Source organism: Poecilia reticulata, chromosome 12, assembly GCF_904066995.2.
Source record: "Poecilia reticulata chromosome 12, P_reticulata-male-v2, whole genome shotgun sequence".
In the NCBI taxonomy this organism is placed as follows: domain Eukaryota; kingdom Metazoa; phylum Chordata; class Actinopteri; order Cyprinodontiformes; family Poeciliidae; genus Poecilia; species Poecilia reticulata.
The window spans coordinates 28932912-28996849 of NC_088841.1; the positions used below are offsets into that span (position 1 = coordinate 28932912).

General features: G+C 40.7%; 4 protein-coding genes across 10 annotated transcripts; all 4 read right to left on the reverse strand.

Annotated features, from left to right (window-relative positions):
• Positions 1-6695: 6695 nt before the first annotated feature.
• Positions 6696-8461, reverse strand: LOC145554359 (nuclear factor 7, brain-like). Its single transcript, XM_081613934.1, has one exon. The coding sequence runs from the start codon at positions 8428-8430 to the stop codon at positions 7042-7044; it is 1389 nt and encodes a 462-aa protein (XP_081470060.1). The 5' UTR covers positions 8431-8461; the 3' UTR covers positions 6696-7041.
• A 7978-nt stretch (positions 8462-16439) lies between these two features.
• LOC145554362 (nuclear factor 7, brain-like) lies at positions 16440-19850 on the reverse strand. Its single transcript, XM_081613936.1, has 2 exons — positions 19701-19850; positions 16440-19629 (listed from the first exon to the last, which is right to left on the reverse strand). Exon 2 carries the CDS (start codon positions 19607-19609, stop codon positions 18227-18229), a length of 1383 nt encoding a protein of 460 aa, XP_081470062.1. The 5' UTR covers positions 19610-19629; positions 19701-19850; the 3' UTR covers positions 16440-18226.
• Positions 19851-24313: 4463 nt separating this feature from the next.
• Positions 24314-26783, reverse strand: LOC145554363 (protein NLRC3-like). The gene is made up of 3 exons (XM_081613937.1): positions 26662-26783; positions 25743-26024; positions 24314-25312 (listed from the first exon to the last, which is right to left on the reverse strand). Exons 1-3 carry the CDS (start codon positions 26687-26689, stop codon positions 24564-24566), a joined length of 1059 nt encoding a protein of 352 aa, XP_081470063.1. The 5' UTR covers positions 26690-26783; the 3' UTR covers positions 24314-24563.
• A 2254-nt stretch (positions 26784-29037) lies between these two features.
• On the reverse strand, positions 29038-60285 carry LOC145554357 (protein NLRC3-like). Of its 7 annotated transcripts, XM_081613929.1 has the most exons (10): positions 59807-60285; positions 58239-58490; positions 54027-54061; positions 52615-52896; positions 50374-52186; positions 44765-44944; positions 43648-43821; positions 33704-33877; positions 31095-31247; positions 29038-30597 (listed from the first exon to the last, which is right to left on the reverse strand). In XM_081613929.1, exons 3-10 carry the CDS (start codon positions 54052-54054, stop codon positions 30591-30593), a joined length of 2811 nt encoding a protein of 936 aa, XP_081470055.1. In that variant the 5' UTR covers positions 54055-54061; positions 58239-58490; positions 59807-60285; the 3' UTR covers positions 29038-30590. The 7 variants fall into 7 exon arrangements, with proteins under 7 accessions (XP_081470055.1, XP_081470057.1, XP_081470052.1 ...); XM_081613931.1 differs by lacking the exon at positions 33704-33877; XM_081613926.1 differs by lacking the exons at positions 29038-30597; positions 31095-31247 and adding an exon at positions 31280-31936.
• Between the last annotated feature and the right edge of the window lie 3653 nt (positions 60286-63938).

Below are 63938 nucleotides of genomic sequence, written 5' to 3' on the forward strand. Positions count from 1 at the left end.
GTGCTTATTGTTGGAGATGAGGCAGTAAATGGAGTCAGTCAGTTTGCAATCCCAAGAAAATGAGAGTGGTTTCTTTTCTTGGTGACACTGTATCTGATTTGACTCGCAAAGTGCTCTCTCTAACCACTGATCAGCCAAACATTGAGACTTTAGTTGTGCATGTTGGAGCCAAATATCTGGCAAAGCAAAAAGCTGAGATTCTGAGAACTGATTTTAATATTCTTCTGGACACTATGGGAAAATTAAAAATGAAGTTATTTCTCAGTGGTCCAATTCCATCGCCTCGATGGGGAGACGAAAAAGGCTGGGCATGATAAACAAATGGCTGATTAAAACCTGCTCTGCCAGCTCAGTGACCTTCATCCATAACCTCTGGATCTACTGGCAGCGCTTTCACCTCTTTGGAAAAGGCAGATGCAATCTTAACAAACACGGAATAAGGCTGCTCACTGCAAACATTTTTCATTTTATCAACAACAACAACAATGTGACCATCGCTTCAGAAGCAAATTGTCCCAAAACAAACTGATAAAACATCGACTGGGGACAGAATGACAGGTTCCCTTCCTCATTCCCCCCTCCCTCATCGTTCTCCTCCTTCTTCCCCCTTTCCCCGTCATTCCTCCTTCCCCTTTCCTCTCTGTTCCTACACTCATTCACTGCTTTCACAAGATACCTTTGAAGAAATGTCTTCCGGACTAGAGTTTATGAAATTTACGGATGGAATAGATCAACAGGTTCGCGTCCGCACAGCTCTCCTTAGCGCTAACAAAGCAGACCTCACTTCATCTAAGCGACCTGCCTCTGACTTCCCAGAGAAAACGCAGAGAAAAGCACTCTGCGTTTCTGAGGTCATGACATTATCTTTACACCCATCTTCCTCCAGTTTGTGTCTGGCCCCCCGGCATTGCATAACAGGACATTATGTCCGGATCACTACAGGGAAAGTTACAAAAAACAGAAATACTAAAAAACAGCAGTCTTAATTCAAACCGCAGACTGATCCCCTGCCTAAAGGAACCTCAGACTGAAGAGCTTTCAGCCTCCAAGTCACTTAAACTGGCTCTTTTAAACACCAGATCTCTCTGTGCTAAAGCTCTTTGAATTAATGATTTCATCACCGAACATAATATTGATGTTTTATTTCTGACAGAAACATGGCTGATTGACAATAGTGAAGCAATCGTACTAATTGAATCCGTGCCTCCTACGTACAATATTTAAGTGAGAATAGAAAACACAAAAAAGGAGGAGGTGTGGCTTCAATATTTAAGAATACCATAAACTGTAGTAAAAGCTCTTTGGGTAATTTTATGTCTTTTGAATATCTTGGAATTGAGTTAAAAGGGCACAAACGAACTTTGACACTAACTCTATATAAAACTCCAACATATGTGGAAGGTTTCTTTACAGACTTGAATGAGCTTCTGTCTCTTATATATGCATTGATTATGATTGCTTGATCATTATCGGTGATTTCAACATTCATGTTGACAACCCCCAAGACCGAGGGGCAAAAAAGCTCTGTAGTATATTAGAGAGTTTTGGTTTAACACAACATGTCAAACAAGCAACACACACTCATGGACACACACTGGACATGGTTTTCAGTAAGGGTGTGAATAGTTCCAATGTCTCTGTAACTGATGTCGCCCTGTCGGACCACTTTGCTGTTATCTTTGACAGTTCTTTATCCGTTAACCCACTTGGACACAATGCTATTATTACAAAATGTTCTTTCACAGAAAACACAGCAGAAACATTTAATCAAATCTACTCTTCTTCCTCACCCTTAAGCTATAATGACGTAGATGAGTTGTGTTGAGGGAAATGATTATTTTTAGTGTTTAACCCTGTTGCGCCGGAGTTTCGAGCGTCTGCCTGAATAAATCTTCCTTATTTTAATTGTAAGTAGTTCTTTAAATGTCCTGTCAGATGATATACTTACCCATTTATCCATAACACCCGGACTTTCAATATCCAGCAAGTTATTTTTGCAATTTACCATCTATTAAACGAGTGCCCCCCGGAATAATTACACTCTCTTCAGCTGCAGCTGCGAATTTTCCATATTAACCCGATACTTGCTGGAAAGTGCAATGTCTGCCCTTTCAGAAACCGTTGGAATTTTTCAGATAGCGCTACGTGTGGCAGAATTACGATACTGCAAATTTAGAGGTGTCGGTGCCGACACGTTCCAGTCTAGAAGGGTTAATACAGTTTAATCTTTTTTGTACACATTTCTTAATTTTGTACAGGTTTCTCTTAGTGGTTTGAAACTAAACTATTGCTGGGTAAGTTTTGGAAATAACGGAAAGAAAAAATAGATATCTGCAGGTGAACTTCTGCTGGGAACCCCTGTGGGGTTATCAGACGACAGGAGGTCATAAAATTAACATATGCAGGAAGGAGGCAGTATCATTTGAATCACTCTGGGAAAGGGAACTTTGGTCGGTTCAAGCAAGCAGGATGAGAAGTCTTCCAAAACTAACATCTGAGATGGTGCAAAAACTGAATATAACACAAATTGTTTTAAAACCAATAACATTTAATTTGTAAGATATTTTCTTAGTTATTAATAGTATGCTCTGACTGGAAATTTGTATTATCTAGTTTTAAAATCATTTAGTCAATGATGAATGTATTTGAAATTGTATCATCTGTGACTATATCAGAATCAAATGGAAGTTGTGTGTTATGAAAATGTTTTGTTTAGTATTAGAAAATTGTCCAGGTTTATGGAGAAGGGGATTTTGGAAAATGATTGTGTTCATTTTTATACTTAGGATTGAACATTATATTAGGTAAGAAAAAGGAATTTTACTCCATTCTATTCTGTTGATTGTATGCATTACCTTTTGGTTTTATTCCAGGACTAAATCTTTGAGTTTGCTGAGTGCAGGAATAGTTATAGATAGATCAATGAATAGTTTTCCTGGTGGCGTCAATGCTGGGTCAGACAGTGCAGCAGTTATCGGCCATCTTTGGTCCAGCAGCCTGGACATCATGTGGAAAGTCCTGTTCCAACGAGGGCCTACATCTTGGATGAGCATGTGTGATGCTGTGCCCATCTGCTGCTGCTCATCCTTCAGCTTTGTCCAAGCCAGTTCACTTTTTTAAATGTTTAACAAGACGTATTGCAGCTGCCACACACTTAAGAGATGCTCTGGTTGCTCTTCAGAGCGTTCTGTACCACCAAGGTCAGGGTGGGCCCTGCACACTGCACAGATACCCACTTATGCTTTTCTGCCTAAATCTTCACTGCTGCTACAATATCGGCACCATTATCCTGGATGACAGCTGTGACTTTCTCAGATGGAGCATCAAACTTTTCATTAACATCTTCCAGCCACTCTGCAATGTTTGCTGCTGTGTGTCTTTCTTCATTGTTGTCAGACGGTGGGACTCCATTTTCCAGTCCTCTCCAAGAAAGTGGCTTGTCATCCCAAGATGCACCTCTGTGGCAACACTGATCCAAATGTCTGCTGAGAGCAAAGCTGCCGTCTCTTTAGGATGTTTCTCAACACGTCTCTGATTTCTTCATACTTTTTCTCCACCGTTTTTACAGAGTAGGTTCTGGAAGGAAGGACATGATGTGGACTGAAGGTGGAGATCATCTTCTGGAGTCCTTCATCCTCCACCACGGACAGCGGCTGCATGTCTGTGATGATCAGGTTTAAATGCTGTTTGTGAACTCAGCTGCTTGAACAACCGAACATCCTGGAACCATTTGAACGAAGCTGTTCATCGTACGACTCTTTCATTTACTGAAAAGAAGAACGAGAAAATAATTACTGGTTTGTTCCTTGTTATGCCTTAATAAATATATTTCAGGTGATCTTCATTAGATGACATTAGATAATATTGTTAAGGGAGAATCAACACTTTCTGATAACTCTGCTGCAATCATAGTAGCTTTAGGAAGTCAGTTATACTTTATTTATGGATTTAAAACGTTCACTTATGTGGGAGGTTTGATACAGTAGCAAGAAAAAAACCGTACTAACTAAATATTCACCCTAAATATTAAATTTAAATTAGAATGGAAGTACAGCATTAAATAAATGTGTTTTAGTTTATGCCTTCAATCTGTGGCTGCAGCTTTTATTGTTAACAAATTTACATAAAGTCCTGGATAGTTTTTTACTCACACAATTTACAGACACCAAGTAGCTGCTATGTTTAGTCGGTAGATGAAACGTTAGCAAACAATATGCCTCAGTTTACATTTATAACATGACAGATTATCACACTTTTAGATTAACATATTTAGCAAAGAGAACATAAACGATACCTGTTAGCAGCTGTGGACGAGTTCGATGCAAACAGCGGCTGTTTTCTCTTCAGATGCTGCATGATGAGCTGTTGTGGTTCGTCAATTCTGCTTTGCAGTGGATGCATTGCGCTGTGTTGTCTTTTCTCTTTAGACTAAAATGTTCCCAAACTTTGACAGTTTTTGTCGCTTTCATTCCTTCTTCTTCTAAGCATCTCCGTTTCCCTCCGTAGCTACAAACTATGGCACAAACGCGTCAAACGTTTGCATTGTGCAACACAAAAACCTTCCGGCTAGACCGCAGTGCGCTGAATAGTTTAACAGTATTATTTATTACAATTTAATTAACGAAGCTTGGAGGCAGATTAATTTACCTCGAGGATTTTCAGTAATCGAGGTAGTCGAATTATTAGAGGAATCGTTTTAGCCCGAGTCCAAACTGGGGAGAGTTTAGCTGGAAACTAAGAATGAGATTTTTTAAAACCCCAAAGGTAACACCCAGTTATGATAGTAATGCTAGCGCCCTCTGCTGGGAGAAATGTGGACAAATGGAGGATTTTTCCCACATATTTTGAGAGTGTCCTATTGTAAAACTCTATTCTGAAACAGGGGAAAATATTAAACTTCACTACAACCTTTGAAATTCACCGTTTAGTTTTAGATGATATAAACATTGCTGCTGGAGAAATTCATAGTTTATATGTTGAAGCCCTTGGGTTAATTGCTCATCAGGTTATTACTGCAAACTGGCTGAAACCACATCCACCTGCCCTGGAACAATGGATCCAGAGCTGAAGACTGTCAACTTAATGGAGGACAAAGCTGCAACTCTGAGACTGAGGAGGGACATTTCTGTTACCTCTTACCTGGAACAATAGATTTGAGTTTTTCTGGGTAAAAGGGGAAAAATATCTTAACTACATGTCTGTAGAGCTATTTCTGTGAAGATGGGGCAATGTGTTCATACTTATGAGTGGATCATGTCAATGAACTGTTCTAAAAACAGGTTTTAAAACGTCATGAGGATGAATTTTATGATCTTGTTAACATGACACTGAACACAGCGTACTCTCAAAATGTTCACCTTTCTATCAAGATAACAACAAACTGACTTTTAAACTTTAGTCGTCTTGTTCTCACTGGTTTATGGGTCGATCCAGCAGAGACAGTAACGCTTTGTGCTCCTTTAACATGGAGGGATTTCCAGGGAAACTGCACTGATATCTCCCTGATGAAGCCTTTGACCTGCCAGAGAAAATGCAGTTAACAAAACACCAACTAAAATACATTATGCAGAACCAGGAACCTCCCATGTAACTTATTACTAAATGAATATGCTAAATGTTGTGAACAAAAGCAATGCTATCCGCCTTGCTTAGCTACTGACTAGTTATTTTAACCGCCATGAAAACCGACTGCAAAGGGTTAAATTAACCCAGAATCAAACCGCAATAGAAACTAGCCAAGATGGCGTCAAGTAGCTAGCTTGTTAGCTGTGATGCTAGCGTGCATTGGTATTGTCTGGTACAGCAACGTGACCCAGATAAAACTGCTTAAATTAATCACAAACTACATAAATGAATAAATACTGATGTGGTGTGATATAAACTACACGGTTAGGAAACATCTGGAAGTAACAGAACAGGATTTCTCTGCTTGCTTACCGTCACTTGGACCGGAGCGCCGGGAAAGTTCATCCTCTTCTTTTACCGTCTGAAGACGGACAGCAACCAACTTACAGGGACTTTACTGCCACCTGCTGGTGAAGGACATTGTGTCCGGTTCCCCGTTTCACTTCTCAGAACTTCAATGAAACCCAGTCACATCATTTTTTGTTTTACAACTTTAATTGTTTAGTCAGTAAATATTAACTATTTAAAAAATTGTATTACATGTAAAATGTCTCATTAAGTTTGATAAATAAAACATCAAACCAGCCATAAAACCAACTACACTGTAAAACACTTTAAGGTGGTGTAACTTGAAATTTAAAGTTCATTTACTGGTTATTTTACTTCAGATTCTTGTTTCAATCTTGGATAAAGATCTAAATTAGTAGTTTTATTAATATTAACCTAAGCAGTTATTATAGTTACTCATGGCCAAAAGTTGTACTTCAGTTAGAGTGAAACATTTAATCAAAAGTAAAAAGTTTCCATCCAAATGATTCAAGAGTAAAAATCTATTTGGTAAAAAATCGACTCAAGTCCTGATCAGAAGATCATTAAATATTTAAAAATTACATCATTAGACAGAACAAAATATAAACTTATGAAGAGGTTTTGGTATTTTAAGGAAAATGACAATTATCCATAAATGTAACATAAAATAACAAAATCAGACAAAAGAAAATTAAATATTCAGTTTGGAGCTAAATAATTTAGTCAGCAACAAAATTATGTAGTTTGTAAAATAAACATATTGCTGGGACCATTTTTGCTCACATATTCAATAAAATCAATTTTTTTTATAAATCAGTTCATGAAAAACAGAAATAATTACCCAGAGATGAACAAAAAAACAAGACCTCTCACTCTGAGTGATTTTAGAATCAGAGCTGAACTCAGACTAAAGAGTCAGATGAGAAAGATTAACGCTGCCCTGCTGCTTCCAGCAGCCTGGAGATGAATCTGAATCTGATCAGAGATGAAGAAGATGATCAGATCATCTCCAGATGATCAGATCATCTCCAGTTTCCTCTTTAAAACTCACAGTTTCAATCTGATCAATAAGTTTTTATCTGGACTTTGTTCTTCATGCTGAGATCATCAGAGCTGCTGCTTCATCACTGAGATCTTCATCGGTACGATCTTTAATGTTTTATTAGTTTCAAAGTATGGAAACATCTTGTGAGTGAAGGTGTGTGTGAAGGTGTGTATGTGTGTGTTAGTATCCAGATCAGAGAAGGACAGTTTTCCTCTGTCCCAGTCCAGATTCACTCTGATCCTCTGGAGATTCTTCTGGACTGAGAGACGAGTGGAAGGAGCTGATGGAGAAGATGCTGAGCATTTACCTGAAGAGAAATTAATAATCAAAAATCCAGACTTTATGCCTCCCTTCCTCTGAACAGACTCTTCTAACACACCAAGGTTCCATTCTTCACTGTCTCCAACATCAACATCCCAGCTGTGGTTCCCTGAGTTAAAACCCTCAGAACTCAGAACAGAACCGCTGAGAAGATCAAATCTCTCTGGATTATCAGGAAGCTGCTGTTTCTCTCCTATCCTCCCATTGGTCAGATCTTCAGACAGATGGAGGTTTGGACCAGCCGTGTTTGGGTCCAGAACCAGAGGAGTGTAGGTCACCATGGTCTCCATGTTGCTCCAGATGTTGAAGGCCAGGTTGCCCAGATGTTTGGCCTGGTCTATCAGAGCTCCTGAGGGCAGCTGTGGATCCTCCAGCAGGGGGCAGCGCTGGACTCTTTCCACTGCAGCCTTGTAGTTGTGCAGGAATGAGACGTCTGCAGCTCTCAGCTCCTCCTCTGTGGCTCTGACTGTGTCTGAAAGAGCTGCTATCTCTCTGCTCAGAGCCTCCATCTTCTCCTTCATCATCCCTCTCTTCTGCTCCTCTTCCTCCCTCAGTGCAGCCAGCCTGGCCTCCTCTTCCTCTGCTAGAAACTGATGAAGCTGCTTAAACTGCTCCCTAATCTGCCTCTCTGTGTGTCGGGCCTGGACCTTCAGGTGTTCTGCTGTCTGATCAAACTCCTCCTGAACTTTCTTCCTGAGCTCCAGCTTCTCCTTTAAAGGCTCCAGAGTTTCCTGAAGCTTCTTCTTGTGTTGCTGAGCAGCTTCATCGATGGGTCTGAATCTGTGCTTGGTGTGTTTTTCTGAATCTCTGCAGACGAGACAAACTGGCTGCTGATGGTCCAGACAGAAGAGTTTGAGTTTCTCAGAGTGCAGAGAGCAGAGATCCTCTGAAGCTTTTTGGTTTCTCTGCTGTAAGAAAGACTCACACAGATTCTTCAGAGCCAGATTAGTAAGTGGATGATCTTTAGAAGATCTCCTTTTACAAACTGGACAATCTCTTCCTGGTTTCTCTCTCCAGTATTTCTGCAGACATTCCTTACAGAAGCTGTGGCTACATGACAGAATAACCGGATCCTTAAATATTTCCAGACAGACCGGACAGCAGAGATCATCGTCTGATCTGGAAGCCATTTTGTCTCAGAGTGAAGCTGAAATCACAGCAGACAGAAAGTCAAACCAGGAAGTCAGTTTCTCTCCTGTAGAAACTTTCTGAACTTACTTTCACTTTGATTTGCTTGTTTTTCCTCCTGCAGCAGTCTGTGTTTCAGCGTCTAGTTGCTCAGTTCTCTCTCTGTTCTCCTTGTTCAGAGTTAGTTTGATTTCAGTCGGAGACGAAGGCAGGAGTCAGAGTTCATCCTCAGGGTGATTACTCAGTAAGTTTTTCTCTCTGAACTGTTTCCCGTTTTTTCAGTTGTTCCTGTTTGAATCAGTCCAGAGGTGGAGATGTGGCGCCCTCTAGAGGATTTAATCTTAATCTGCAGTTTTATTAAAACACTACAGCTTTTTCTGATTCATGACTTTGTTCCTGCTTTAAGTGAAAATATATTTTTCCTCTCATAAACTCTTCCAGGGTCTCCACTATCTATGAAATTCAAATGAACACATTTCATGTTCAGTTTCCTTCTGTTTGCTGTTTTTCTGTCAGTTTCAGACTCTGGAGGTGAAAATGATGTTTGGTGTTGAGGAAAGTTTGTCCTGTTTTCACAACAACTGGATCAGAATCAGAAATGTTTTGATTTAAATTGAATGCCATTTTATTACTGTAGCTGAAAACTGGAAAACAGTAAATATTACAGAAAGTATTTTTTTACCAGTTGTACCAGGGGAATCCGTCATGCACTGTTATTTTTGTCCCATTCTTTTCCTCTTTCTTTTTTTTGTTTTGCCCCTCACGAGAATTTCATTCCCTGACTGCAAGATCTTTGCCAGAATATGAGAAATAAAGGCAACCTACTGCGTGAACCTCCTACCTGGTTTCTAACTCTAATGTCATGCATGAATGGTTTCCAGCCCCTTGAACGAGCTGTAAGCTTAGAGCTGCAGGTTGTATTTGGGGGTGAGCCAAAATCAGCTGAGAAAGTTGAGCTGCTGACAATATTTTCAAGTCACAAGACGTTTGAACTTGCTGCAGAGGAACTACTAGGATTACATGCAGTAGGGGTTGGATTATTACAACCTGCTACATACACTTTGATCTCCTGCCGTGCTCCGTCTTTCTGTCTGTCTGCCTCGGACTGATGTGACGGAGGACTTTGTGTCCTTGAGCTGATTGACAAAATGACATAGAAGTTATTTACCGTCGCAGCTAAGATATCTGCTGTCTTTAGACCTTAGCGAGATGCTACAGCTAAATGAGCCTCTTTAAGGTTTGGATCTGCAGCTCATACACTGGATTCCTCCAGACACATGATCTGTCCAGCATAAAGAGCTGCAGGGTTTGACCTGGTAGTGGCAAGTGCAGGAGAGGACGCAATGCACCGCTTGGTCTCTAACCAGGGTGTGTGCTCCTCCTCCTCCTGTTGGTATTTAACCTTGTGCAGTTGTCAGTGTAAATATGGAAGAGTTGTTTTACAGGTTTTAAATCAGTGATTTGGTGTTGATACTTTGATTCATCAAGTCGTTTTGAGATGAATAATTAAGAAGCTCCAGTTATTAAAACTTGGATAAATGTCAGTTGCCCAGATTTCACATTCATGTCATTGTGGTTGAGGTTTTTTTGCTCCTGTCATAATAATTAGATCTTGAATCATTTTGAGTTTATGACTCCGTGTCCTTTTCTCACTCTTTAACCTTGTGAATGGTTCTCTAACCACACCAGTTAAAGAAATTAAATCTAACAAGGCGGGGACAGACTCCTTTAGCAAATACTCAGATTGTCTCAGCTGGACTCTAGTTTAATCTCTGCAGTAGTATGAACTTGACCTCTGACCCAGTGAAGCAGAGTCCTTGTTCAACAGGAATCAATGCATTTTACATCCCTGAGAAACACACAGACCTCAAATGTGTTTTGTGCCTCATCAAAATGTGAATATTAAACCTGAAATAAAGCAGTCAAGTAAAATCATTGCAGTGAAGATTGATGGACATGAAATGAATGCTTTAATGGATACTGGCAGCACACAGACTCTAGTGCACAAGAACCATGTACCAACTAGTTGTATATGCCCTTCTGAAACTATATCAGTTTGCTGTGTACATGGTGATGAGAAATCATACCCCTCTGCTGACATGGTTGTTGAGGTGCAGGGGGCTCCCTATCTGTTGAAGGTTCGGGTAGCTGATAACCTACCCTATCCTGTAGTTTTGGAGGAGGATCTGCCAGTCATCTATGACCTGTTGAGGGATGTGCAGAGCTGTAATGTGGCTGTAACCAGGGCCCAAGCTAACAATCAAGATGAGCATTTTGCAACACTTAGTGCTTTACCTTTTTTCAAGGCTGAGTTGCAGACAGAACCTGGAAAGTCTCGTAAGCCACGCAGTGAAAGAAGGCGTGAGAAATTTCAACATGCACTGGGTGACACTTCAGCTGAAGTGGCTCCAGATATGCCACTGGGTTTTTCAATACCCACAAACATCAGACAAATGCAGCAAAATGATCCGACTTTATCTGCCCTGTTGCTGAAGGCTAGGAGGGAAGCCTCTGTAGGATCTGACACAAATAAAGAGCAGTATTTACTGCAAGATGGCATTTTATATCATCAACATGGCCAGTTTAAGCAGTTAGTTGTCCCTAAGGAGGCTCGTGAGACAGTGCTTACTTTGGGACACTCTATTCCCTGGGCTGGTCACCTTGGGAAGTATAAGACCACTGCTCGCATTAAGCGGTATTTTTTCTGGCCTGCTTTAAGATCAGATGTTGCCCTGTTTTGCAGAAGCTGCCCTGAGTGTCAGAAAACCTCAATTAGAGTTCCTACCAAAGCACCACTTCAACCCCTTCCCATTATTGGCACACCTTTTCTGCATCTTGGGATGGATGTAGTTGGCCCGGTGGAAAAAGTAAATCTGGAAATCGCTTCATGCTAGTCATCACAGACTATGCGACAAGATATCCTGAAGTTTTTCCACTAAAGACTGTTAAAGCAAAACATGTGGCTTCCTCACTGATTCAGCTTTTCTCAAGAGTTGGATTTCCACAGGAGATTTTAACCGATCAGGGCACTAACTTTATGTCCACACTGTTGAAACAGGTCTATAAGCTGTTGGGCATCAGGAGCATGAGGACAACACCATACCACCCACAGACAGATGGCCTGACGGAGCGTTTTAACCAAACCCTCAAACAAATGCTTCGTAAGTTTGTTAATGATACAGGGTCTGATTGGGATCAGTGGTTGCCATACCTCCTTTTTGCTTACAGGGAGGTACCTCAGGCTTCCACTGGTTTCTCCCCATTTGAGCTCCTTTATGGCCATGATGTGAGGGGCCCTCTGACCCTGCTGAGCGATGCATGGGAGGGAGATCAAAGTAAAGAGGATCCTGTCAATGTTATTTCATTTGTCCTCCATATGAGGGATAAACTGCAGCAGATCAGTGAGCTGGCCCAGAGTCACATGGCAACTGCTCAGAAACACCAAAAGGTTTGGTTTGACAAGAAAGCTCGCCACAGAAGTTTTGCTCCTGGTCAGAAGGTTCTACTAATGTTGCCAACTTCTGACAGCAAGTTGCTTGCAAAGTGGCAGGGACCCTTTGAAGTACTGAGGAAAACTGGACCTACTACCTATCAAGTCTCTACACCAGGTCTCCAGCGAGAGAGTCGAGTGCTCCATGTTAACCTTCTCAAGGAGTGGGTTCAACGGAAGGAGAATGAAACTGAGTTGTTGCTTATTCAGAGTGGAGGAGGAAGTTGATGACTATTTGCCTTCAGTAACATCCTCTGTGCTGGACCTAAGCCATCTCACCAGCGAGCAACAGTCTCAGGTAACACCTCTTATTACTGCTGACATATTTCAAGAGTGCCCAGGTCGCACCACTCTGGTGGAGCACAGCATTGCTCTAAAACCAGACGCTGTTATAAAGCGCATGAGTTACAGGATACCCGAACGCTTCCGGGTGGAGCTGAAGGAGGAGATGGACCTCATGCTGTCTCTAGGAATCATCCAAGCTTCAACAAGTGAGTGGTGCAACCCTGTTGTGTTGGTTCCAAAAAAGGATGGCAAAATAAGATTTTGCATCGACTTCAGGTACCTCAACTCCATATCAAAATTTGACTCTTACCCAATGCCACGTATAGATGACCTCATTGAGCACCTGGGGGAAGCAAGATATTTAACAACTATTGATCTGTCTAAGGGCTACTGGCAGGTGCCTCTCGCCAAACAGTCCCAGGAGCTGACAACATTTCGCACCCCCTGGGGATTGTTCGAGTTCACAGTCCTGCCATTCGGTCTGCATGGGGCCCCAGCAACATTTCAAAGACTAATGGATCAGGTACTCTGGGCTCTCAGCATTAACCTGTGCATACCTTGATGATGTTGTGGTTTTCAGTGGAACTTGGGAAGAGTATGTTGACCATCTAAAGGAGGTCCTACATTGGCTGCGTTCAGCAGGCCTTACTATCAATCCAGCAAAGTGTGCTCTTGCTAGGACAGAAATACAGTACCTGGGGTACACCATTGGAGGTGGTACTCTGAAACCTCAAGTTGATAAAATCAATGCAATAGCATCCTGTCCGCTCCCACAAACCAGGAAACAGCTGCAGTCTTTTCTTGGCATGGCTGCATTCTACCATAGATTCATCCCCAATTTCTCAGCTAGAGCAGCATCCTTAAAAGACATGACGGGCTCCAGAAGTCCCACTAAAATTCAGTGGACAGCAGATGCCATTGCAGCATTTAAGGACATTAGCCAATCTCGGAGTAAGAATTCAGTTTTGCATTCACTGGATTTTGCAAAAGACTTTTTGTTGCAGACTGATGCTTCTGAAAGATGCCTTGTGGCAGTGCTTCTGCAGGGACCACCAGAGGACCAACATCCAGTTGCCTACATCAGTCGCAAGCTGCTACCAAGAGAGAGGCGATATGCAACTGTGGAGAAGGAAGCCATGGCTATTAAATGGGCCCTTGATTCATTTAAATATTATTTGCTAGGCAGAGAATTCACACTTCAGACTGATCACAGAGCCCTCCAGTGGCTAGAAAGAATGAAGGACACGAATGGGAGAATCACCAGATGGTATCTTGCTGTGCAGCCGTTTCGGTTTAAGGTTCACTACATCCCCGGCAAAGACAACATCACTGCTGATTACCTTTCTCGGTGCCAGAGGAAAGATCAGGAAGTGGGGGAGTGTGTGATTGCCAAATCCATGGCCACACTTCGTGCATAAAAGTTACCGACTTCAATTTGTTTTTCATTCAAACACAACACTTTAGTTTCAACTCGGTCCATCACAATGCCACAGAGGAAACTGGAAGCAGACCAGACACATGATGCTCCCAGTTGTGGGTGAAGCAGTGAAAGTTCTCCAGGAACTAAAGAGGCTGGGATGTCTAAAGAGGTGAAGCTCATGTCTCTGCAGTGGTCTGTCCATCGTCTCAGAGGAACAAAGGTTTGGATGTCAGAAGAAATTGTTGCTAAACTCCTAAAGAGCTGAAGAGCAAAACCCCTGGAGGAGACGGAGCGTTTGGGTCCAGCAGCATCTTCATGGTGAAGCAGTGAAAATTCTCCAGGAACTAAAGAGGCTGGGATGTCTAAAGAGGCGAAGCTCATGTCTCTGCAGTTTTTCATGGAGGACAGCTAACAGCTTCAACAAAGGCTGCAGATGAAGAGTTGATGAGAAAAATGGTTCCAGCTCCGGAACCTGATTCTCAGAGCTTTGGATCTCCTGATAAAATGAGACGTCGTTCATCTCCACCAGACAGTAGAAGATGTTGATGCTTCTGTCAGCAGAGATTCTATCAGTGTTCATCTCCTTCAGGTTGGTGATGATTCTCTGGATGGTTTCTGGACGGTTGTCTGTCTGACCCAGCAGATCTTCTAAGAGTGTCTGGTTGGACTCCACAGAGAGACCATGAAGGAAGCGGACAAACAGGTCCAGGTGGCCATTTTTACTGCTGAGGGATTTCTCCATGACTTTCTTCATGAACTCATCTAGAGAAGTTTTTTTGTGTTTTTCTCCCAGGAACGTTTTGATCACCTCTGAGCATGCTCCACTGCTGGTGAAGCAGTGGAGCATGTAGACAGCAGCCAGAAACTCCTGGATGCTCAGAAGAACAAAGGAGTAGACGGAGATGTTGCGCGTTCCTCTCTCCTTTTTAAACATCTGAGTGAAAACTCCTGAGAACAACGCAGCATCTTTGATGTTGATGCCGCACCGTTTGAGTTCTTTGTCATAGAAGATCAGGTTTTCCTTCAGCAGCTGATCTAAAGCCATACTACCTAGAGACTCAATCAGCTTCTTGTTCTCTAGAGCTTCTTCAGCTCCTTCTTCATACTTTTCCTCCTTGATTGTGAACTGAAGCAGCAGGAACTCTATGTACATCTCAGTCAGGGTCTTGGGCAGCTCTCCTCCCTCTCTGGTCTTCATCATTTGCTCCAGAACTTTAGCAGTGATCCAGCAGAAAACTGGGATGTGACACAAGATGTGGAGACTTTTTGATTTCTGGATGTGGGAGATGACCCTGCTGGCCTTCTCCTCTTCATCTCTGAATCTCTTCCTGAAGTACTCCTCCTTCTGGGGGTCAGTGAACGCTCTGACCTCTATGGCCCTGTCAATAGAGTTATCTGGGATCAAACTGGCTGCTGCAGGTCGTGTGGTTATCCAGAGGAGAGCAGAGGGAAGCAGTTTCCCAATGATGAGGTTTGACAGCAGAACATCCAGTGAGGTGGATTTTGAAGGATTAGTCAGGACTGGATTCTTCTTGAAGTCCAGAGGAAGTCGACTTTCATCCAGACCATCAAAGATAAACAGAACCTGAAACTTTTTAAAGCTGCGGATTTCTGCGTCTTTAATTTGATCAAAGAAGTGATGAATCAGTTCCACCAAGCTGAAAGTTTCTTCTCTCAAGTTATTCAGCTCTCTGAAAGTGAATGGAAATATGAAGTCGATGTTCTGGTTGGTTCTGCCTTCAGCCCAGTCCAGAGTGAACTTCTGGTTTAACAGTGTTTTTCCAATGCCAGCTACTCCCATGGTCAGCACTGTTCTGATCCGTTGCTTTCTACCAGGGTTGGGTTTAAAGACGTCTTCCAGGTTTATTTTTGTTCCTTGATTACAGGATGCTGTTTCAATCTGTCTGACCTCATGTTCCTGGTTGACCCCTGCAGTTCCTCCTTCTAAGATGTAGAGCTCTGTGTAAATATCATTCAGAGAGGTTTTCTCTCCACGTATTGGAATGCCTTCACAGATAGATTGGAACGTGTCCAGAAGAGACTCTTTGAGGTCATGTTGACATCGATCATCAAAATCTGAACAAAGAGATAAAAACACAAGATGAAACACTTGAAAAAATGAAGACTCAATTGATTGAATTTTTATTTGATTGTTTCTTTATCAGGATGTTTAAACAAAGAACTCATTCAAATTATAGACCATGAGGAGGATTTCATTCAGAAGAAACATGAAACATTCAAATCATGAAGAAAACGAGTCATGGAGCATTATGGTACAGCTTTGCTTGTTAATAAATTGACTGGACAACAAACATCATGCTGAACATTCAAAGTGTTTTCACACTAAGAGTCGCCTCCTGCCAATCTACAGGAAAACTTTTATATAGTTTCTGACCTACAGCCCAGCAGGTGGAGTGCAACCATAATGCTCCATTTATTTTTGTTATAATTAGTCACTGTTGGATGAGTTCACTTCCACCCTGTCATGATTGGTGAAGGGACTAACCTAAATCAGAGGAGTCAGACGACAAACTCAGCTGGTTGGACAGGGTAGGATCTATGTTGAGAAGATGTTTGATCATCAATCTACTGGCTCTCTGTCTTTTCATCCTCACAGCATCGATTGTCTCCCGGGCCTTGTTTGTGGTCACTGAGTTCCCTTCAAGTATCGCCCCTTTCTCTGAAAGATTTAAGACCCCAACTGTTTCCAGGTCATCGAGGAGCTGAATCAGGATTTCCTCAGAAACTCTCTTCACAAACTCATTGCGAACCTTGAAAAGTATTTTCTCTGCAGGCAGAAATCAGAAACATAATTAATTCAAACTTATGTCTGACAGAAAAACGTGATGAAGATCAACTATTCATGTTGCTCCATCCAGAGATTCAGAGTCTGTTGATCAGCTCCTAAGGTCTAAACCTGTTGTTGTGTTTCTGCCTCATATCTGAGTGACGACCACTGATTCTGTCTACATGAGACCAAATGAAGCTTCTGGTTCATCACTTTCTTTCCTCACTGCAGGAAGAACAATAAAAGTAACACCTTCTAAATATGGAGCTGCACTATTTTAGGAAAAAATACATTTTCCTATATATTTTTTAAAGTATTCGGTTTGAACTGGAAGCTGATTTGTTCTCTCAAAGAATATATTTATTTTTATTAATTATTTTAATTTCTCATGCAAATGAACAAACCAGAAGCAGATTTATATTTATTTCAGTTCAAACATCAATTCCTCTTCTGCCCTCAAGTTTTACAAATCACTAATGTAACAATGTGAACAGAACAGTGTTATATCTTTTATAATTTAGTCTTAATTTCTGTAGTTTATCTGTTAGTGATTCAGGATTTATACATTTTATTAAGCAATAGTTTGCCAGCTTGGTATCTTTCTAGTCAGCAAGATATCAAACAAGCATGGAAGTGAAAATTGACAGGACTTCTCTGGATCGCTCTTGTTTTTGAATTAAATTGATTTACAGTCTTTAAATCTGAGTGACTATTTTTTATAGTGCAGTTATAAAAGCAAATGTTGATATTAAAGCCCAGAACCTCCCACGTAATGTATTACTAAATGAATATGTTAGCTGTGATGCTAGCGAGCATTGGTATTGTCTGAAACAGCAACGTAACGTAAAGCTGCTTCCATTGGCCCCGCCCCCCGACCCGAGGCTGACGTCATCGGCTGCAGTCACATAATTGTTTAAACTTCGTCAGTAAATATTAAAAATTTAATAAACTGAATTACATGTAAAATGTCTCATTAATTTGATCAATAAAACATCAAACCAGCCATAAAACCAACTACACGGTAAAACACTTGAAGGTGGTTTAACTTGAAAATTATAGTCAATTTACTGTTTATTTTACTTCAAATTCTTGTTTCAATCTTGGATAAAGGTCTAAATTAGTAGTTTTATTAATATTAACCTAAGCAGTTATTATAGTTACTCATGGCCAAAAGTTGTACTTCAGTAAGAGTGAAACATTTAAACAAAAGTAAAAAGTTTCCAACCAAATGATTCAAGAGTAAAAATCTATTTGGTAAAAAAATCGACTCAAGTCCTGATCAGAAGATCATTTAATATTTAAAAATTACATCATTAGACAGAACAAAATACAAACTTATGAAGAGGTTTTGGTATTTTAACGACTAAAATGACAATTATCCATAAATGTAACATAAAATAACAAAATCGGACAAAAGAAAACTAAATATTCAATTCGGAGCTAAATAATTTAGTCAGCAACATAATTATGTAGTTTGTAAAATAAACACATTGCTGGGACCATTTTTGTTCACATATTCAATAAAATCAAAATTTTTAATAAATCAGATCCTGAAAAACAGAAATAATTACCCAGAGATGAACAAAAAACAGGACCTCTCACTCTGAGTGATTTTAGAATCAGAGCTGAACTCAGAATAAAGAGTCAGATGAGAAAGATTAACGCTGCCCTGCTGCTTCCAGCAGCCTGGAGATGAATCTGAATCTGATCAGAGATGAAGAAGATGATCAGATCATCTCCAGTTTCCTCTTTAAAACTCAGTTTCAATCTGATCAATAAGTTTTTATCTGGACTTTGTTCTTCATGCTGAGATCATCAGAGCTGCTGCTTCATCACTGAGATCTTCATCGGTACGATCTTTAATGTTTTATCAGTGTTGAAGTATGGAAACATCTTGTCAGTGAAGGTGTGTGTGAAGGTGTGTATGTGTGTGTTAGTATCCAGATCAGAGAAGGACAGTTTTCCTCTGTCCCAGTCCAGATTCACTCTGATCCTCTGGAGATTCTTCTGGACTGAGAGAAAAATGGAAGGAGCTGATGGAGAAGATGCTGAGTATTTACCTGAATAGAACCATATATACAACAATCCAGACCCTATGCTTCCCTTCCTCTGAACAGACTCTTCTAACACACCAAGTGCCAAGACTTCACTGTCTCCAACATCAACATCCCAGCTGTGGTTCCCTGAGTTAAAACCTTCAGAACTCAGAACAGAACAGTAGCCAAACCTCTCTGGATTATCAGGAAGCTGCTGTTTCCCACTTCTAGTCAAACTGGTCAGATCTTCAGACAGATAGATTTTTGACCCAGCTGTGTTTGGGTCCAGAACCAGAGGAGTGTAGGTCACCATGGTCTCCATGTTGCTCCAGATGTTGAAGGCCAGGTTGCCCAGATGTTTGGCCTGGTCTATCAGAGCTCCTGAGGGCAGCTGTGGATCCTCCAGCAGGGGGCAGCGCTGGACTCTTTCCACTGCAGCCTTGTAGTTGTGCAGGAATGAGACGTCTGCAGCTCTCAGCTCCTCCTCTGTGGCTCTGACTGTGTCTGAAAGAGCTGCTATCTCTCTGCTCAGAGCCTCCATCTTCTCCTTCATCATCCCTCTCTTCTGCTCCTCTTCCTCCCTCAGTGCAGCCAGCCTGGCCTCCTCTTCCTCTGCTAGAAACTGATGAAGCTGCTTAAACTGCTCCCTAATCTGCCTCTCTGTGTGTCGGGCCTGGACCTTCAGGTGTTCTGCTGTCTGATCAAACTCCTCCTGAACTTTCTTCCTGAGCTCCAGCTTCTCCTCTAAAGGCTCCAGAGTTTCCTGAAGCTTCTTCCTGTGTTGCTGAGCAGCTTCATCGATGGGTCTGAATCTGTGGTTGGTGTGTTTTTCTGAGTCTCTGCAGACGAGACAAACTGGCTGCTGATGGTCCAGACAGAAGAGTTTGAGTTTCTCAGAGTGCAGAGAGCAGAGATCCTCTGAAGCTGTTTGGTTTCTCTGCTGTAACAAAGACTCACACAGATTCTTCAGAGCCAGATTACAGGGAGGAGCAACTGATGCTGATCTTTTCCTACAAACAGGACATGAGCGACCAGGTCTTGCTGTCCAACATTTCTGCAGACACTCCTTACAGAAGCTGTGGCTACATGACAGAAGAACCGGATCCTTAAATATTTCCAGACACATTGGACAGCAGAGATCATCGTCTGATCTGGAAGCCATTTTGTCTCCTCAGAGTGAAGCTGAAAACACAGCAGACAGAAAGTCAAACCAGAAAGTCAGTTTCTCTCCTGTAGAAACTTTCTAAACTTACTTTCACTTTGATTTGCTTGTTTTTCCTCCTGCAGCAGTCTGTGTTTCAGCGTCTAGTTGCTCAGTTCTCTCTCTGTTCTCCTTGTTCAGAGTTAGTTTGATTTCAGTCGGAGACGAAGGCAGGAGTCAGAGTTCATCCTCAGGGCGTTTACTCAGTAAGTTTTTCTCTCTGAACTGTTTCCCGTTTTTTCAGTTGTTCCTGTTTGAATCAGTCCAGAGGTGGAGATGTGGCGCCCTCTAGAGGATTTGATCTTAATCTGCAGTTTTATTAAAACACTACAGCTTTTTCTGATTCATGACTTTGTTCCTGCTTTAAATTCAAATGAACACATTTCATGTTCAGTTTCCTTCTGTTTGCTGTTTTTCTGTCAGTTTCAGACTCTGGAGGTGAAAATGATGTTTGGTGTTGAGGAAAGTTTGTCCTGTTTTCACAACAACTGGATCAGAATCAGAAATGTTTTGATTTAAATTTAATCAATGCCCTGATATTTTTTCAATCTGAAAACTGGAAAACAGAAAATACTCCAGTTTTCAGCTGGAGTATTTTAAAGTTCACATTTACTAAAAATAAAACCAGAGAAGAAGAAATTAAATTTTATTAATTGCTTTTAACTGTAAAACTGTAAAATGTCTAATTAAGTTTGACCAATAAATCATAAAATCAACCAATACTGGAGTTTATTAAAACATCAACCGTTTAATCTTTAAAAATTACCCACATTTGAACTTATGAGGAAGTTTTGGTTCATTAGATCAAACTGAAAATAATTCATTTTAAATAAAACTACAAAATAACAAAATCAGGTAAAAGAAAGTTTTCCAAATCAGTTTTTAGGCAGAAATATGAAACTGATGAAATTAACAAACTGTACATTTTTGGTTAAAAGCTCATCGTTCAGTGAAGTTACTGAGTTACAGCAAAACTTCATCACAAAATGACTAGTAGACGTCAAAAGCAGAATGGAAATGTTCACTCTTTTGAATTTATTTACAGCAATTCATCTTTTCTACAACCAACGTATCAGAACTGAGTTTATGGTTTTCACTGGATAAAGAAACTGTTTGGATATTTAGGAGGTTTAAGTTTGTCCTGGTTTACCTGTCCTTTATTTTCCCAAGATGGCGCCCATCACTTCCGGTTCAGACTTATCGTTAACTGTTAGTAATCTTAATTATGTCATTAGGAAACATGATAAAAACATATTTAAATGCATCATCTATGATAGATTTAACAAAAAGAAACACTTGATGTCTAACAGAGTTAGCGTGACAGAAACCAAGATGATGCGTGAAAATAAGTTATTCTTTACTCTGCACTTATTTAACCTCCAAAACACTGACCACTGCTCTCTACTGCCCTCTGCAGGTTGAATTCATAACAGAAATATACTGAGGAAAACAACGTGGCACTTTTACCTTAGTGCTGGTTCAGCTAAAGTTTTTTTTTTTTAAGTTATTCAAACTAAAATGTCACCTTCTAATGAAGCTCATCAAAAGTTAAGCAATAATTTATAATGTAAGTAAACCTTTTGATTGATCATTGACAATTTATGTAAAGAAGTTTCTGTATTTTTATTTTAAAAATATATCTACGGAGCTCCCTAAGGGACACAAATAATTCTTCTCATTGAATTCCTTAACACTAAATTTAAAATTCACCCAGAATATACAGTCAAGCTGCACAAATGTAAACCTTTAATGAAATCAGATTACAGTAAAATAATAAGTGTCCAGACCTTTTTTTTCATTTTTTAGGAGTAATTTGAACCGTAAACCTTCAGCAACTTCCTGAATCCAATCAGGAGAAACGGGTTAAAAGTCACTTCAGGAGGACGAAGCTCCTCCAGATGATTACAAACTGGTTCAGCTCATTCACTTTTTTTACATGACAGAAAAACTTTCTACCAAACGCCTCACAGTAGTTTACATCTCACCTCCACTAGAATAAAACGTAATAAGATCAGATTTTATGCTGCAGGTTCAGGTGAAGGACCGGTTTGGGCTCAACGGACAGAACCAGCAGAACGACGCAGCTGCTGGTTTCCTCCAAGCGTTCAGTGGATGCTAGGCTACGCCGCTAACGCTAACCACTTCCGTCAGTCGCTGGCGGCCATCTTGCTAAAAATAATTCTCTATTTAAAAATAATCCTGAGTTAAACGACATTGTGAGTCACGCGGGTGACCTCTGACCCCCGGTAGCGGCGGTCGTCTCTTCGGTGAGTGTTTTTGAGTCATTAGTTCGGAGCGAAGCCCGCTGGGAGGGATTCCTCCGTCACTTCCTGTCTGGCTCATCCGCAGAAATAAAATCCTCCTGCTGCAGCTTCGCTCCGCTCGGCCGTCCGATCAGACGACCTCCGGCCGCCGCCGCCTCTCCTGGGCACCGCCGTCGCGCGCCGCTGGATGCTCTGGCCGCTCGAGATGAGGTTGGCGTAGCCGGGCGTGTGCGAGAAGGCATAGGCGGAGCGGCGGGAAGCTCGGTTTCTCACAAAGGCTGAGGGCTCGTCCTTCCTCCTCCTCTTACTCTCCTCCTCCGCCTGCTGCAGGTATTTACTCTTGTTCCTCTGGACCTGCAGGCGGCAAACAGAACCGTTAAAAAGATGAAACAGTCAGCGGATAGTTCCCACAGGATGTAAGGAAATGCAAAACAAAAGCATATCAGAGTTTACATTGAATAAGTAACAGTTAAAATCACATGTGAATAAGTTATTAAAACAACGATGCGTCACACTCATTGCACTTCCTGTTTGTCGTCTTTGTTGTTTCTGCCAGTAGTAACATCCGGTCACATGACTGGTGATGCGAAAAACGATTCCATTACAGTTTTTAAAGATGCAGTGATAAAATACAATGTAGACAGAACAACAACATCTGAGATTACCTTCAGAAATTTCCTAGAATAAATGAGTTTTCTGATCTCCAAAAGTCAAAAAATTTGAGAGAAAAATTCAAATTTTGAGATTAAGCTCAAGTTTTTCAGAAAAAAAAATTGAGACATTTCTGTTTGGAAAGTAGAATATTTTTGACAAGTTAGAAATTTCAATGTTTTTTCTAGAAATTTTAATCTGAAAATGTGATTTTTACAACTCAAATTATTATTATTTTTCATTTTTTACATACAAGGACATTTCTGAGCCCCAAAAGCCAAATATTTGCGAGAAAAAAAACAGGCAATTAAGATTCATCTCAGAAATTTTCTCTCATTAATCTGAAAAAGTTTCTCACATTTTTAAGGACATGTGAGAAACATGTCCTTAATAATGACATGTTTCTCACATGTCATGTGAGAAACATGACATGTGAGTAAGAATCTCGGAGTAAGAATCCAATTTTGCATTCACTGGATTTTGCAAAAGACTTTTTGTTGCAGACTGAAGCTTCTGAAAGAGGCCTTGGGGCAGTGCTTCTGCAGGGACCACCAGAGGACCAACATCCAGTTGCCTACATCAGTCACAAGCTGCTACCAAGAGAGAGGCGATACGCAACTGTGGAGAAGGAGGCCATGGCTATTAAATGGGCCCTTGATTCATTTAAATTTTATTTGCTAGGAAGAGAATTCACACTTCAGACTGATCACAGAGCCCTCCAATGGCTAGAAAGAATGAAGGACACGAATGGGAGAATCACCAGATGGTATCTTGCTATGCAGCCATTTCGGTTTAAGGTTCACTACATCCCCGGCAAAGACAACACCATTGCTGATTACTTTTCTCGATGCCAGAGGGAAGATCAGGAAGTGGGGGAGTGTGTGATTGCAGAATCCATGGCCACACTTTGAAGTCGGTAACTTTTATGCACAATTTGTTTTTCATTCAAACACAAGACTTTAGTTTCAACTCGGTGCATCATAATGCCACAGAGGAAACTGGGAGCAGACCAGACACATGATGCTTCCAGTTGTGGGTGAAGCAGTGAAAGTTCTCCAGGAATTGAAGAGGCTGGGATGTCTAAAGAGGTGAAGCTCATGTCTCTGCAGTGGTCTGTCTGTCCATCGTCTCAGAGGAACATAGTTTTGGATGTCAGAAGAAATTGTTGCTAAACTCCTAAAGAGCTGAAGAGCAAACCCCCTGGAGGAGACGGAGCGTTTGGGTCCAGCAGCATCTTCATGGTGAAGCAGTGAAAGTTCTCCAGGAACTAAAGAGGCTGGGATGTCTAAAGAGGCGAAGCTCATGTCTCTGCTTCAACAAAGGCGTCAGATGAAGAGCTGATGAGGAAAATGGTTCCAGCTCTGGAAGCAGATTCTCAGAGATTTGGGAGGATCTGACAGAAATCAGGACTTTTTCTGGAACCAGACAACAATCACCATATTTTGGTCTCAGTTCCAAACTCAGAGGTAACTAGTAGGAGGAGGAAGAGGTGAGGATGATGACGGGATGAAGAAGATCAACACTGTTCACAAAGTTTATAATTAATGCAATGGTTTATTTTAATGGTCCAAATTTCCATCAAATCTAAACAATAATTTTATAAAAACAGTCAAAGATCCTAAAGGGGGAATTATGGAGCAGCAGCTCAATGAGTGAAGAGGAGTTTAAAGTTTAAAACGTCTCTCTGGCTGATTGGATCTTAGAGAAAACAAACATTTTCTAGAGTTCAGGGTTTTCTATTCATTTCAACCAGAAGTTAAATATTTTAAAAAGATCAAAATGTCTAAAAACCAGAAGCTGCAGCTGTCCTGGATGAACTGAATGTTTAGATGTTTGAATGGCTGAAATCATCCAGAGGATGAAGGAAGTGGTTAAAGGTCAAAAACATCCAGAATCAACTTGAAGAAACAGGAGGATAATAGTGCTGAGTCAGCATTCACACAATGAAAACATCTGGACTCACCGAGCCTTTCTGCAGTTCCTCACAGCTGGAACCAGTCTCAGTCGTCCACCTGATGATGTGGGTCAGTGAACTCTCTGACCTCTATGGCCCTGTCAATAGAGTTATCTGGGATCAAACTGGCTGCTGCAGGTCGTGTGGTTATCCAGAGGAGAGCAGAGGGAAGCAGTTTCCCAGTGATGAGGTTTGTCAGCAGAACATCCAGTGAGGTGGACTTTGAAGGGTTAGTCAGGACAGGATTCTTCTTGAAGTCCAGAGGAAGTCGACTTTCATCCAGACCATCAAAGATGAACAGAACCTGAAACTTTTTAAAGCTGCGGATTTCTGTGTCTTTAATTTGATCAAAGAAGTGATGAATCAGTTCCACCAAGCTGAAAGTTTCTTCTCTCAAGTTATTCAGCTCTCTGAAAGTGAATGGAAATATGAAGTCGATGTTCTGGTTGGATCTGCCTTCAGCCCAGTCCAGAGTGAACTTCTGTGTTAACAGTGTTTTTCCAATGCCAGCTACTCCCATGGTCAGCACTGTTCTGATCCGTTGCTTTCTACCAGGGTTGGGTTTAAAGAAGTCTTCCAGGTTTATTTTTGTTCCTTGATTACTGGATGCTGTTTCAATCTGTCTGACCTCATGTTCCTGGTTGACCCCTGCAGTTCCTCCTTCTAAGATGTAGAGCTCTGTGTAAATATCATTCAGAGAGGTTTTCTCTCCACGTATTGCAATGCCTTCACAGATAGATTGGAACGTGTCCAGAAGAGACTCTTTGAGGTCATGTTGACATCGATCATCAAAATCTGAACAAAGAGATAAAAACACAATATGAAACACTTGAAAAAATGAAGACTCAATTGATTGAATTTTAATTTGATTGTTTCTATATCAGGATGTTTAAATAAAGAACTCATTCAAATTATAGACCATGAGGAAGATTTCATTCAGAAGAAACATAAAACATTCAAATCATAAAACATTCAAGTCATGGAGATTTATGGTGCCGCTTTGCTTGTTAATGAATTGACTGGACTACAAACATCATGCTGAACATTCAAAGTGTTTTCACACTAAGAGTCGCCTCCTGCCAATCTACAGGAAAACTTTTCTATAGTTTCTGACCTACAGCCCAGCAGGTGGAGTGCAACCATAATGCTCCATTTATTTTTGTTATAATTAGTCACTGTTGGATGAGTTCACTTCCACCCAGTCATGATTGGTGAAGGGACTAACCTAAATCAGAGGAGTCAGAGGACAAACTCAGCTGGCTGGACAGGGTAGGATCTATGTTGAGAAGACGTTTGATCATTAATCTACTGGCCCTCTGTCCTTTCTTCATCACAGCATCGATGGTGTGCCAGGCCTTGTTTGCTCTGGTTTGGTTCTTTTGAAGAATTTCTTCTTTCTCTGAACGTTTAAAGATGCCATCTACCTCAAGGCCATCAAGGAGCTGATTCAGGATTTCCTCAGAAACTCTCTTCACAAACTCATTGAGAACCTTGAAAAGTATTTTCTCTGCAGGCAGAAATCAGAAACATAATTAATTCAAACTGATGTCTGAGAGAAAAACGTGATGAAGATCAATTATTCATGTCGCTCCATCCAGAGATTCAGACTCTGCCTCATATCTGAGTGACGACCACTGATTCTGTCTACATGAGACCAAATGAAGTTTCTGGTTCATCACTTTCTTTCCTCAATGCAGGAAGAACAATAAAAGAAACACCTTCTAAATATGGAGCTGCACTATTTTAGGAAAAAAGGAAATTATGATATTATTGGTGAATATTGTGATGAAAATATTGACTGATTAACATTTTCATCACTTTTCTTTCTTCATCTCCATCTCTAAACTTTAACATATCTGACACCAAGTGTTGGAATAAAAGACACAGAATGTCTGACATATATTATTAATAAATGATGTGATTACTGGATAAGTTAATCAGTGTATACAGTAAATATTCCTGAAGTATCAGAGCTGCTGGCCTGTTCTTCACTTCGGTTCCTTTTAGTTTCACCAGAGCTTCACTGAACAGGAAGCATGAAAACAAAGACACTGAGGCTGAGCTTCATCACATGGCAGCAACACAGGCTGTGATTGGTCAGTTTGTTCCTTTAAGATTCTTCATTTCTGCTTCTGATCACTTACCAAAATCCTCTTTCTGTTTCTCTGCCATCTTTTACCTGGAAAACATGAAGATTCGTTATGTTTCAGACTTTATTTCATGAATAGTTTATTTTATGCAGTTGGAATGGGAACTATAAATACCCTAAAATACTTATTTAAAACCCACAAGCACAGACCCCTAAAGAAAAACATAATTATGTAATCATGAAAGCTACAATATCAGAGCAAACTATTAAAAAAAACATCTGTGGTATAAAAATACATTTATCACATCTTTCTTTACAAGAAATGACGTTCCTGACTGTTCGTCTGATTTCCTTCAGGTTGAGATGTAAACATCTTCACCTCTTGCTTTTTGCCATCTGACTGTAATGTGTGGCTCCTGCCACCAGGTGGCAGCATCAGCTGCAGAAAGCTCCTCTAGTTTTCTGCTATTCTGGCTTGAAAAGTCCATCTTGGGTTCCGAGATGGCTAAACAACAACTTAACACATTTGCTACAGATTTACTAGAAAACTAAAAGACACACTGCAGCCATTTGGGTCAAAGGTCAAAATCCTGCCACCAACCCAAAGAGGAAAAGCTGCAGTGATTCTAAAGAGAATCTCAGTTCATTTATATTACATAAACACAGACATTTAGCACTGAACCAAAACTAAAGATTAACAACAAGTAGATTTATTTACTTCACAAGGAACTTTGATTTGTTTCATTAAAACAATTTCAGACTAAAGGAGAAAATGAAGGCTGGAAATATAAGTGAAAGATTTCAGTGATTAAAATATAAAACATGTAAACAGAGTTACTATTAAGCGTAAATTATTACTGTGATTGAACCAATAATTACACAAATATTTGCTAAATTATTTTAAAAACTCAGAAATAGAGCGATGGTTGGAGTGGAGGAAAGTTTTCTTGGTATTAAAGAAACTTAAACATCTGAGCTTTCACAACCAAATCTCAGAGTTTTAGTTAACTTTTTACTTGTAAGGTCAAAATGTCAAAAATATAAAGAAATGAAAAATAGAACAAAACATTTGATCCAAAATGGCCGACTTCCTGCTGGGTGTGTAAATCGGGTCCAATAGTTTTTACCGGTTTTGATGTTTTAACTCAGTTCAGGTCTAAATAACACCTGTGGATGTTTTTAAATACTCTAGGGGGCGCTGTGTTGTTATGACACCATAATCACTTATTATTGATCAATAATTGATTGAAATGTGATCAGCTGTCCTCTGTCACCACAGACTGATTCAATCTACTGATAAAAGCCCAGATAAATCCTCTGATCAATAAATTATTGACTTCATATTGAAATATTTTCCATCCACCAACCAGAACCCAGATATCTCAGCCGGGCCACAAACACTCAGAACCTTCTGGTACCACTTTGATTCCACTATGAAACTGGGAGCAAACTCAGCTGGTTGTCTGGGTTACAGATGAAAACTCAGAGAAAATCAGAGTTCCTGGTTGAAATCAGGTGCTGCAGCTCTGAACCTGAACCAGAACCAGAATCAGAACCAGAACCAGAACATGGCCCAGTTCTGGTTCTGTCCAGCAGCTCAAAGAGAGAAAACCCATTCAGGACTGGAAACCAGTAGAAAGTGGAGTTAAAACTCACCGTAGACAGACCATCTAATAGACAAATTGGCATCACTTTACAATTACAGCCTGGGGCCAAACAAAGTCCATTCGAGGGCCACAATTGGCCCCCGACCCCCACTTTGAGTATCCCTGTTGGAATCTATGAAGCGTGATAGAAACACTGTTTGTGTGGAGAACTCTGCCCCCTGGTGGACATTAAAGCAGGTGGATTTAAACTGAACTAAAGTTTAATGTCACTGAAAGCCAAAGGTTGTAGTTATTTTATAGATTTTACTTTATTTTCTCTTTATGGCCAGAATGTTTGAGATTATCGTTTAAAATACAAGCCCAGGTTTCACTGCTAATTCATGAATATTTAGATGACAAATGTTTGCAAAATGTCCAGAATGAATCTGTTTTATATGCTACAAAGTTTTAATATGTTAAATTTTCCATTACAAATATGTAAAAGTTTTATTTCATTATTTTTTAAGTAAATTCCTTTTAAAAAGAAGAATAAAGTTTGGAGTTTAACTTTCAGACACACATGATAAAGAATTTAAAAACTTAAGTTTTGGATTATTTAAAGCAAAACTTGTTGAAATAATTATTAACAATATTAACATATTTGATTGTTTCTGATTCCAACACCAATACAAACACTTCACTGCCATTAATATGAAAACATTAGAATCTCTCATTCTCAGTTTTAATTTCTATTCTATTTACATTTGTGTCTTTATGAAAAGTATTTATTTGTTAGATATTTAGAAGAATAAAAACCAACCAGAACATGATGAGGCTGAAACAAATCGATGTTCTTCAGTTTAATAAAAACCAAAACCATACAGATGTTTTCAGAAGATGAAGGACAACAAACAGGATGAGAACCAACCAATGATTGACTCCCTGTACATCAATCAGGTTGATCTTAATCTGCTCCGTTAGACAGGCAGGAATAAAATGGAGATAGAGCGACACCCAGCGGCGACACGCAGTACTGCAGTGGTTAAACAGAACCCAGGTTCGGTTTTATCTGATTTACTACCTTAATTTGAGATATAAACATTTATGAAGCTACTATTTAATAACTGTTTTCTACACATTTTCCTATATATTTTTTAAAGTATTCGGTTTGAACTGGAAGCTGATTTGTTCTCTCAAAGAATATATTTATTTTTATTAATTATTTTAATTTCTCATGCAAATGAACAAACCAGAAGCAGATTTATATTTATTTCAGTTCAAACATCAATTCCTCTTCTGCCCTCAAGTTTTACAAATCACTAATGTAACAATGTGAACAGAACAGTGTTATATCTTTTATAATTTAGTCTTAATTTCTGTAGTTTATCTGTTAGTGATTCAGGATTTATACATTTTATTAAGCAATAGTTTGCCAACTTGGTATCTTTCTAGTCAGCAAGATATCAAACAAGCATGGAAGTGAAAATTGACAGGACTTCTCTGGATCGCTCTTGTTTTTTAATTAAATTGATTTACAGTCCTAAAATCTGAGTGACTATTTTTTACAGTACTGTTATAAAAGCAAATGTTGATATTAAAGCCCAGAACCTCCCACGTATTGTATTACTAAATGATTATGTTAGCTGTGATGCTAGCGGACATTGGTGTCGGCTGGAACAGCAGCGTGACGTAGATAAAGCTGCTTCCATTGGCCCCGCCCCCCGACCCGACGGTGACGTCATCGGCTGCAGTCACTTAATTTGTTTTACAACTTTGTTTAAACTTTGTTAGTAAATATTAACTATTTAAAAAACTGTATTACATGTAAAATGTCTCGTTAATTTGATCAATAAAACATCAAACCAGGAAGTAAAAAAGTAAAACACAAAAACAATCAGAGTTTCTGTGGGACATCCAGTTCTAAACTGGTTCAACTGGTTTCTGTGATGGAAGCTGAAGTTTCTCTGCAGTTTCCAGTAAAGCATCTTTTTATCTGTGGAGCTTTGAGGAACATTTTCCTGTCAGCAGAAGAAGAAGCAGCAGAGAAAAGAGGTTTGAATGTCTTTCATGATTCAGAGCTGAACTGAAATGATTCCCATGTTTCCATCTCAGACCATTTCTGGTTCCAGGATGAAAATGAACCAGAGAGAAAAAAGATCAACTTTCCAGTTGAATCCAGTTCAGATCAAAACTCCATGAAGCCTCTAAATGGAGCCCAGTTTGAATCGGATCTTTATTGATCCAAAGAGACAAACAACATCAGACACTAAATGACAGACATCTTGGAGGTCAGAGGTCATCATCAGGATCCAGTCAGAGTCTCTTTAGACTCAAACTGCTGCAGCTTCAACCTCTGAGGATCAGCAGGACACAGAGACCGTTCTCTACTTTACAGAGATCAGATCCTGCAGAGAGAAGAAGGATCAGATCAGTGAGTGTTTCCAGCCTCTCTCCTGCAGCAGTCAGTGACGCAGCACATCCAGTGGATGGTTTCCAGGCTGCAGTCAGACTGATCTCAGAGCTGTGACCAAGATGAACCTGATCACTTGTTTCCTGTTGAACTGAGAGAACAAGCAGATCTGAGATCAGATCTGCTGCTGCCACAGTCTGATGAATGAGGACCACTGTCTCTAGACATGCTGGACGCTGGAGTCCAGCTGGACGTCCTGGAGACATGGACACAGCAACAACACTCATCTTCGCACCAACACAGTAACACAGCAAGCTGCTGCTCCTCTGATTGGCTGGTTGCTGTCTCTGTGTCCAATCAGGAAGCCTGAACCATTCTCCTCCCACTGAGAAGCTGCAGCTTTACTGGGAACACTGGAGCTTTGCTCTGATGCTAACTGGGTTTAGCTCAACATGCTGACAGCAGCTGGACTCACTACAAACATTTACTTACTCTAAAGTCTCTACAAAACGTTTCAGCTGCTGAACATCTGAATCCTTCAGGTTGTTTCCATACAGGTCCAGTTCTGTCAGATGGAGGCTGTTGGACTTCAGAGCTGAGGCCAGAAAATCACAGCTGATCTTTGACAAACTGCAGCCCCTCAACCTGAATAAAGAATAAAAGATGAGCTGAAGCCAACAGGATGCAGGTGAACCAGTCCAACAGAACCAGTTCAAGATTCTCATGAGTATTAAAGCCAACAAGCTGCTGCTTCAATAAAGACCTGCTGACTTCAGAACCAGAACCAGAACCTGGTACTGGGTCATGATGTGTTGGAGGATTTTAGTCAGTAAAATCATTCCAGGTTCTGATCAAAGTGTTGAAGCATCAATCATTGGTTATTGATTTGTTCCTGTCAGATTCCAGGAATTCACTTTTCTAGACTGGGTTGAATGACCTTTGACCTGCTTGACCTGAGGGGGATTTCTACACACTGGGGGTCCGAATGCTGTCCTGTTCTGACCTCAGATCAGCAGGTCCAACTCAGAGGGACTAAATTAAACTCTGGATCCAGGAACAAACTCAGAAAATATTTATTAGATCAGAAGAAATGAACTTTGATTTATGATCAATTATAGATAATTATTCACTGAAATATCAATAATTATATAATTACATACTCCAATAATTCCAGTCTGCATCCTTCAGTCTGTAGAAAACCACAGAGCTCCTTCAGTCCAGAACCTTCCAGGTTGGTTCCACTCAGGTCCAGTACTGTCAGATGGGTCGGGTTGGACTTCAGAGCTGAGAACAGAGACGTCCAGCTGGTCTCTGACAAACTGCAGCTCCACAATCTGAATAAAGAATAAAAGATGAGCTGAAGCCAACAGGATGCAGTTAAAACTGAAATATGAACAAATAAATAATAAAATGTAGAAAATTAATTTCCCTGAATGTAAAAAAACTTGATGAACTGATTCTAACATCTGATCCAGTCAAACTTGGTTAAAGAGTCCAAACCAGCAGAACCAGAACATTTGATCAACAAAGAAACTCAAAGTTTTTCTAAAAGTTTCTCAGGATCTTAAACTCAGTCGGGTGTTTTTCTCCCTCCATGTTTCCTTCCAGGCCCGTCTCCATCATTTATCATCAGATATTTTATGTCTCCAGTTTTTGTTCATTAATCTATTAATGATGTTTTTCTGGCTGGTTGTATTTTAACTGCAGCTCGTTGCCAAGTATGACATGGAAACGGTTCATTTCAGTCCGTCTAATTCAGAGTTTTACAACATCCATTACAGCTCAGATTCTGAAAGTTGATCATTTTCTAATTTTGTGCTGATTCAGTTTCTGAACCATCAACTAGAAAATATTGATCCTTTTCTCTGTCAGACTGATGTGGGTCATTTAGTTCCAGTTCTGAATCCTTCATCAGAGACGCTGCAGAAATGGGAACATTATCATAAAGAACAACCTGATGAGTCATTTTTAAATCTATTTTCCAGGTGAACACATGAGAATGACTCAGTGAACTGCTGGAGCTTGTTGCTCACAAAGCTTTACAAAGGTAAGATCTCATTTCCTGTCCTACAAAATAAGAGCTGAATCAAGATGTTTGAACTAAAGGACTTTAACACCATAACCTTCACAAAGTCAGTATTTAATGAATGATCTTTGTATTATTTCTGTCTCCTTCATGTCCAGGAGACTGTGGTCATCCTGATAGAGTCTGACTGTCAGAACAAACTCAGATTTCCTCTGGAAGCTGCTCTCAGTGGTTTGGAGGACGACTGACTTGTCATTTGCTCCATCAGTGGAATTGACACTAAATGGAAACTCATCACCTGCTTCCATGTTGTTTTGCTTCCTGCCAACATCAAACTCCTGCCTGAGCTGCAGCTCCATATGAGCAGGCAGTCGAGTTCCCAGAAAGCTTCCGTGGTTCTAGGAACCATTTCATCCAGAGTTGGTCGACTTTCTCTGTCAGACTGTGAACCTTTAGTCTGAGCATGTGCAGAACCTCTCCTAACACACCTGGTCCAGATTCATGTGCTGCAGCCTCTGCTGGTTCTGATGTCTGGACCAGAATACTCATGTCCTGAAGAACCTGCAGCCTGTTGAGCTCAGAGAAAAACTCAGTGGTCTGGATTATTTCAGACGAAGCTGAAGTTGGTTTCTGATTGAGCTTCAGATCCAGGAAATGGATAAAGGGCGATTCCACCTAATTATTCACTACAACCAACATCTTTAATCTGCTCTAGATAATCATTAAAACACCTGGACTCTTTAAACCTGGACTGGATGATTATCAACTAATAGCAGAATATTTAAAACTAGATGTGGGATTTGTGGATCTTCACTAAAGGGAGATTTTCATTCTCTGTGTTTCTGATCTGACCTTTGACCTGCTTGACCTGAGGGGGATTTCTACACACTGGGGGTCCGAATGCTGTCTTGTTCTGACCTCAGATCAGCAGGTCCAACTCAGAGGGACTAAATTAAACTCTGGATCCAGGAACAAACTCAGAAAATATTTATTAGATCAGAAGAAATGAACTTTGATTTATGATCAATTATAGATAATTATTCACTGAAATATCAATAATTATATAATTACATACTTCAATGTTTCCAGTCTGCATCCTTCAGTCTGTAGAAAACCACAGAGCTCCTTCAGTCCAGAACCTTCCAGGTTGGTTCCGCTCAGGTACAGCCCTGTCAGATGGGTCGGGTTGGACTTCAGAGCTGAGAACAGAGACGTCCAGCTGGTCTCTGACAAACTGCAGTAATAAAATCTGAATAAAGAATAAAAGATGAGCTGAAGCCAACAGGATGCAGTTAAAACTGAAATATGAACAAATAAATAATAAAATGTAGAAAATTAATTTCCCTGAATGTAAAAGAAACTTGATGAACTGATTCTAACATCTGATCCAGTCAAACTGGGTTAAAGAGTCCAAACCAGCAGAACCAGAACATTTGATCAACAAAGAAACTCAAAGTTTTTCTAAAAGTTTCTCAGGATCTTAAACTCAGTCGGGTGTTTTTCTCCCTCCATGTTTCCTTCCAGGCCCGTCTCCATCATTTATCATCAGATATTTTATGTCTCCAGTTTTTGTTCATTAATCTGTTAATGATGTTTTTCTGGCTGGTTGTATTTTAACTGCAGCTCGTTGCCAAGTATGACATGGAAACGGTTCGTTTCAATCCGTCTAATTCAGAGTTTTACAACATCCATTACAGCTCAGATTCTGAAAGTTGATCATTTTCTAATTTTGTGCTGATTCAGTTTCTGAACCATCAACTAGAAAATATTGATCCTTTTCTCTGTCAGACTGATGTGGGTCATTTAGTTCCAGTTCTGAATCCTTCATCAGAGACGCTGCAGAAATGGGAACATTATCATAAAGAACAACCTGATGAGTCATTTTTAAATCTATTTTCCAGGTGAACGAACACATGAGAATGACTCAGTGAACTGCTGGAGCTTGTTGCTCACAAAGCTTTACAAAGGTAAGATCTCATTTCCTGTCCTACAAAATAAGAGCTGAATCAAGATGTTTGAACTGAAGGACTTTAGCACCATAACCTTCACAAAGTCAGTATTTAATGAATGATCTTTGTATTATTTCTGTCTCCTTCATGTCCAGGAGACTGTGGTCATCCTGATAGAGTCTGACTGTCAGAACAAACTCAGATTTCCTCTGGAAGTTGCTCTCAGTGGTTTGGAGGACGACTGACTTGTCATTTGCTCCATCAGTGGAATTGACACTAAATGGAAACTCATCACCTGCTTCCATGTTGTTTTGCTTCCTGCCAACATCAAACTCCTGCCTGAGCTGCAGCTCCATATGAGCAGGCAGTCGAGTTCCCAGAAAGCTTCCGTGGTTCTAGGAACCATTTCATCCAGAGTTGGTCAACTTTCTCTGTCAGACTGTGAACCTTTAGTCTGAGCATGTGCAGAACCTCTCCTAACACACCTGGTCCAGATTCATGTGCTGCAGCCTCTGCTGGTTCTGATGTCTGGACCAGAATACTCATGTCCTGAAGAACCTGCAGCCTGTTGAGCTCAGAGAAAAACTCAGTGGTCTGGATTATTTCAGACGAAGCTGAAGTTGGTTTCTGATTGAGCTTCAGATCCAAGAAATGGATAAAGGGCGATTCCACCTAATTATTCACTACAACCAGCATCTTTAATCTGCTCTAGTTAATCATTAAAACACTTGGACTCTTTAAACCTGGATGATAGAGATTTTTTGGTATTATCATTTTGTTGTTACTTTAGTTCATATTCAGTCTAATGTTAGTCAGTTTAAAGTGTTCTCTTCTTTAAACTGTATGTGTGAACTGACCTGGAAGTCACAGCTGCCTGTTATCTTCATGTGAAACAGTTTGACCGAGATTTGAACCGGGCTCAGATCGTAGGTCAGATGTTAAATTGTTTTACGACCTTTGCTGTTTTGGGTACGATGTTTTACGACCTCTGCTGTTTCCTCTGTTGCCTATCCTCCCTCTTTGAAGTTTGATAATAAAAGACAAGCTGTATCCAAAGATTGGCAGAACACACGGTGAGCGGCTTGGAGGAGCAGTTCACTGTGCTTTCTCCTTCTGCAGAAGTTTTGGCTAAAAACTCATATAGGTTGTCTATGGTTCTCTTTTTCCATGTAGGTTTCAGAAAATACCTAACAATTTGGTGCCGAAACCCGGGATCTCAACATACCCGTTCGCTGACAGACAAAGGACGACGCGCTGAAACCGTGCACGGCCAGAGTCAACAGAACCTGGAAACAAAGTCCCGGGAAGTGAATTCTTCGCCAGGTCCAACTTTGTCTGCCAACGGCGGATTGACGAGATCCGAACAGACAAAACGAACCAACAGAAACGTGAGTAAAAATAGCTGTTCGGGTTTGAATCCCAAAATCGGGTTTGAGTCCCAAGGAAAGAGAGGTATTTTAGAGCCCCTCTCTGGATGAGGAAATCTCTTTGACCCTATAAAGCCTGGCCCATAAAATTTGCCAGGTTTACATAACATAGGATTAAAGGGATCCTCGCGTAGGCAGGGAAAGGAAAGAGAGGTATTTTAGAGCCCCTCTCTGGATGAGGAAATCTCTTTGACCCTATAAAACCTGACCATCACAAATAGTAAGAAAATTCTAATCTTTTTAGAACTAGGATGATCTTCATGAAGTACAAAACCAAGGGTTAAAGGGATCCTCGCGTAGGCAGGGAAAAGGAAGGAGGGGTAATTTAGAGTCCCCCTCTGGATGAGGTGCCCCATAAGGGAAGATCCTCGCGTAGGCAGGGAATATTCTTTTGTGTGTGTGTGTGTGCAAGTGTGAATGGTGCTCAACATTGAGAGTAAAACTTTCTGTCCTCGGAATTAGAATTCTAGGTGAAGAACCGGACCAGAACTAGTCTGGCCTAGAAGACTGTTCTTCAGGGGACACTAAGCGCTCACTTAGAGCACTCTCTTTGAAGAAAAAGCACAAAATACCAAGCCATTGTAAGCTAATTACAGTACTGAAATAATGGGAAATAAACATTCTTGTAATTCCTCACTTGCTGAGGGCCCCGATGGGGATGAAAAGTACATGATGTCCAGGTTTCCTGGTAGCACTGTACACATGAAAAAATGGAGAAAGAAATATAAAATAGATGGAAAGCTAAAAATTGATCAATGGCAAATAATTGTGGGAATTTTGGAGAGTAGTGTAGAAAGAAAAATGGGAATAAAAAAAATCTAAAAAGGAGAATGAGCTGAGGTGTGCTAAATTATGGTTAAATGAATCCAAAAACGTAATTATAGAGACGGAAGAAAATAAAGTAATTCCAAGCACACGGAATGCTGTAGCGGTGCAGGGAGAGCAAGCTCCTGCAGCCACCCCTCCCCCTGCTGCTGCAGCAGCTCCGTCTGCCCCAGTATCAGCCGCTGCTGTTCCAGCAACACGACTGTACCCCTCACTAGAGGAAGGGACACAAAACTTATATATCTTTAGACCCTGTACCTTAAAAGAGGTCAGGAAAGCTGTGAAAGGATCAGATGTTTTTCACCTGGATAAATTTGGAGGTTTATATACCTCTGCCTTTTCCAACGACCGGACAAAAGGCCGCGGAAGAGGCAGAGGAGGTCACAATAGGCGACGACCCCAAAATAACACCCCACAAAATCCACGGCATTCAAAAGGCTGCTGGATTTGTGGCAATTTGGGTCACTGGGCAAGAAACTGCCCTTCAAAGAATGCTGCACGGGGCGACAAGAGGGGTGGTGGAGCGAGGAGACCACAAATAGGAGAAATCCTCAGCATGATCAGACTCTACCACACCCCAAAAACACAAACCACCAGACCAAATTGATGAAATGCTAGAGACATGTGCATGCAGTTTGGGACACGTTAAGTAAAACCATAAAAGAAATTGAATTCCTGTAAGAAATCAGTGTATGCAAAATAATTTTTAATGCTACTAAGAATTAGGTAAACCTCACAAGTGAGAAATTTGTTTTAAGAAATACTGATGTTTGTTTTGTTTTTCTTTTTGAGCATTCCTACACCTTTAAAGAAAAACTAGTAAAGAGAGGTCTCACTGAAATAAAAACATGGGAACAACTTCTTTGTATGCTAAAAGTGGAATCATGACTTTCCTGAAGGAGGAGAAGCTGAAAAATAAAACTAAATAGTAAAATTTTCCTCAGAGAACAATGTTTAATGTATTGTGTCAGAATAAGATTACAACACCAACTTGGTGAAACGATCCTTGGCTGTATATCTGGAAGGGTCAGCGGTCAGAGTAAGGTACCGACCTGGACATTATCCAGCCTCGTAACTCTCTTAGGCCTTGAGAGGAGGGCTGCCCGCTGACTTCACAGTCTGCAGCACTGAGATCAACAAATTTGGAGAAATCCATTGTTCTCTGGTGAGACGTGTCTTAGATGAAGTTAACATAAACTTACATTCTACATTTTAAAGGTTAATATTGTACAGGATAAAAGAGACTAGAGCTTTTAACATGTTTCATGTTTATATGTGTTTGAATAAGGAAAGGATTTATGACTTCTTAAAATTTTGGGCAATGTGTGGCTAAAAACTATACGATCACAAGGGAGAAAAGAGATAAATATATTCATGGATACAAATCACAGAAAGAAAGACACCCCTAATCTTACTCCTATTTGCTTCTTTCCTTTTCCTCTGTCTGAGCCTCGCTGCGGTGAGTCCGACCTCTGACCTCAACTCAGACCTGTCCTGTCGTGGATCAGATGACGTCCCTCCCTCATCACCAGCCAATGACAGTGATAAGAAGACAAAAATGACAAGGATGATTTCCACCATCTGAGTACTGAACGTACTGAAGTGTCCGCTGATCCTGATTCCTGGACACCTGGGAACTGCCATGCAGCAGACTACTGTATGGAGTCCTGATGGACATTTGGACTGAAACTATACCCCAGTGTATGGATGCAACTGAACTTTACAACCTCCGCTGGTACGTTTTTTTGGCAACAGCGCGGGGAAAGGAAAAGATAATATACTTCAGAGATGAAGACAGCAAACCAAACTGTTTGACGTTTGTTTCATTGGTGGATAATCTGGACATTTCACTGAGGGACGGTTTGGAAAACTCAAAAAAAAAAAATTAAAAAATCCAACACCAGCAAGTTGGACTGACAGGGAGCAGGAGAAGAGACAGAGGGAGGACCAGCTGCAGCGACGCCAGCAGCAGGAGCCGGAAGCGAGAAGTGAGACAGAAAGGAGAAATGCGAGATAAGTTATATACACACACTGCTGTGATACACACACTGCTACTGTAATGAGGACTTGCTTGCTTACTTACTAGCAGGTAGGAATTATCTAGCTAGAAAAGGACATATTGAAGGTTTTTAGGTACAATGTTAAACAAAATCGTCCACTTTGTACCCGTTAACTCAGTCCTTAACAGAAGGACCAGTGATCTCTCAGGGTCCACAAGCTTGTTGGGAAGCTGTGAAGGGAAAACTACAATCACTAAAAGCTCAGCAATGAACTAACAGACTTAGACTAAAATATGATAAACAATAAGCACCAAAGAAAGCAATAAGAACAGACTGAAAGTTTGACTGATAAAATTTTGACTGACTGCAAATCTGTTTTATGTTTCTTTCTGTTAGTGTCGCTTGTATGTGGAGGTGATTCTGAGGAATTAAACAAACTGTACTCTAGAACTGAGTAACTAATCAAATTATTAATCATTAACTTTAAAAAATAACAAAAAATTACAGTCAGTTGGACCGAAATACAAAGTTAAGGACAATTTGATATCTTCAGCCACTCTAGTGGATGTAATTAGTTACTCCAAACTGATGATTTTGAATTAAAGCAATCTTTTCTAGACTAAAGTTTAAAACTTTTAATCTAGGGTTGATTAATTGATGATTGTTAAATTTATAAAGAAATGGAAAATTAGAGGATTTGAGGTTTTGGTTTAATTTCAGGATGGTCATTTTTATTTAGAAAGAGTTATGCTTTCATGAATTTGATAACATCTACAGGGAAACCAGTCACCCATGCATCCTTGCTTAAGAATCTTTTGCAGGCCATACATTTACCAGCTAAACTAGCAGTTTGTAAGTGTGCAGCGCACACCACGGGACAGGATGAGGTTTCAAATGGCAATAGATTAGCTGATAAAGTAGCAAAGGAAGCTGCAGCTGGGAAACATGGGGGAGACAATTTCTCAATACAGATAGAAGATCCTCAAGTGATAGACAAAGCTGTGTTAAAAGACATGCAAGATAATGCTCCAAACACAGAAAAACAAAGGTGGATAACTAAAGGGGCGACACTGAATGATGATAACATTTTTTCAGTAAATAGAAGCCGGTCCTTCCAAAATCTCTATTTAGAGCAGCAGCAATTTTGACACATGGACATTGTCATGTGTCAACAGGGGGGATGATCTCTATGCTACAACAGCATTTTACCACATATGGATTTAATTCTTACTTAAAAAATTTTTGTACTGCATGTCCAGTTTGTGTCAGAAACAATCCTCAAGGAAACATTAGACCAAGAAGAGGAAGTTTCCCAAAACCCTCTTATCCATTTCAAACAATGCATATGGACTTTATTGAACTCACACAAAGTGGACCACATAAATACTGTTTGGTGATGATTGATGCTTTTTCTAAATGGGTTGAAATAGTTCCAGGAGAGCATGCAGATGCTTTGACAGTAGCTAAAGCTATATGTAAAACTATTATTCCAACACATGGCATCCCACAAACTGTTTATAGTGACAATGGGCCACATTTTGTAAATCAGGTAGTACAAAACATGGCTACTCACTTAGGAATGACATTAAAGAATCACTGTGCCTACCACCCCCAGAGTGCAGGATTGGAACCAATGGTACTGTGAAAAGCAGATTGAAGAAATGCATGGAAACTACTGGCAAGCCAAGGCCAGACTGTTTAGATTTGGTAAAACTATATATGAGAATTACACCCACACAGGAAGGGTTAACACCATTTGAAATAATTCATGGAAGATCATATAGATTACCTATATTTCCTTCAGATTTACAGAAAGCAGATAAGGAGCAAACTTTGGCAGATTATATGATCAGGATCCTGAAACAGAAAGAGGTGTTAAATGCAAATTTACTGCCGTCTGACTGTTCTCCTCTACAGGAAATAAATAAAACCACCCCCATCCAGCCAGGAGACTGGGTCTACATAAAGGTCATCAAAAGAAAGAATGGGGCCAGCCCACGCTGGGAAGGACCCTTCCAGGTGCTGATGACCACACCAACAGCCGTAAAGATTGCTGAAAGACCCACCTGGAGACATCTCAGTCACTGCAAGCTGCAGGGAGTGTTGAACCCCTAAGTAGGCGGAGGGAGGAAGGCCGGACTTCAAAGGGGGGCTATTTTTTAGGGTAGCTCGTCTCAAACCCGGTGAAGAAACGCTTAAGATTCCCCCGTCTTTAGTTTGGGGGTTTTGACATCTCTGTGCGCCGAGCAGCAATGGGGACTCCATATGCCAGATGGATCTTCTACTGCCCTGTGACTGCAGCATGTCTGATGTTTGGAGGAGGAAGTGAGCCTGAGTTCCACAAACACGACTACAGCACCAACCTGTGGTGGAAACTGATGAATAGAACCGCCTATGAGGGACATGCTGTGAACTGCTACGTGTGTGCGCAGCTGCCGGTTTCTATTCACAACTCAGGCCTCCGACCAGGTGACATTACTGACAACAAACAGATGTGTCTCTATGTTCTAAGCACCAGACCACGGCGCGTCCCACCCCTAAGGGGAGACAGAGCGCGTGAGAAGGACTATTCAGCTGACCTCCGAATGGGAGAGGCGGTGCAAGGTCTGTTTGGATTTTTAAATTGTTCACTCGCAGACGATGTACTTCCTTTTTCATCATCTCAACAAACTGTATGGAAAATACCAGAGATTATTTCATTAGCAGGAGCTAAACCAGGATCTCTGGGGAACTGTGTCTACAATAATGGACATGTTATTCTAGGGACGTTACCTTGGAACTTGTGTAACAGAGTTTACACCTACTGCGAACCGACACAGGATTTCATCGACTGCACAGCCTGCAGGGGTCAATGGATGACTCCACACTGCAAAGTCTGGAAGGACAACCCAGACTGTGACAACGTGCTTCAGGAGAGGAGTTTCAACATCACAGATCGGACATTGGACGACAGGAGACAACGCTGTGCAGTACCATAGTGCCAGGAGACTATGGTTCACGGGTGATGGCAGACTGGTACTTCCTGTACCTGATTGTACTCATCAGGAAAGGACGACACATTCTGGCTGCCCGCTCCAAGCGTGAAGTTATGCCTGAGGTCAAACGCTGGGGAGGCCTCACAACAGACACTGGAGTTCCATGGGAATTCAGGTTTTGGACCGGAGGAGAAAAGTTCATGCAGAGCATGTTTCCAGGAGTTGGATTAGGAGAGGTTCGAAGCCACGTTGAAACTAACAGATATGGATCACTGCGACTAATCAACATCACATACCAGCTGGCCAATGGCACCGCGAAGGAGCTGACTGAACTGAGAAACATGGTTATGCAAAATCGTGTTGTTCTGGATTTCCTCCCTGCCCCTCAGGGAGGGGTCTGCAAAATTATTGGCCCAACGTGCTGCACTTTTGTGCCGGATGAAACAGGAACTGGAGGAACTATTTCTGATGCTCTATATGAGCTGAAGGATCTTAAAAAATATGTGGAGAGTGGAACATGCGGCTCATCCTTTTTTGATTTGTTTTCATGGCTCACGTCTGGTCCATGGTGGACTTTACTGTTAAAGCTTGTGACACCTATTCTGATTGTTTTGGTTCTGTTCTGTCTTTTTACGGGTTGCATTATTCCTTGCCTACGAAGTATGATGTTTAGAACAGTTAACACAACTGTTGTCAATTATCAGCTAGCAAAGGCATCCTATGAGACAAATGAAGATGACTTGTTTCGAGATTCTGACGATTTTCTGAACAATGATGATGTTCTGTATTCAATAAACAAATTAATTCATTTGCTGAATGATTCCTACACCAAAATTGTGAAAACAAGTGGTGTTAGTGATGAGAAAACTGCATTTGCTTTTTGGCTGTTTCTTTCTTTTGTTTTTGTTCATTTCATTTATTCATTATGTTCATTGTGTAATTTTTATGTTTAGACTAGGAAAAGATATATATGTATCTTGCATTTGTTGGTTCTATTTTATTTCTTTTCTTTTCTATGCTTGGCTTTTGACTAAGGTTTACACATGGTAAAATGATAAAAAGGGGGGAATGATAGAGATTTTTTGGTATTATCATTTTGTTGTTACTTTAGTTCATATTCAGTCTAATGTTAGTCAGTTTAAAGTGTTCTCTTCTTTAAACTGTATGTGTGAACTGACCTGGAAGTCACAGCTGCCTGTTATCTTCATGTGAAACAGTTTGACCGAGATTTGAACCGGGCTCAGATCGTAGGTCAGATGTTAAATTGTTTTACGACCTTTGCTGTTTTGGGTACGATGTTTTACGACCTCTGCTGTTTCCTCTGTTGCCTATCCTCCCTCTTTGAAGTTTGATAATAAAAGACAAGCTGTATCCAAAGATTGGCAGAACACACGGTGAGCGGCTTGGAGGAGCAGTTCACTGTGCTTTCTCCTTCTGCAGAAGTTTTGGCTAAAAACTCATGTACGTTGTCTATGGTTCTCTTTTTCCATGTAGGTTTCAGAAAATACCTAACACTGGACTGGATGATTATCAACTAATAGCAGAATATTTAAAACTAAATGTGGGATTTGTGGAACTTCAATAAAGGGAGATTTTCATTCTCTCTGTTTTTGATCTGACCTTTGACCTGCTTGACCTGAGGGGGATTTCTACACACTGGGGGTCCGAATGCTGTCCTGTTCTGACCTAAGATCAGCAGGTCCAACTCAGAGGGACTAAATTAAACTCTGGATCCAGGAACAAACTCAGAAAATATTTATTAGATCAGAAGAAATGAACTTTGATTTATGATCAATTATAGATAATTATTCACTGAAATATCAATAATTATATAATTACAAACCTCAATGTTTCCAGTCTGCAGCCTTCAGTCTGTAGAAAACCACAGAGCTCCTTCAGTCCAGAACCTTCCAGGTTGGTGCTGATCAGGTACAGTTCTGTCAGATGGGTCGGGTTGGACTTCAGAGCTGAGAACAGAGACGTCCAGCTGGTCTCTGACCAACTGCAGCTCTCCAATCTGAATAAAGAATAAAAGATGAGCTGAAGCCAACAGGATGCAGTTAAAACTGAAATCTGAACAAATAAATAATAAAATGTAGAAAATTAATTTCCCTGAATGTAAAAGAAACTTGATGAACTGATTCTAACATCTGATCCAGTCAAACTGGGTTAAAGAGTCCAAACCAGCAGAACCAGAACATTTGATCAACAAAGAAACTCAAAGTTTTCTATGAGCAGCAGCCTGGATGAGCTGAGCTATTTCTGCTGGTTCCTGATCATCAGCTGGAGACCCGACTTGGTAACCGGATCAGAACCACTCAGTTTATCCATGAATGGCTTTGGGTTCTTCTTAAAGCTGCTGAAATCAATGGAGGCCATTATTTCCTCAGGAGACGAGACCTGATGAAGCTTCATCACAGAGACGAGGCTCCAACCGACTGAAGAGGACGGTTCCTCTCTGACCCGGCCCAACAGAACCACAGCTTCAGGACAGAGGGAGAAACCTCCTGCTGCTGCAAACCTCACTGTCATTCAGCTCATCTAGATTTGCTTTTCTACAATCAGTCACTTCTTAGATGTTTCATTAATGGTGATCTGAACTGGTCAGTGTTTGTGGCTTGACTGGAGGATCAACATTTCATTCTGGATGTAAAGATGAGAATCAGAAATAAAACCATCTGAATCTTTACCAACCAAACTGAAACATCTCCATCATTAATTAACTTCATTTGGATTATTTTACTCAGTTTGTTCATCAGTCAGAAACATTTTAAAAACTGAAAAGGTTCAATAATCTCAAAGTCTGAAATGAGGAAATAATTTATTTATAAGGTAAAACTGTTTGAAATTAGAATCTGACATTTAAACAAGTTGTTTTAAAATATTACAACTAAATATTAATTAAACTAAGGATTAAAGTATCAATGAATGATTTTATTGTATAAATAGAGAAAACAAACCCCAGTTTCTTCACTTTACTGACTGAACTCTCCAGGATCTCAGACACATTCTTCACATCAGAATCTCCACCTTCATATATCCAGATCTCACTTATTTCCAGTTCAGTCAGATCTGGGTTGGACTTCAGAGCTGAAGCCACAACTTCACATTCAGCCTCTTGGATCCTACAGCCGCCAAGTCTGTGATGAGAGAAGAAATAAATTCAGTTCTAATGAAATCAATCTGGATCATAAACAGGTAAAATATGATAACAGTGATGTCATCATGACGTCATCATCTGATCAACATCTGATCTTCAGTTTCCTGAGTTTGACCCGACAGAGAGTCTGTGCAGCTCCTGACTACAGTCCAGGTTGTGGTTCTGGTTCTGGTCCAGGCTTCATGTCCTCAGACCTTCAGCTCAGTCAGACGTTGAAGATCTTCTATCATCTGTGAAGGAAAGTTCAGTTTCTCTGCAGCATCAGAGCCTCAAAGGAGCTGCAGCAGCTGATGCAGAGGCTGACTGAGCTGGATGAAGGAAACTACTGGAGATGATGGAGAGGAGGAGGAACTGCTCACAGACTTGGACTAGACCGTTTGGCTCCTTGAGATCTTCCACCAAGCAGGAAGTGAGTTATAAATGAAGTGAGCAGAGCAGGAAGTCCAGCCTGCTGTGGACCTCTGGCCTCTCTGGGTTTGTTTAGCCCATATCTGCTGCTGCAGCATCTAGAATCCTCCTCATCAGTAATAATAGTAGCATATTCTATAGAAACGCGGCTCCCAGCAGCAGATGATTAAATGATGCCTGTGATGGCTGACATGTTTGTTGAGGTGCAGGGGGCTCCCTATCTGTTGAAGGTTGAGGTAGCTGATAACCTACCCTAGCCTGTAGTTTTGGGGGAGGATCTGCCAGTCATCTATGACCTGTTGAGGGATGTGCAGAGCTGTAATGTGGCTGTAACCAGGGCCCAAGCTAAAAATAAAGATGAGCATTTTGCAACACTTAGTGCTTTACCTTTTTTCGAGGCTGAGTTGCAGACAGAACCTGGAAAGTCTCGGAAGCCACGCAGTCAAAGAAGGCGTGAGAAATTTCAACATGCACTGGGTGACACTTCAGCTTAAGTGGCTCCAGATATCCCACTGGGTTTTTCAATACCCACAAACACCAGACAAATGCAGCAGAATGATCCGACTTTGTCTGCCCTGTTTCTGAAGTCTAGGAGGGAGGCCTCTGTAGGATCTGACACAAATAAAGAGCAGTATATACTGCAAGATGGCATATTATATCATCAACATGGCCAGTTTAAGCTGTTAGTTGTCCCTAAGGAGGCTTGTGAGACAGTGCTTACATTAGGACACTCTATTCCCTGGGCTGGCCACCTTGGGAAGTATAAGACCACTGCTCGCATTAAGCGGTATTTTTTCTGGCCTGCTTTAAGATCAGATGTTGCCCTGTTTTGCAGAAGCTGCCCTGAGTGTCAGAAAACCTCAATTAGAGTTCCTACCAAAGCACCACTTCAACCCCTTCCCATTATTGGCACACCTTTTCTGCGTCTTGGGATGGATGTAGTTGGCCCGGTGGAAAAAAGTAAATCTGGAAATCGCTTCATGCTAGTCATCACAGACTATGCGACAAGATATCCTGAAGTTTTTCCACTAAAGACTGTTAAAGCAAAACATGTGGCTTCCTCACTGATTCAGCTTTTCTCAAGAGTTGGATTTCCACAGGAGATTTTAACCGATCAGGGCACTAACTTTATGTCCACACTGTTGAAACAGGTCTATAAGCTGTTGGGCATCAGGAGCATGAGGACAACACCATACCACCCACAGACAGATGGCTTGACGGGAGCGTTTTCACCAAACCCTCAAACAAATGCTTCGTAAGTTTGTTAATGATACAGTGTCTGATTGGGATCAGTGGTTGCCATACCTCCTTTTTGCTTACAGGGAGGTACCTCAGGCTTCCACTGGTTTCTCTCCATTTGAGCTCCTTTATGGCCATGATGTGAGGGGCCCTCTGACCCTGCTGAGAGATGCATAGGAGGGAGATCAAAGTAAAGAGGATCCTGTCAATGTTATTTCATTTGTCCTCCATATGAGGGATAAACTGCAGCAGATGAGTGAGTTGGCCCAGAGTCACATGGCAACTGCTCAGAAACACCAAAAGGTTTGGTTTGACAAGAAAGCTCGCCACAGAAGTTTTGCTCCTGGTCAGAAGGTTCTATTAATGTTGCCAACTTCTGACAGCAAGTTGCTTGCAAAGTGGCAGGGACCCTTTGAAGTACTGAGGAAAACTGGACCTACTAGCTATCAAGTCTCTACACCAGGTCTCCAGCGAGAGAGTCGAGTGCTCCATGTTAACCTTCTCAAGGAGTGGGTTTAACAGAAGGGGAATGAAACTGAGTTGTTGCTTATTCACAGAGTGGAGGAGGAAGTTGATGACTATTTGCCTTCGGTAACATCCTCTGTGCTGGACCTAAGCCATCTCACCAGCGAGCAACAGTCTCAGGTAACACCTCTTATTACTTCTGACATATTTCAAGAGTGCCCAGGTCGCACCACTCTGGTGGAGCACAGCACTGCTCTAAAACCAGACGCTGTTATAAAGCGCATGAGTTACAGGATACCCGAACGCTTCCAGGTGGAGCTGAAGGAGGAGATGGACCTCATGCTGTCTCTAGGAATCATCCAAGCTTCAACAAGTGAGTGGTGCAACCCTGTTGTGTTGGTTCCAAAAAAGGATGGCAAAATAAGATTTCGCATCGACTTCAGGTACCTCAACTCCATATCAAAATTTGACTCTTACCCAATGCCACGTATATATGACCTCATTGAGCACCTGGGGGAAGCAAGATATTTAACAACTATTGATCTGTCTAACGGCTACTGGCAGGTGCCTCTCGCCAAACAGTCCCAGGAGCTGACAGCATTTTGCACCCCCTGGGGATTGTTCGAGTTCACAGTCCTGCCATTCGGTCTGCATGGGGCCCCAGCAACATTTCAAAGACTAATGGATCAGGTACTCTGTGGGCTCTCAGCATTAACCTGTGCATACCTTGATGATGTTGTGGTTTTCAGTGGAACTTGGGAAGAGCATGTTGACCATCTAAAGGAGGTCCTACATCGGCTGCGTTCAGCAGGCCTTACTATCAATCCAGCAAAGTGTGCTATTGCTAGGACAGAAATACAGTACCTGGGGTACACCATTGGAGGTGGTACTCTGAAACCTCAAGTTGATCAAATCAATGCGATAGCATCCTGTCCGCTCCCACAAACCAGGAAACAGCTGCAGTATTTTCTTGGCATGGCTGCATTCTACCATAGATTCATCCCCAATTTCTCAGCCAGAGCAGCATCCTTAACAGACATGACAGGCTCCAGAAGTCCCACTAAAATTCAGTGGACAGCAGATGCCATTGCAGCATTTAAGGACATTAGCCAATCTTGGAGTAAGAATCCAGTTTTGCATTCACTGGATTTTGCAAAAGACTTTCTGTTGCAGACTGATGCTTCTGAAAGAGGCCTTTGGGCAGTGCTTCTGCAGGGACCACCAGAGGACCAACATCCAGTTGCCTACATCAGTCGCAAGCTGCTACCAAGAGAGAGGTGATATGCAACTGTGGAGAAGGAAGCCATGGCTATTAAATGGGCCCTTGATTCATTTAAATATTATTTGCTATGAAGAGAATTCACACTTCAGACTGGTCACAGAGCCCTCCAGTGGCTAGAAAGAATGAAGGACACGAATGGGAGAATCACCAGATGGTATCTTGCTGTGCAGCCAGTTCGGTTTAAGGTTCACTACATCCCCGGTAAAGACAACACCACTGCTGATTACCATTCTCGGTGCCAGAGGGAAGATCAGGAAGTGGGGGAGTGTGTGATGGCCAAATCCATGGCCACACTCTGAAGTCGGTAACTTTTATGCACAATTTGTTTTTCATTCAAACACAACACTTTAGTTTCAATAAAACATTTATTAGTTGATTTGGATACATTTGTTCTTTATGTTGGCGCGCACACTTAGTTAGCATGTGTATTTGTATCAACTTAAGTTTAATTTGTTTGCTTGAGACTGACCTTTTGTTTGTGTTTTGCCGGTACTTACCTGCCTTGGAGTGGCCAGACAAAAGATGGGGGCCAGGGCTCAGCAGGCTTAAATGCTGATTGGACTACACCACTAGTTCCTGCTGGCAGGGGAAATTTGTAGTTTCTTTGTTTAGATAAGTTTTGTATTTAAGTAAATATTAGTATTTAAAGTTTAATATTTTTGATTTTCATTTTGAGAGTATTTAGTTTAGCCAATCTTAGCTGTACTGTTATTTGTTTTTGTTCGTAATTACATTCTGTTTAGTTGCCCCTATTGTGTCTTAATTGGTCTGATCAGCCAGTATATAAACCCTTGTGTGTCATTTCTTTGTTAGGTCAGTTATGTTTGTTTGTGCAGCCAGTTTGTTTACATTTTTGGCAGAGTTCAGGTTTGTTTCTTTGACCTCTTTTATGAGCTCAGTCCATCTTTTTGTCCTTTTATAATCTTTGGGTTAAAATAAAAAACCCTATTTTTCTAATTAATATCCTGTGACTCCTCCTGTTTTAACTCGGTCCATCACAATGCCACAGAGGAAACTGGGAGCAGACCAGACACATGATGCTCCCAGTTGTGGGTGAAGTAGTGAAAGTTCTCCAGGAACTAAAGAGGCTGGGATGTCTAAAGAGGTGAAGCTCATGTATCTGCAGTGGTCTGTCCATCGTCTCAGAGGAACAAAGGTTTGGACGTCAGAAGAAATTGTTGCTAAACTCCTAAAGAGCTGAAGAGCAAAACCCCTGGAGGAGACGGAGCGTTTGGGTCCAGCAGCAACTTCATGATGAAGCAGTGAAAGATCTCCAGGAATTAAAGAGGCTGGGATGTCTAAAGAGGCGAAGCTCATGTATCTGCAGGTCTTCATGGAGGACAGCTAACAGCTTCAACAAAGGCTGCAGATGAAGAGCTGATGAGGAAAATGGTTCCAGCTCTGGAAGCAGATTCTCAGAGCTTTGGGAGGTTCTGACAGAAACCAGGACTTTTTCTGGAACCAGAAAACAATCACCACATTTTGGTCTCAGTTACAAACTCAGAGGAAAGTAGTGGGAGGAGGAAGAGTTGAGGATGATGACGGGATGAAGATGATCAACACTGTTCACAAAGTTTATAATTAATGCAATGGTTTGTTTTAATGGTCCAAATTTCCATCAAATCTAAAGAATTATTTTATAAAAACAGTCAAAGATCCTAAAAGGTGGATTATGGAGCAGCAGCTCAATCAGTGAAGAGGAGATTAAAGTTTAAAACGTCTCTCTGGCTGATTGGATCTTAGAGAAAACAAACATTTTCTAGAGTTCAGGGTTTTCTATTCATTTCAACCTGAAAACTGATAAAAAGTTAAATATTTTAAAAAGATCAAAATGTCTAAAAACCAGAAGCTGCAGCTGTCCTGGATGAACTGAATGTTTAGATGTTTGAATGGCTGAAATCATCCAGAGGATGAAGGAAGTGGTTAAAGGTCAAAAACATCCAGAATCAACTTCAAGAAACAGGAGGATAATAGTGCTGAGTCAGCATTAACACAATGAAAACATCTGGACTCACCGAGCCTTTCTGCAGTTCCTCACAGCTGGAACCAGTCTCTGTCGTCCTTTATCTGATGTGTTGTACTTCTCCAGGTCCAACTCATCCAGAACCTCTGACATCTGCAGCATGAAGGCCAGAGCTGAACAATCAGTCACTGACAGCTCCTTCCCTGAATCCAGCAGCCGTTGGATCTCCTGATAAAATGAGACGTCGTTCATCTCCACCAGACAGTAGAAGATGTTGATGCTTCTGTCAGCAGAGATTCTATCAGTGTTCATCTCCTTCAGGTTGGTGATGATTCTGTCATGAGAGATTCTGCCATGAGAGTTATAACCAGTGAATATTTTCTTTATTTTGTTTAACATTCCCTTCCTGGTTCCCGTACTGTTCTCTGTCTGACCCAGCAGATCCTCTAAGAGTCTCTGGTTGGACTCCACAGTGAGACCATGAAGGAAGCGGACAAACAGGTCCAGGTGGCCATTTTTACTGCTAAGGGATTTCTCCATGACTTTCTTCATGAACTCATCTAGAGATGTTTCTTTGTATTCTCCCAGGAACGTCTTGATCACCTCTGACCTCCTGCTGGTGAAGCAGTGGAGCATGTACACAGCAGCCAGAAACTCCTGGATGCTCAGATGAACAAAGGAGTAGACGGAGATGTTGCGCGTTCCTCTCTCCTTTTTAAACATCTGAGTGAAAACTCCTGAGAACAACGCAGCATCTTTGATGTTGATGCCGCACCGTTTGAGGTCTTTGTCATAGAAGATCAAGTTTCCCTCCAGCAGCTGATCTAAAGCCAGACTACCTAGAGACTCAATCAGCTTCTTGTTCTCTAGAGCTTCTTCAGCTCCTTCTTTATACTTTTCCTCCTTGATTGTGAACTGAAACAGCAGGAACTCTATGTACATCTCAGTCAGGGTCTTGGGCAGCTCTCCTCCCTCTCTGGTCTTCATCATTTGCTCCAGAACTTTAGCAGTGATCCAGCAGAAAACTGGGATGTGACACATGATGTGGAGACTTTTTGATTTCTGGATGTGGGCGATGACCCTGCTGGCCTTCTCCTCATCATCTTTGAATCTCTTCCTAAAGTACTCCTCCTTCTGGGGGTCAGTGAACCCTCTGACCTCTATGGCCCTGTCAATAGAGTTATCTGGGATCAAACTGGCTGCTGCAGGTCGTGTGGTTATCCAGAGGAGAGCAGAGGGAAGCAGTTTCCCAGTGATGAGGTTTGTCAGCAGAACATCCAGTGAGGTGGACTTTGAAGGGTTAGTCAGGACTGGATTCTTCTGGAAATCCAGACGAAGTCGACTTTCATCCAGACCATCAAAGATGAACAGAACCTGAAACTTTTTAAAGCTGCGGATTTCTGCGTCTTTAATTTGATCAAAGACGTGATTAATCAGTTCCACTAAGCTGAAAGTTTCTTCTCTCAAGTTATTCAGCTCTCTGAAAGTGAATGGAAATATGAAGTCGATGTTCTGGTTGGTTCTGCCTTCAGCCCAGTCCAGAGTGAACTTCTGTGTTAACAGTGTTTTTCCAATGCCAGCCACTCCCATGGTCAACACTGTTCTGATCCGTTGCTTTCTACCAGGGTTGGGTTTAAAGACGTCTTCCAGGTTTATTTTTGTTCCCTGATTACAGGATGCTGTTTCAATCTGTCTGACCTCATGTTCCTGGTTGACCCCTGCAGTTCCTCCTTCTAAGATGTAGAGCTCTGTGTAAATATCATTCAGAGAGGTTTTCTCTCCACGTATTGCAATGCCTTCACAGATAGATTGGAATGTGTTCTTTAGAGACTCTTTGAGGTTATGTTGACATCGATCATCAAAATCTGAACAAAGAGATAAAAACACAAGATGAAACACTTGAACAAATTAAGACTCAATTCATTGAATTTTAATTTGATTGTTTCCTTATCAGGATGTTTAAAGAAAAAACTCATTCAAATTATAGACCATGAGGAGGATTTCATTCAGAAGAAACATGAAACATTCAAACCATGAAGAAAACGAGTCATGGAGCTTTATGGTACAGCTTTGCTTGTTAATAAATTGACTGGACTACAAACATCATGCTGAACATTCAATGTGTTTTCACACTAAGTCGCCTCCTGCCAATCTACAGGAAAACTTTTCTACAGTTTTTGACCTACAGCCCAGCAGGTGGAGTGCAACCATAATGCTCCATTTATTTTTGTTATAATTAGTCACTGTTGGATGAGTTCACTTCCACCCAGTCATGATTGGTGAAGGGACTAACCTAAATCAGAGGAGTCAGAGGACAAACTCAGCTGGTTGGACAGGGTAGGATCTATGTTGAGAAGACGTTTGATCATCAATCTACTGGCTCTCTGTCCTTTCTTCATCACAGCATCGATGGTGTCCCGGGCCTTGTTTGCTCTGGTTTGGTTCTTTTGAAGAATTTCTTCTTTCTCTGAACATTTAAAGATGCCATCTACCTCAAGGCCATCGAGGAGCTGATTCAGGATTTCCTCAGAAACTCTTTCCACAAACTCAATGCGAACCTTGGAAAGTATTTTCTCTGCAGACAGAAATCAGAAACATAATTAATTCAAACTGATGTCTGAGAGAAGAATGTGATGAAGATCAACTATTCATGTTGCTCCATCCAGAGATTCAGAGTCTGTTGATCAGCTCCTCAGGTCTAAACCTGTTGTTGTGTTTCTGCCTCATATCTGAGTGACGACCACTGATTCTGTCTACATGAGACCAAATGAAGCTTCTGGTTCATCACTTTCTTTCCTCACTGCAGGAAGAACAATAAAAGAAACACCTTCTAAATATGGAGCTGCACTATTTTAGGAAAAAAAGGAAATTATATTATTGGTGAATATTGTTACAGCCCTGGGCCTCAAGGGCTGGGCTGAGGGGGTTTTTGTCTGTCCTTGTGCTCCTCCCCTTTACAGGTGCTGCTGATCAAGTTGATTGGGAACGCAGAGTACTTAAACCTGGCTGTCTCCATCTTCTTGGTCGCCTTCAGCGTCCACTCTGCCGCTTGACGCTTGTGGTGTTTTGTTTCCAGGCAGCAGCTCCCCTCCTTTTTGCACATTTGCGTTTGTATTTGTTTTGGCACTTCAACACTTCCATATGCACTCATACAACACATCGAAGCATTTGCATTACACCACTGATATCCACAATCCATTGTTGTTTTTGTTAATAAATATTCATTTTTCTACACTTTAACCCCTGCATGGTCTCCCGTTTTTGTTATGACATTGAGCCAGTCGTAACAATATTGTGATGAAAATATTGACTGATTAACTTTTTCATCACTTTTCTTTCTTCATCTCCATCTCTAAACTTTAGCATCTCTGACACCAAGTGTTGGAATAAAAGACACAGAATGTCTGAGATATATTAATAAATGATGTGATTACTGGCTAAGTTAATCAGTGTATATAGTAAATATTCCTAAAGTATCAGAGCTGCTGGCCTGTTCTTCACTTTGGTTCATTTTAGTTTCCATCTGAGTTCAGTTTTTACCTTCACGTTTCACAGAAACTCACAATGTTTCCACCAGAGCTTCACTGAACAGGAAGCATGAAAACAAAGACACTGAGGCTGAGTTTCATCACATGGCAGCAACACAGGCTGTGATTGGTCAGTTTGTTCCTTTAAGATTCTTCATTTCTGCTTCTGATCACTTACCAAAATCCTCTTCCTGTTTCTCTGCCATCTTTTACCTGGAAAACATTAAGATTCGTTATGTTTCAGACTTTATTTCATGAATAGTTTATTTCATGCAGTTGGAATGGGAACTATAAATACCCTAAAAGTACTTATTTAAAACACACAAGCACAGACCCCTAAAGAAAAACATAATTATGTAATCATGAAAGCTACAATGTCAGAGCAAACTATTAAAAAAACATCTGTGGTATAAAAATACATTTATCACATCTTTCTTTACAAGAAATGACATTCCTGACTGTTCGTCTGATTTTCTTCAGGTTGAGATGTAAACATCTTCACCTCTTGCTTTTTGCCATCTGACTGTAATGTGTGGCTCCTGCCACCAGGTGGCAGCATCAGCTACAGAAAGCTCCTCTAGTTTTCTGCTATTCTGGCTTGAAAAGCCCCACTTCGGTTCCCGTTTGGCTAAACAACAACATAACACATTTGCTACAGTTTTACTTGGAAACTAAAATACTCACTGCAGCCATTTGGGTCAAAGGTCAAAATCCTGCCACCATCCCAAAGGGGAAAAGCTGCAGTGATTCTAAAGAGACTCTCAGTTCATTTATATTATATGAACAAACACAGACATTTAGCACTGAACCAAAAATAGATAAAGATTTAACAACAAGTAGATTTATTTACTTCACCAGGAACTTTGATTTGTTTCACACCCAGCAGGAAGTCGGCCATTTTGGATCAAATGTTTTATTGTGTTTTATTTTTTATTTCTTTATATTTTTGACATTTTGACCTTACAAATAAAAAGTTAACTAAAACTCTAAGATTTGGTTGTGAAAGCTCAGATGTTTAAGTTTCTTTAATACCAAGAAAACTTTCCTCCACTCCAACCATCGCTCCATTTCTGAGTTTTTAAAATAATTTAGCAAATATTTGCTTAATTATTGGTTCAATCACAGTAATAATTTACTCTTAATAGTAACTCTGTTTACATGTTTTATATTTTAATCACTGAAATCTTTCACTGATATTTCCAGCCTTCATTTTCTCCTTTAGTCTGAACTTGTTTTAATGGTAAAACAGGTCCAATAGTTTTTACAGGTTTTGATGTTTTAACTCAGTTCAGGTCTAAATAACAGCTGTGGTTGTTTTTAAATATTCTAGGGGGCGCTGTGTTATGTCACCATAATCACTTATTATTGATCAATAATTGATTGAAATGTGATCAGCTGTCCTCTGTCACCACAGACTGATTCTATCTGGATTCTCTACTGATAAAAGCCCAGATAAATCCTCTGTGATCAATAAATTATTGACTTCATATTGAAATATTTTCCATCCACCAACCAGAACCCAGATATCTCAGTTGGGCCACAAACATTCAGAACCTACTGGTACCAGTTTGACTCCACTATGTAACTGGGAGCAAACTCAGCTGGTTGTCTGAGTTACAGATGAAAACTCAGAGAAAATTAGAGTTCCTAGTTGAAATCAGGTGCTGCAGCTCTGAACCAGAACCAGGTCCAGTTCTAAGATAGATTGTTTTAATATTCTTTCTCCAAACATTATTCTTTATGGTGAAAAGAAGGTAAAAAGGGTTAGCTACAAAATGAATAAGAGTCAATAGGCAGTGCTCAACAGTTGATTTGCATTTGCATGGTACTCAGCAACTTCATTTAAATACAAAAACCTCTGCTAGGCACAAGGGGAAGGGGGCTGGTAGGGGAACACGGACACACAGCATTTTTGACCATTTTTGGCAGTGTTCGACTCTGACTAAAAGCTCTTGCCGAAAGCCCTCAATCTCCATGCGCACGGCAGAACAAGGTGTCAATAGCTGTCGAAAATCCCATTTTTCATCCTGTGTAAGGTGTAAAGTTTACCTTCGACTAAACGCCCCCCAAAGGCATCCCATCGCCCCCCTTTTGTAAAAATGTCCACCAGTCCCCCTGCTGTCCGCTGAATGCCCCCTGGGGGGGCGGTACCGACCACGTTGAGAATCGTTAGTCTAAATGAAATAAGTAACAAACTATAAACTATACTAATAAAGAAATAAATACTAACACGGTGGGGTGGTGGTATGAGCATCCACCACAATATCCCTTTAAAATATTCACAAAATTTCCTTTACCTTAATTTCAGAAGCTTTTGTTCCTCACTCAGCTCAGCCTTTAAGTTGTTTTTCTTGTTGTGACTGATCCCTCACAGCGGAAATCAGTAGAACCCCCACTTCTCCCTGACAGACCTTTTGGAGGTATGGAGGGGAAACAGCTGTTGTTGCAGCTGAGTGGTGATCAGCCCTCTCTGATCAGTCCTTGCTGGATGCACCAGCAAGAGATGCTGCTTGCAGCACCAAAATTGTGGAGTGAAAAATCTTTAAAAGATGATTTTTCAAAAAAAAGCTGCTGAGAATCAAAAGTTTTCAAGAAACAAATGCTTTAATAACATCTGCAGATAGACACTTGACAATGTCAGAGTGGGCTCTGACAGGAGCCCACTCTGACATTGTCCAAGCCTGGATCCACTCTCCTGTTTTATACAATTTCTTTTCCACATGCAGGTAGGGACTGAAAACTTTTATCTGCTTAACCTTTAACTCATGTCTAAGCAACATCTTGCAGACTGAGGCCAGGCGCTGAGACGACGTGACTGGGCCACTTCCTATTACAGCTCTGAACAGCCTGCATTTCCTGTTGAAAACGGCTTCTGAGTACAGACACTATCCGTTCTTTGCACACTGTTGAGCAACAAGTGTATCAGACTTTAAATAAAAGTATTTAACCCCTTGATTTTGTTGTTTCTTCAATATGATGCTAAAAGTTTGGTCTATCACTGATCTAACCTTTTCTTTGTGAATCCTCTCCAGGACGTTTCGAGTTCCACTTGGACCTTTTGAGTTACCTGAGTTTTTGGAGGAATCCTCTCGTGACGTCTCTGCACTGTTCCCTCTCGATCTCACGAGGAAGACGAACCTGTCCGCCCTCCAGCCCTTTGAACCACCCGACCTGCAAACCACCTAGGAAAAGCCTCGCCTGCCCCCCGCTCGCTCTCCAGTTAACTACAAGTAAGAACTGTCAGAGCCTTCTCAGAACTGAAATCCCCTTCCGCATTTGAACTCATCATTGCTCTCTTCCTGTGTGCAGTAATCCTCGGACCCTGGACCGGAGTAGATCTCCAGTTGATAAACCTCTTGCTAATCCTTTACCTCTCTGAGTGTTTCTGCATGTGGGTCAAGAACCTCAAACCCACCATGACAGAAACCAGGGTAATTTGACAAGTGCATCCCAGTTTACCATGTCTGGCATATAACCATTCGTTTTAGCTTTTAAACTGGTTCTATTGACCCTGTGTCCAGACAGGGATAATCAGTAGCCCAGCATCATGAAAAATATAGAGTACAAGTTAATGTCAAATTTTAATGAATCGAGTTTGATGGATTAAAATGCCACACCCAAATCGAAATCAATAAATCGATGCTATCGCACACGACCGTCTGTTAAATATGCGTCATAAAATGCTTATCGTATTGAACATCTGTTTTAATAAGGTTTTATATCACCTTGTCTGATTAATAAGGTTATATATATACATTGCTTATCGTTTAAGAACATGTCTTTTGATTTAAATTAAGTATCAAATAAAACAGACAGGATTCTGGAACCTTCTCTTAAATCAAATGGTGAATAATGAGCATGTCAGACCCCCCGCCACCTTCCCCCTTTCATCATATAAAATTTAAGTTCTTATCAAAATGAGACAGACAGAATTCTGGCAACATGACCTTTGGCCCCAGTTATTCCTCCCTAAATGGAAAGTTTTAGGCTTTGCAAGTTTGCTGATGCAACTCCTCCTCACACACATACACCCCCCACCCCCAACTGCTCTTATCTTCCTGTTCCCCTGCAGATGCCCCATCCCACTTTTATTAGTTTATGAGCCAATAGAGATCAGGTGCAGGATTTCTGTTTTTCTGTTTTAAAGATTTTCGGAGGCCCTGTCATTCTACTTGTTGCATTTTAGAGGAAGAACCACTTGCTCTGACAGAAAAAATGGTTGGTGTTAAAAGAGGAAAGCCTCAAAAGAGAAGACAGCAAGAAGCTAATCAACTAGCATGAAGCTCATCTGCTCCAACCTCAGAGACTACAGATGGACAAACCACCACGAGACCCTGCTCCATGGCTGATGCTTCATCCTCTACACTCCTGGATACAAATCTGGTCTTACCTCCATCAGCAGCGTTCGAATCCTCAGTTCAGCACGAGATTCCCACGTTCCAGGACTCCGAGCATGTTCTGCCTGACTCCAATGAATCCTACTCTGCTGAAGCTCCTTCATCCGGTGTGGGAAAAACTAAGACCTCCTGGTGTTATCCAGTGGGTCCTCCCTTCTCTGTGAGACTCCAGGCTCGGTCTATTAAATTCCAGTCCATAAATTGGATGCTTCCCAGAAGTCCACCTTTTTTGTGCAAGCGAAAACCTGAAGACAAAAGATAGCAGGTTGTGAAGTGAGGTGGAGAAGCTAATCTGCTAACATCCAACTCAACTGCTTGAAGATCCAAAACATCCGATGGGAACCCCACCACCAGACCAGCGCCACGCATCCCCCCAAGAAGTAAATCATTACAGTTGGACACAGTTTCCTCCCTTTTTTTTTTTTTTTGCTTCATTCATATAAATTTAATCCAATAAAGAACTTTTATCTCCACCTCCAAGCCTGGATCCACTCTCAGTCACTTCATCCCAGTCAAGGCTGATGAAGAAATAAGGTAAGGAAATTATAGTCACTATGTACTCAATAGTTAAGCATTTAATAAATCGTGTTAATTGTTATATTAATTTCAAATCATATAAAAAAAGAGAATAGTTTATTTCATAAACAAATATCTGTGTTCAACTTCCTCACCGTTTCCTCCCTGTGCTGCACTCGGCTTGTATCAGAAAACCCAGCAGTCTGTCTCCAACAGCCACTTTAAGCTGTTGCTTATTAAAAAAGAAAAGTCAAGGAAATCTGGTTCTACTGTTCCCTAACTCAAGTATTTACTAAGCCATCAAACATGTACAAAAGTATTAATATTAGTACATGTTAACCATGTTAAATTAAGTTAGAATTGCTTACCATGTCTTAGTTTCTTGTGTCAGACTGTTTTCTATTTATCATTTTAAACTTCTCTCCTATCTAGAGAAACAGAAGAAAAACACGATAGCAGCAAACGATTAAAGAACAAACTTTTTCATAGAGATTATGACAGAGCACAAGAATGACAGGACCGATTGGAAGTTTGATAGTTAGGTCAAACCTGATTCATATAAAAGTAAATGCGTAATTAAAAATTAGCTTTGTGCATTTTATAAAATGCACAAAGCTAAATAAAAACCCACAAAGGACAAATAAAATAATTATAATGTTTGTGGAAACAAAATTGTCCTTCAGAAAAAGCTGATTTAAACTCCTGCTCCACTGATGATGATCTGCCAATTGGTGTTTGTCGCTTTTATTTTCATCTGAAACACCAGATTCCACAGCACATCTACATGCTAAGGTTTCATGGTCAAGCTAGCATAACTGAGCTACTTTCCTTTTCTTCGCTACTAATTGTTCCTAACCTTGTTAACTCGCTATGTTAGTGTTGACAATTGGTAGCAATGCACTGCATCCAGTTTCCTTTAAGATTTAGTGCGTTGTGTTGCTAACTTAGCAGCTAACATCAATGCTAGTCGATGTTAGCTAAAGCAGAGGTTCAGGATCTTGACGTCAGGCTGTAACCCAATTCTCTCCTGGTTCTGGACTCTGACCCGCCCTCTGGTTCCCCTCAGGTCCCGTCTAAGACGGACTGCGTCATGTGCTTCGGGCCGGTGGTAACCGACGGTTACGGCGTCTGCTACAACCCCATGGACGACCACATCAACTTCGCCGTGTCGGCGTTCAACAGCTGCGGGGAAACGGACGCCGGCGGCCTGGCGGCGGCCGTGGAGGAGGCTCTGCTGGACATGAAGGTTCTGCTGGACCGGACCCCCAGGTCCAAACTGTGACGGCTTCCCCGACCTGCAGGGGGCGCCGCTCTGATCAGCTCCTCCATCGACACTCTGCACTTTAAGATCCTCTGATTCTGATGAACAGCAGAAAAATCAGCTGGAAAAGTTTAAATCCACCAGAAATAACAATTAGCTGATTTATTTCCTGAATTATTCAAAATGTTTTATAGGATTTAAGTTCTGCAGAAACAATCAGATGAAGTTAATAATCAGCCATTTGCTGTAAGAAAATGTTTTTATACTTTTTCAAATAATTTTATACAAAAGTCAGAATGTCTGTTTCCCTCCAACATGCTCATTAGCAGTTTTAAAAGGTTACAGTCACAAATTCACAGCAATAATTTGGATTATTTAGTTATTGGAGGAAATTATTGGCTTCACTTTTCTAAATAATTTCAGTGCCAAATACATATTTAGTTTGTGAACCATGTGGTCGGGAAGCTGATCCTTTAGTTCCAATAACATATTTAGCTCGTTATTTACATAGTTGCGCTACAAACTAAACATTTAGAAATTAACTAATTAGATACTTAACTAAATATTTAGCTGAATATTTAGTTTGTAAACTAAATATTTCCTTGACAGGCTGAATGTGTGTTTAGTAAGTTAAATATTATATTGGAACAAAATCTTTGGTTATGAACTAAACACTAAGTTTTAGGTAAACATTTAAGCTAATTAAGTATTTAGTTATTTAAATAGTTTGATAATATTTAGCTTCTTTAGTTTTCCTAGTAAATATTTAATTTGCTGCTAACTTTCATAAATTAATGAGTAAAGTTGTGAAAAAATAACTCTGAAAATTGAATCCATTCTTTTTCTCCTATAAAATACTAAATAATCCAAATTATTGCTGTTAATTTTTTATTTGGTTACATATAAAGATTTAGAGAAAACTGCTGAGTTGACAGTTTTCTGATCCAGCCATGAAGTTTTAAGTGAAGACTCGACGTCCTGACCTCTGACCTCTGGAGATCTGCCGGGCTCCAGAACCCGGGAGGAGGTTCTGCTGCGGATCGGCCCGGTTTGTGTCCAGAACCTCCAGAGATCTGGATGATTGTGGAGTAAAGAAGTCGCTCCGGTTTGTGAGAGTTTTGCTCTTCGATCAGCTGACCATCATGAAGGTTTTTGCTCTTCTTCATGAAACGTTTCCTGGTTCACGGCGGCGGCGGCCATGTTGTCTTCCTGCTGACAGATTCGTGGAGCTCAGCTGAATGAAGAATCTGACGTTTTGCTGATCATCTGTGGCTCCGTCTGTTTAACGCAGCAGTTATTTTAATTTAACATGATTATACAATATGACTGTATAAACTGGTTTTTACCATGAAAATAAAAACATGATTTCTTTATTTTTATCGTTTTATCTGTAATTGAACTTTTTAATCCCTGTTGATGATTAAAAAGTAGCTTTGATTGGACTAAATATACATATTTGTGTTTGAACAGCAATGAGATGAGAGGAGATTCATAATTTAGATTTTTCTCTCATTTTGGGTTAAAATATGGTCAAAATAATTTGTGGTTTAAATTTTGTGAAACTGAATGAAGTTAATTGCAGCTTTAGGGAATGTTGCTGTTTCCACTCGGGTCGTTCAGGTTATTATTGCTTAAATATGTAAACTAACTGGCCCAGTTTCTTCATTTCAGTCTGATAAATTTAATTTAACTCTGAGCTAAAATATCCCCAGATTAGATCTAAACCTGGTCACTTTAGTTGTTTTTGTTCTAAATTATTTAACTTGACATTTAAGCAGAAACGACAAAACGTTATAATATAACCATCACTTGAATGGAAGGTCAGGTTTGTCTCTACTGGCTGAAGTTCAGATGTTTTCTAACATTTGGGTCATTAAATAAAATACAGAAATATATTATTTTTTTCCTTCAGTGACTGAATGTTCAGACGTTTGGTGAACTTCAGGTCCGAACATTAATCTTTATCTTCATTAAGCCCATATTTCTGTATTAAATATGCTTTTTAATGGTGGTGTGTGATATCCTAATGTCACGTTTTCATTACCTGTAGTGAAAAACCCAGGAAAGCTTCCTAACTGGTTTTAGGTTGTTTCTCTGTGATAAAGTTCCTGAAATAAACAATTGAAAATATGTGTGAAAGTGATGCAAGAAAAATAACAGTTGAAACTAATAGAGATAATTTAGTTAACTAATATTAATTTACCTATTTAGTTTAATAATTATTGATAATCCTTAAACTATTTGAGTTTTTACTGTATTCCGCATTAATTTCCTGTCCAGCAGGGGGCGGTAATGCACTAGTACAGCTGGTCTAACACAAGAAGAAGAAGTGATTCGGCTCCCCAACCCGCCTGTTGGAGTAACGGACCGTAATGATGCCGGTGAACCTGAATGTTTTGTCGGAGGAGCGCGGCTGTTTAAGGTCGCTGTATTTATTTACCTGTAAATAAGTTTATTAGTTCCCTGATGAAGTTATTAGAGCCGCTTTTTGAGCTTTAGCGGATGTTCTAAGAAGCGGCGTTTTGTTCAGTTGCTGAACTCGCTGAAACAGCCGAGAAACAAAAATGGCGCCAGGAATCAGCAGCGGATTGAGACCGGGCTCGTCTGGTAATAAACACCCCCATGTTTTCACTCTGTCCCTCGTACAGAGGGTTTGGACTTTATGCTATTGAGAACCGATTCCTGGAGGTGCGAACTTTGTTGAAGTTTTAAATGTTACCGTATAGCTTTGTCTGTCACGTGTTAGCATTAGCATGTTAGCTGATGCTAAGGCTATAAAGCTTTCCGGTGTTCTGATCACCGTCACTGTAGGAGGCGCTGTTGCATTTTAACACGATGCTAAATGCTAAAAATGTCAGCTTTCAAAAGGGCAGAGAACCAATGCAATAAATTACATTTAAGAAAAATCAGAAGAATGAAAAGTAACATCTGACCTCTAATGTTATGACTATTATGGATTAATAGATGGTCACAGAATATGATGCTGCTTATCATATACTGTAACTCATAGAAAATACTAAATATTTAATCCAAACTGTTTCTGCTCATTTTATCCTTGATATAATAAAAAGTGACAAAACAACATTAGTGGTCAGATAGTTACTTTTTATTCTTTGGAGGAAGAAGAAAACTAGCAGAAACTAATTTAGTAAAATATTTATTAAAGCTACAGTGTGATGATAATATATGATGAGCGCTATCATATTCTGGGATCATAGTTATAGCAAAGTGTTGTGTAAAACTGCAACACCGCCTCCTACTGTCACAATTTACGGCTTCCTTCACTTCCTCTGCTAGCGTCGCTAAAACTGCATAAAAGATTATGTAGTTTTGGTGTTTTACACTATAATTCTAAAAAAAACACAGAAAGTCGACGTCATTAACAACTTCTGCTTCTGTTCACTGATCAGGTTGAAATTCTGCCAGAGGAATAATCCACCTACATGGGAGAAACCCAGACGAAGCAGTGAGTGGAGGAAGGAAATGACCGTCTGAGAAACCAACATGGCGTCAGGAATCAGATGGAGGATGGACACTGGGAGGATCTGCTGGACTCATCTAGAGGTCAGTGAAGCAGCTGCTGAAGCGGCGGACCGAGAAGACGTCTCAAGGTAAGAGCTGCTGTGGTTGGTGATGCTAAAGCTGCTGATGAAGGCCAAAGCGTCTGGCTGTGCTGGTTTGTTTTCTCTGCTGAGAATCGATGAGCTGATGAGGATTCTGCTGTGGTCATGTGACCTGGATGTTTGGATGCAGCCGGTATGTTGGAATCTGAAGTTCAAGTTTGAACATTAGCTTTGATTTTGCTGTAAAAAGGAAATATAAATGGCTGCTAACTTCTCTATATTTATGTATTTTATTAACTGAAATATATAAACATTAAGTGATTTAGTTTGGCTCTGCTGACAAATGTAAATAT

What these genes read in the sequence shown, in the direction of transcription:
- LOC145554362 (XM_081613936.1), bottom strand. Translation starts at nt 19,609, where the DNA reads ATGGCTTCCAGATCAGACGATGATCTCTGCTGTCCAATGTGTCTGGAA.
- LOC145554359 (XM_081613934.1), bottom strand. Translation starts at nt 8,430, where the DNA reads ATGGCTTCCAGATCAGACGATGATCTCTGCTGTCCGGTCTGTCTGGAA.
- LOC145554363 (XM_081613937.1), bottom strand. Translation starts at nt 26,689, where the DNA reads ATGGCAGAGAAACAGAAAGAGGATTTTG. An exon ending in GAAACAGAAAGAGGATTTTG is followed by an intron (nt 26,025 to 26,661) that starts GTAAGTGATCAG and finishes TTCTGCCTGCAG; the next exon opens with AGAAAATACTTTTCAAGGTT. An exon ending in CTCTGACTCCTCTGATTTAG is followed by an intron (nt 25,313 to 25,742) that starts GTTAGTCCCTTC and finishes CTCTTTGTTCAG; the next exon opens with ATTTTGATGATCGATGTCAA.
- LOC145554357 (XM_081613926.1), bottom strand. Translation starts at nt 54,054, where the DNA reads ATGGCAGAGAAACAGGAAGAGGATTTTG. An exon ending in GAAACAGGAAGAGGATTTTG is followed by an intron (nt 52,897 to 54,026) that starts GTAAGTGATCAG and finishes TTCTGTCTGCAG; the next exon opens with AGAAAATACTTTCCAAGGTT. An exon ending in TGCAGACTGGAAACATTGAG is followed by an intron (nt 33,878 to 43,647) that starts GTTTGTAATTAT and finishes TTCTTTATTCAG; the next exon opens with ATTTTATTACTGCAGTTTGT.